This window comes from Amblyomma mixtum, chromosome 2 (genome assembly GCF_055824585.1).
Source record: "Amblyomma mixtum isolate Tamu chromosome 2, ASM5582458v1, whole genome shotgun sequence".
Classification (NCBI taxonomy): domain Eukaryota; kingdom Metazoa; phylum Arthropoda; class Arachnida; order Ixodida; family Ixodidae; genus Amblyomma; species Amblyomma mixtum.
Window position 1 is genome coordinate 185,632,401 of NC_143013.1, and position 71,672 is coordinate 185,704,072.

The following is a 71,672-nucleotide window of genomic DNA, read 5'->3' on the forward strand; positions in this document are numbered from 1 at the left end:
TCTCGGCGGACACCTGAACCAAGAGTTGGTTCTAGTAACGTTGACCTGAACCGCGCCGTAAGAGAAGAGAGGAAGGTAGGAGTGAAAGAAGAAAGACAGAAAGAGGTGCCGTAGTGGAGGTCTGCGGAGTAATTTCGACCACCTGGGGATCTTTAACGTGCACTGGCCGAAATTATTCTGAACACCTCCACTACGGCACTCGCGGCTTTTCCAGTTTTTAGTTTTGTGTTGGCCACTCGCCGTCTGTCTGCCTGTGCTCACGGCGTACACATATAATATCAAGATTTTAATTGATGCTCTCTACTTACCATAACGGTATGCACGCTTGCGTACGCCATCTATGACTCCGGGGTCTTCGCTGAGCAGGGCCCCTTAACGCTATCACGTTACAAGCTGCTGAGTGAGCAAGTTGATAAGCCTGGCATACAGGCCTATCACCGCATCAGAGGTAAGCAGAAACGCACTCTTCAGCAGTGTTTTCTCCGTCGTCAAGTGTGAATCGCCAACAGTGTGGTTTGCGATCGACAAATCAGTGTGCCGTTCGTCTTTGGATGTGCTCTCGTCGCTGTTTTCACTGAGGTACATCACAAAGTGAGCAAGAAGAGTGATTTGCGTTTGGTCTTGTTTTTGCATCAAGTCCAAGCAGTTAAGTGTTCGTGGACGTCAGTGGTTGCTTAAGTCAAGAACATGAATAGAAGATGTGCCGTGGTACGGAACCTGCATCTCTAGTGTGGATGCAAGAACTTCCAGGTTAAAGTAAGTAATTATTATGGATTAAAAGGTGTCAGGAAAGAAAGTGCAGCCAGTCGGCTTCCCTCCGTTTGCATCAGCCCTCATCTCACCCATTCTTCATTCAATAATGCACAGATCCCAATTAAACAAATTCCAAAGTTGTGAATGCCGGCTGTTACGTATCCAGACAACACACCAACACCCTGATGAGTTCATGGGCATATATTTCCAAATAAGTTGCGTCGTCCTGAGTTTGTCCTCTACTGATCCTCAACAAGTCGTCACCTGTTCCTGTTGTCGTCCCTTGGTATATACTACTGAGAAAATCTTCAAAATTGCCCCGGATGAGCTTTCTGGTTTCTTTTCCGGACATAAGGTGACGATTTGGCTCAGAGAATGCCTGCTATTTTCTTGCTCATTATGGGCAGCATTCATACGAATTGTGAAACAGCTTTCTTCCTTTTGTGCTTGATTTTGACAAAAACTATTTTTGCAAAAGTTTGGCCACGTTCAGTGAGTCTGACTGGTTTAATCACCACCTTCTTCAGTGCCAGCGGATTGTTTATTGCGCAGGCTTTTCTTATAGTGACAGCTATAGCTCTCTCTGGACTTTACTTTTCCTCCTCAGTGAAATTAACTTATAAAGAAGATTAACTCTTAACCAAAAACACAAGTGCAACCCCACCAGAAACATAAAGTGAATAAAGTTTGGGTATACGCTGAATGTATTTTAAGACACACCCTTAAAACATCTCACTCATTGGGTCAGAACTATTATGTTTATTATATCGCTATTGCATACAAATTCCTTTTATCAAACATGCACGTTTATTTAATGGCAGCTACATGTGCGAGATAAAGCAGGCTTGATTTCAGTGCAGTGCCACAATACTTTCCTGTGAGAGGACGTCTCTGGGAAATTTGAGAATTTTTGGCCTCTGCTCACTTGCAACGCGATCTTCAACGTGGAGACGAGCGGAGCGCTGCACTTATCAGGCGGGTGGCAGCACGCAATCATGGGCTGTCTGAACGCGAGAACCTCAATATGAGAAATGCACTAATCATTAGCCGCATTTCCTACCACCTCCCATACCAAATACTCACTCAGCGGCAAACGCAACAGGCAGACATCCTAATACGCACGGCTGTCACCTCCGCCCTACTTCTTCCACGGACGGTTAGCACGAAACGTCTCCTGGCCACTGGTACCCACAATACAGTGATCGAATAAAATAGAGGCTCAACGCAAAAACCAATTAGTCCGCCTGAGTCGCACAGAAACAGGTGAACGCCTACTGCAACAGCTACGTCTTAATCCACCCATTCCCACCCCAACAAGTCCTACACCTTACATGATTTCTCTGCGCACGCAGGATCTCATATATCAGAAGTCCCTACCGCGCAATGTGAGTTCTAGTCCCGGTCACGGTAGGCGGCAGGCACGAGCGAGCTATTACAACAAAACATACAGCAACCGCTCCGATATCCTTTATGTCGACGCGGCACAAAATTCTAAAGCAGAACATTTCACGGCAGTCGCAGCCTATGAAGACGGCATACTGGGGGCCGCCGCCACTATTCGAACTAATTCGCCAGCAGAGGCGGAAGGAGCCGCCCTCGCACTTGCTCTGGCCCACTCCACCATTGAAAAAAACATAACCGAAATTTGCAGATTCCCAGGCCGCGTACCGCCACTACCTCAAGGGCGTCGCGACGCCGGCAACACACCGTATTCTTACCACGGCCACCTCTCTCGACGAACGGTTACTCTGTCGTGGGTCCCTGGGTATGCCTCGATCCCCGGTAATGAGCGCGTTCATGCTCTGGCCCGAGAACTCTCCTCCCGGACCCCGGATAATCAGGCACCGAACCCTGCACAAGAAGCCCCATCGGTCAAATCAAATCAAATCAAATCAACCTCTCTGCATACCACCAAATCACCACATTTTACAAATTCAGCCGCATGACACGGCCACCACCCCACAGTACCTCTTCGCCTTTATCCAGCGCCACATGGCGACAATTACAAACAGGCTGCTTTATTTCCCCCAACCGTCTCTCATACTTTCACTCCACCTTTCCTCCTGACTGCGCCACCTGTGGCGAGCCCAGATCCACACTTTTCCACTACCTTTGGGAATGTCCTTCCCCAAAGGCAGTACCCCCCCCCCCCCCCCATCCCCAATACCACTCATTCTTCCTGGGAGGCTGCCTTACGGAGCGCTCAGCCCGCCGGCCAGAAATGGTTGGTGGATTGGGCTTTACGTGAAGCACAAGACCGTGGACTCCTGGACCAGTAGGGGACCATCCTGGCAGTTTTTTTGAAAGCGAAAGCTTTACTACTTGCACTTTCAAGCCTTTGCCGTGACGCGGCGGTGCCACCATTGACCTTTCGCATGACCTCTGTGTGACGTCACGCCGATTAGCTGGGCGACCATCTCGTGCCGTTTGCGAAGGAAGGGAAAACTTTATTTACACCAATGGTTTCTCCTGCGGTTTGGGGGCACCTTCAGAGACGTCTTGGTTCTACCCCCAGGAGCCTTCTCTGTCGAAGTCGTCCGCCTCTAATCAGTGGTCGGTTGCCCTCAGTCCAGGGCTCCGCTGGCCACTGCCGCTCGTTGAGCTCGCTGTACCAGACCTTGCTGGTCTTCACAGCGGTCGCTGGACAGCACTGCTCCGCACTCGGGTTTTGTATTTTGGGGACCACGTCTATGTTTTGGCAGGCCCATGTGATGTGGTATAGAGTAGGTTTTTCGTCGCACCAGGGACATTTGTCCGTGTATATCGTAGGGTGCATTTTGTTTAGTATATGTAGGTTTGGGAAACAGCCTGTTTGTAATTGTCTCCAAGTGACAGCTTCCTCTCTGCTGAGAGATTTGTGCGGTGGGGGATATCGCATTCTTCTGCCTCTATAGTTTTGTAGTATGGCCGAATATTCCCTTGGTGCTGGTGCGAGTTCGGCGGTCTCGTCGGATGCTCGGAAAGTAATGTATCCTCGAGCTATCCTGTCGGCCTCTTCGTTCGCTGCCACCCCCGTGTGCACCGGTACCCACACAATTTTGTGTGGGATCTTGTCGTTTTGTTCTTCCTGATTTTTAATTCTGTCGCTCGCTGCGAGGAGTATACGGAACGCATGACGACCTGTCCTGCCATTCATGTAATTTCGGCAGGCTGTTTGAGAGTCCGTGAGTATTGTTAGTGACCGCCCGGTTCTATAGCCCTCCGCCACCGCTAGAGCAACGGCTACTTCCTCGGACTCTGCAGCTGTGCAGCCTCGGAGAGACGCGCTGGTCATTTCGCGTAAAGACGAATCGACCACCGCCGCTACAGCGATTTTGGTATCTCCTCCTCTCCAAGACGCGTCTGTATACACGGTCGTGGCTTGAGGAGCGTATGTTTTCTCAATGAATTCGGCCCTCGCTTCTCTTCTGCCTCGATGGAGGTTGGGATCCATGTTTTTTGGTATCTGAGCTACCTTGAGGGTCTTGCGAAGCTCGTCGGGGATCGTTGCCGTCCTCGACATTTCTCGCATCTGCTCGCGGTATCCGAGCCTCTGCAGGAGCGCTCTTCCAGTCGTTGTTTGCAACAGCCTGACTTTTTGGGACTCAAGCTGCGCCTCTCGTAGATCCTCAAAGGTGTTATGTAATCCCAGGGCCATGAGTTTTTCTGTTGATGTGTTGCGTGGTAGTCGGAGCGCTGTCTTATACGCTTTGCGTATCATGGCATCAATAACAACAATAAGAATTTTGGGCATGTGGGTTCAATCCAACCAGCGCAGTACTCACACTTTTACATTACTGAAAGCAGCAACGCTACAAGTCGCACGCATGATCACCCGCATCACCAACAGGCGACATAACATGCGTGAAGAGGACACACTAAAACTAGTAAGAAACCTAGTAGTTAGTCGAATCACGTACAGCCTACCCTACCAGTGCCTCAACAAAAACGAAATACAACAAGCGGATGCCGTCTGCAAGTAGTGGCGGTGCCACCACCGTCGGCCTTAGATTAGATTGGGTTAGACTGGTTTATATTAGGTTGGATTAAATTGGATTAGATTTGATTTTATTGGATTAGATTAGGATTGTATTGGATTAGATTAGATTAGATTACGTTAGATTAGATTAGATTAGATTAGATTAAAATAAATGATATTACATTACATTACATTAGATTATATTACATTGGATTGGATTGGATTATATTGTGTAACCGATGCATGACCACAAGTCTAACCACAAGTACCACCACCAGCTATAGTACCAGCTGAACCATGGCGTAGGTACGGATATTGCTTTCGCAATTGCCGTGCTTAACCAAGCTAAGCCACAGCGAATTTTCTTTTACTTTTCTGATTTTTTTAAGCATGAAATGCTTTTAGCTCCCGTTGTCGGCAGTGTGGTGACGTTACGCCGGCACCGAGAGCCAACATCCGGGCACTGAATTCCACTCATCCGGGCACTAAAACGAGAGAATCTGGGCACCGTACGAGATTTAACGAGATTCGTTAAGCCCTCCTACAGCACCGGCATACAAGCGCGGGTAGCATCGCGCCGAACGGGTGGTGGCATTCCTCCCTTTCTGTACGGTGTCCGGGTGTCCACCGGGATGACAGAGAATTACTGCGCCATTTCCTTTCCTAGGGGTGGTGGCATTCCTCCCTTCCTTTACGGTGCGGTTCCGATATCCACCGGGATGACAGAAAATTACTGCGCCATTTCCCTTCCTCAAAAAGCCCTGCGTTCAAAGGGCAAGGCATCGCGCCGAACGGGTTGTGGCGTTCCTCTTTTCCTCTACGGTGCGGTTCGGGTGTCCACCGGGATGCCAGAGAATTACTGCGCCATTTCCTTTCCTCAAAAAGCCTTGCGTTCAGAGGGCAAAGCATCACGCCGAACGGGTGGTGGCGTCCCTCGCTTCCTGTACGGTGCGGTTCGGGTGTCCACCGGGATGACAGAGAATTACTGCGCCATTTCCTTTCCTCAAAAAGCCTTGCGTTCAAAGGGCAAAGCATCGCGCCGAACGGGTGGTGGCGTCCCTCCCTAACTGTATGGTGCGGTTCGGGTGTCCATCGAGATGAAAGAGAATTACTGGGCCAATCTCTTTCCTCAAAAAGCGTCGCGTTCAAAGGGGAAGGCATCACGCCGAACGGGAGGTGACGTTCCTCCCTTCCTTTACGGTGCGATTCGGGTGTCCACCGAGATGACAGAGAATTACTGCTCCATTTCCTTTCCTCAAAAAGCGTCGCGTTCAAAATGCAAGGCACCGCGCCTAACGGGCGGTGGCGTTCCGTGGACTGCCTGGCAGCACTACAACACGCTGTCGCGTTCCACTCCTTAAGGCGAAGCTTAAGTGTCATTAATTACCACTTAATTAGTATTTAGTCATTAATCAATAATTAGTCACTAATTTGAAATTGGTCATTGCTTGGTCATCAATTATGTGCGACGTAATCCAGTGATGACGTACACCAGAGTCAAATAGGCAAAGTAGTACAAATAACCGAGGAAAGAAAACAACGATTGCAAAGATGAAAGGCAAAGACGAGGCAGGGCGGAAGAGATTCCCCAGACACTCACAGGAAACGATTGGGCCCACATGGACCAGTGCACAGTACGTGTGGTGTGGTGTGTTGAACACTAGACCCAATTCAGTAGTACCATCTTCATCCAATGTGTTATGCCCGTAAACATTTCATGCTTACTCTACTCTCAGTTACGGGAGAGGCAGAGATTTTTTTTTTGAGCTCGTTTCATAGATTACGTAATACAAAGCCTATAATAAGGAATGAATTCCAATGCGCTAATCAGCGCGCATTTTCTTTCCCTTTTTTTTCCCTTTGTTGCGAGGTACTGGCTGTGGACTCGGTGAAGGCTGGGAAATGGGTCTTTATTAAGAAAATGTGACTGAAAAGAAAAGAGGGCCCCAGGCCCTTGGAAGGTACTGGCTGGCTCTCCGAGCAGCTGCTCGCTTCCGCTGCTGCAGGACGACTCTCCTCGTTGACTCCCGTGCGTTCTCTGGTGCTCCCTCGAACGCCGTGCCCACGAGACCAAGCAGCGCGTTCTCGGGAGGAAGCGTCCCTTGGCGCTGACGGTCATGTTCTCGAACGCCGTGTCCACGTGTTCGCGTCCCTCGGCTTTTACGTTCTCGTTTTCGAACGACGAACATGAGACCCGCGTCCGCGACGAGGCCGGCACTCTGCGACGCCGAGAATGGGTCGGAACGCTCGCGACACAGTTTCCGGAGCTCGCGGGCCCACAGGCCAGCAGTTTCTTGCAACGCAACACCGTTTGGATAAATCAGATATTAATATATATAATATCCCTAAACTATAGTGGCAATCTCAAATGAAGCAGCGTTAAAGATATATATATATATATATATATATATATATATAATTCATTTCTTTTTTTGTGTAATAAAGTTGTTTCCATCCATCCATCCACTTGCAACGAACATTGACCAGCTGCCTCAAACGGGGTTCTCAGAAAAAATTGGCTGTGGCTTAGCTAAGGTTAAGCCTGGATATCTCGCAGCGAAAAGCTGCTGCGAGGCGGAGGAGGAGCCGCGCGTGTAGTGAAGACGGTGCTGTCTTAGAAGGTTGCCTTAGAGACATGTACTGTAAGGTGAATTCCTTTCGGGTGTACACCAGGATATGAGAGACATGCCTTTCCTTTCCTTAAAACCAATTTTCATTTCATTTAATTTTCCCTAAGGCCCTTACCGATGAGAGAGACAGACACGTTTCCTTTTCTTAAAACCAATTTTCTTTTCATTTTCCTTCCCTTACGGCCCGGTTCGGGCGTCCACCGAGAAATGAGAGTTTCCTTGTGCACTGTTTGTCTTTGCTTGTTCGGTTTTTTCCCCCTCTCCTGTGGCGTCCCTCGGTTCTGCGCATTCGCAGCTGGGGCTAATTCCTATACCGTTCCGCTCCGTACCGTTCCGAACCGTATCGTTAATGAGTGCCACCAAGGGACAAGCAGGGCAAATCTTATGGGAAGTGATAAAACGATTTTTAAAAGCCCACGTTTCCAACAGTTTTATGGCGCCATGATACAGTCCTGCGTTTGTTTAACGCCGTGAAGAGCAGTTCGTATCCGTTTGCTCACTTTAACAGTTTCTTGTCTTCTTTACACCAAGCAGTAACTGAAAACAAAAATCGTATACAGTCACCTCTAGGCGTGTGTAGGTTTTTTGATAGGCACTGAGGTGATTTTGAGCCAAAATCGCCGTCCAGAAACGTCAGAAACTAGCTTGGAGGCGTGTTCAGTTCTGTGCGCCTGACAGAAGGAAAACGCAACGGAGCGGAGAGGATTTTCACGCGGCTGTGTGTTGCGGCAGTAGTAGTAGAAGAAGAAGAAGCAGGCACCGAAGAAGCGCTACTGGACAACCATGCCGCAGCCAAGCAAGGGGCGGCGGGCGCCCTCGGGCACCCGCAAGCCCTCCCGCAAGGACCATTCCGGGGCGGAGCAGGAACTGCCTCCGGTGACCACGGTGCAAGCGGTGGGCCACCTGTCTCTGCTGCTCCTCTGCCTGGCAGCGTTGGGGGCGTCCTGCTACGCCTTCTACCTCTACTACCTGGTGCCTGCGCTGGGGACGCCGGGCTCTGTTCGCAGCTATCAGGTACCGCTCGCGAACACTTGCTGGTGAACTGCTGACGGGTGTCCGAGGTGGTGGTGGTGGTGGTGGTGAAAAACATTTATAGTGCAATAAATATTTACAGAGAGATGATTGGGGTAGGCCCTATTGGCCCTTTCCCCTAACACTAGGTGGAGCCCCTATTCCGGGGCCCCATTGGCAAGCAACGCCGCCCGCGTCCGGTGAACTAAGGCCTTGTGGGTCTTTAGGTCCTGACAGCCGAGCAGGGCCGCCTCCCAGTCCTCTCTGGTGGGGTTGGGGGGGATAGATGGGTTTGATTGACACGCCCAAACCATGTGGAAGGTGTCAGCCACCTCCCCACAGAACTGGCATGGGCCATCAAAGGATGCGTTGAAATGTTTAAGTACCGCCGGGCACAGTACAGTGTTAGTAAGAATTTTGATGAGGAGGCGCTCGTCAGCGCGATCCAGCCCCTTACAAGGGGCCGTATAGCGCCGGTGCTCCTCCTTGTTGTAATTGGTGATGCTTTTGAATGTAAGGGCCAGATTGTCTGATTGGGAGTAGGCGTCCAAGGACAGGGACATAGCCCGGGGAGAGAGTGCGCGGGCGGACTGATCGGCCTGTTCGTTTCCCTGGGGGCCTGGGGACCGGGGGCCCAAATCAGGTTGCGTGGAGTTTGATCTTCGCATCGGCAGCTATATTCTAATATGCGCCAGGCAAGCGGGGGGCCCCAGCCCAACTTATAGTTCCGACAGGCCCCTCGCGAGCCGGTGATGATGTGTTTCGACTTGGGAGTAGTGAGAGCCAGAGCAATGGCAATCTCCTCCGCGTGTGTTGCACTGTAGGCTTTGAAAGTGAGCCCGTTAACTGTGTTTGTGCTGTGTACGCCTGCAGCCGTGTACCACACCCCGTGGTGTGAGCCGGCAACGTCCACGTAATACACATGTTGTTGGTTACCATAGTATCGCGCCAACGCTTCCGCGCGCGCCTGGCGACGACTGCTATGGTCTTCTCTGGACATGTTGCGGGGAAGGCGTCGGACCTGGAGGGCGCGTCTCCAGGGTTCTGGCACTCTCTCCCTTTCCTCAGTATGGTAGTCGTGTTTGATGTGTAGCCGCTCCAAGAGGCGGCGACCGGATGTGGTCTGTGCAAGACGCGTGTATTGGTTGACTAAGTGGGCGTCTCGAAGCTCCCGGAATGTGTTTACCACGCCCAACGCCAGAAGTCGCTGGTTGGACGTGGTGACCGGGAGGTCGAGAGCCCGCTTGATGACTTTCCGGAGGATGACCTCCAGTTGGTCATTATCATGTTCGCGCAGGTGCAAGTAGGGGGTTCAGTAGAGAATTCTACTCGTTACGAAAGCATGGGCAAGCCTCAGTGCATCCTTGCTTCGTGATCCGCCCTGCTTGTTGGAGACCCGGCGGACCAATGCGCCCACCTGGTCTCCCACTGTGCGAAGTTTGGCTAGGGTAGTGTCGACCCTGCGTTGATGGTGTATGAAGAGACCAAGGACGCGGATCTCCTTGGACTCCCGGATTGGTCCCGAGGGGAGACTGATGCAAAGCGGTGTTGTGTCCCGAGGGGAGGGACGTATGTGCACAAATTCTGATTTAGATGGGGCGCACTGGAGTCCGCAGTAGGCCGCGTAGTCGTCGACTAGGGTCGCCGCTGCTTGCAGGCAGGATTGCATGTGGCCCGGGTTACCTTGCGTGGCCTAGATTGTAATGTCATCCGCATAAAGAGCGTGATGTATCCCCGGCAAAGAAGACAATTTGGAGGGAAGATGGAGCATTGCCAAATTGAAGAGGAGGGGAGACAGGACCGCGCCTTGAGGTGTTCCCCATGAGCCGATGGTGTATGGCCCGTGTTCCGCATCTTGTATGCGTATGTTGGCTTGACGGTCTGTAAGAAATTGTTTTATGTAGTTGAATGTTTTGTGGTAATATGTTTTGCTGTGCTAGTAGCGTGTCCCAACAGGCATCGGGTCCAGGAGCACCGCCGCAGTGCCGAAGGAGGAAGGAGCGTGGGCCGGAGACGGGGAGTCGGAGGGAAGTGCAGGAAAAACTGTATTTACATAATTACATGATTATTTACAAAAATGACAAACAACGTAAAAACTGAAAAGTCTCAGGCAAACGTTGAGGGAATCGCTCAGGGAGTCGCTCCGGGAATGGCTCCTCGATGAACGTCCGAGCGATGAACGTTGAACGATGAACGTTCCCGCCTTTTTCAACCAATCGTAGGGACTTCGTCCGGGTGCTTCAAGGTCGTTCACCGCTTCGTCGTCTTCCTCGGCTGAGGCCCCTGGATACCCTGAAGTGGCCCGTCAGGCCAGGTGGATTCCATATCTTGTTTCGAGGAAACGTCAAGGGCGAACACCTGAAGCGTCGTCACCTCGCTTCATCCGCTGAGGCCCTTGGATACTCGGAAATGTCCAGAAGAGCCTGTTGACGGGCTAGTCGTTTCCGGCCAGGTGGATTCCATATCTTGTTCCAAGGAAATGGCCCAAAGGCGAACACCAGCAGCGTCGTCACCCCGCTGTTGACAAGAGAGCGAGGCGCGGTTGAATGGCAGACGCTCGTCTCCGCAGGTGGCAGGAGGCGTTTGAGTCATTGTTACCCTGACAGATGCACACACAAAAATTCGCAGGGTCAATACTGCTGCGTTGGGTGCCGACTAAGGGGAACTCCGGAAAACACGTCGTGGCAGTTAGGCAGAAGTGGTGGTACCAGGAATCCAGGAGCTGAATACGTCCATCGTGTTCGGTTCCACCTGTCATGAGGTTGCATGGGAGCGCGTGCATGAAAAAAGACCCCTTTCGCAGAATCGCGCACTGCATCTGGGCATGGCCTAAGTGGAGACAGGTGTGACGGGTTCACACAAAGAGAGTTAGGGGGGGGGGGGGGGGGTAGAAACACAACAGCACGTCCGCCGCCCGAAGAGGTCTCGTAGTGGTTGCAGCCAACGCTGCTGCGCGCAGAGACCTGGAGTTGTGTCCGTCCGGCTTTTGGTCACAACTGGGCCCAAAGGTTCTTCTTGCTTCGTTGACAGCTGTAACGGTCTCAACCAGCAAAGTCCAAAGCCCAACAAGCAGAAAGCGCCAAACCAACTTTAAGACCTGCCAAGCTGTCTGCGGTCAACAAAACCTCCTTCGAGTATATGAGCTTTCGCGTGAAATTTTGCGTCCTCCTCCGAAAGTTTCCAAGTTTGACCAAACCAGAATACACAGAGCCTGTTTAGCCAAAAGGGAGGAAAAATTTTCTAAAATTTTGGGGGGTGCCGTAGCACGGTTTATGTCACAGAAAGCCACCTCCCGTCAGAGCATAAAGAGAAGGTGGAGCTGCTGAACACACAAACAAAACAGACAAGACATGATTCCGTTAAAGCAAAAAAAAATACAAATTTGCCTAGCGGATTAACGTCTGGGGAGTCAGGAAAGGGCATTATACGGGAAAGCTTCGGCTGAGGCCATCAGCGTTGCCATTATCTCGTCCCTTTTTGTAACGCACGTCAAATGAGTGCTCCTGTAACGCCAGGCTCCAACGAAGGAGTCTACCGTTTTTAGCTGACATGTTCCGAAGCCAGGTCAAAGGGCAGTGGTCGGTTTCCACAGTAAACCGAGATCCTGCCAGGTAACACTGTAACTTCTGGATTGCCCATACCAGACAGGCGCATTCCTTCTCCGACATACTGTACGCCTGCTCGCGTAGCGTTAGCTTCCTACTAAAAAATACTACGGGGTGTTCCTCCGTTTTCGGCCTGTTGACTGAGGACGGCTCCCATACCGCGGTAGCTGGCATCGCACTGCAGAACAAAAGACCGTTCGTAGTCAGGGGCTCGTAAAACGGGCTGGCTAGTCAAGGCTGCCTTGAGGGCAAGAAATGAGCGTTCCTTGGGGAGGTCCCACACGACTTTCACAGGTTCGCTCTTTCTCAAGCTGTCGGTGAGGGGGCTCGCGAGCTCGGAAAAGTTTCGGATATAATGTTGGTAGTACCCGGTTAGCCCGAGGAAAGAACGAATGTCTGTTTTGGTGCCTGGCCTGGGATATTCAGATATCGCCGCTACTTTTAGTTCTAGCGGACGCCGGTAACCGCGTCCGACGACATGGCCCAAATAGGTAACTTCCGCTCTCCCAAGTTGACATTTCGTAGCCCTGACGGTCAAGCCGGCCTCTCGCAACCGTGTCAACACTTCTTTTAGATGGTACAAGTGTTCCTCCCAGCTCTTTGAGTAGGCAGCTATGTCATCCAAATACGGAAGTGCGTAGTCATGCATGCACTGCAGGACCCGGTACATAAGCCGGGAAAAACAAAACTGCGCGTTTTTGAGGCCAAAGGTAAGGACAAGAGGGCGAAACGTTCCCAAGGGGGAAATAAAGGTGGCAAATCGGCTCGCCTGCTCAGTCAGAGGCACCTACCAGTACCCTCTAGTGAGATCTAGCGTAGAGACATACTGAGCGCTACTTATGGTCTCGACCCTCTCCTCCAGGTTTGGAATCGGGTAGCTCTGATCTCGAGTGATTTCATTGAGACCATGATAGTCGATACAGGGCCGGGGATCTTTACCGAGCGCTTCAACTAATATGATCGGGGATGTGTACTCACTCTCCGACGGCACTATCAGTCCTGAGTCTAGCATCCGCTGTATCTCTGTTGCCAGTGTCTCTTTCTGCCTAGGCGAGACACGGTAGGGTCTGCACCGAACAGGCTCGTTAGAAGTTAACTCTATGCCATGTTCCATCAAGCTCGTTCTCCCGGGCTGGTCTACAAAACGGTCGCCGAACTCTCGCAGAATAGCTACCAGGTCCCTTCGCTGATTATCGTCTAGCGTGGGATCACTGCTAACTTCTCACAAAGCCCTTCGAGTGCGGAATCTAACGCGGACACCGGGAAAAAATCTCAGTCTCCAGTTCCTCAGGCACATTCAGAGCCAGGTGTACAACAGCTTCTCTCTCTCGGTACGGCTTCATTAAATTAGTGTGATAGATGCGTACTTCTTTGCGTCTGCCAGGAATTCTAACAGCATAGTTAGTGTCGGAAAGCTTCTGTATCACTTCGGTGGGACCCTATCACAGCACCTCTAGTTTGTTCTTTCGTTAGGCACTAAGCAAAAGAACTTTGTCTCCAACGGCGAAAGTTCTTTTTCTGGCGTTCCGGTCGTAATAAAGTTTTGCTCGTCCCTGAGCGGATTTCAGGTTGGCCTCTGCCAGCTCGCGACATGACTGAAGGCGTTCTAACAGCTGCAAGACGTACTCTACGAAAGTGGGATCCTCTCCGCGCCCTTCCCATGCCTCGCGGAGCATCTGTAGCGAGGACCGCAGGGATCGGCCATAAACCAACTCTGCTGGGCTAAAACCGGTGGCTTCGTGAGGCACTGACCTCAATGCAAACATTGTAGCAGGCAAACAAGCCTCCCAGTCTCTTTTATGTTCATAACACAAAGCCCTCAGCGCTCTCTTTAGCACAGAATGCCATGCCTCCACACTGTTGCTTTGCGGGTGCCGCACCGAACTATGAACAATGCGAATGCCGCACCTCTCGAGGAAAGTAGTCGTCAGAGCACTGGTGAAAACGCTGCCCTGATCACTCTGTAGTTCGGCCGGAAATCCGACCCGGGCAAACACCGAAAGCAGTGCCTCAACTACCTCAACCGTGTTGATTTGTTTCAGTGGTACAGCTTCCGGGAACTTGGTAGCCGGGCAAATTATGGTGAGAATGTACTTGTAACCAGACGTAGTCACCGGCAAGGGCCCCACCACATCAACAACAACACGACGGAAAGGCTCGGTGATTATGGGAACCAGTTTCATTGGTGCTTTTCTCATCTCATGTGACTTCCCAATCCTTTGACAAGTGTCGCAAGTCTGGACAAACTTTTCCGCGTCTTTGAAGCATCCGGGCCAATAAAATTCTCTCAACAATCTTTCTTTGGTCTTTTTAATTCCCAAATGACGGGCCCAACCTTTTCCATGAGAGAGGCCGAGAATTTGAGCTCGATACTTAGTTGGGACAACAAGTTGGTCGTGTTGGATACCTTTCTTATCCTGATACTGGCGGTATAGTAGGCCAGAACGGCGCTGGAAAGTTAGGCTCTTCCGTGACACACCTATGTCACTTTGGTGACTCAAGTTTTGCAGTTTGGTCTTTCTCTTGCTCAGCGGCGAACGTTTCTCTGTCCACACGAAGGAGTTCGAGAAAGCCATCCGAGTGGGGCAACACTAGATTCGTATTCAATCCCTCTCCTAGCCCCAGCTCATCACTTGCGCTTGATTCGGAAGACTCACCGTAGCCAGCACTACTATCGGTGCTTATTACCCCTGTGCCAGAAGTGATTAAGTCCTGGTCTGGCTCGTCATTGTGGACATGCTCTTGGATCAAAGTTTCATTCCTGCCCTCTTCCTCCAGGCGCTTTGCTTGCGCTGCGATTTCTCGAGCCTTTGCATGAGTGAGAGCCTGGACAGCGTGATCCCCAAAACTGAGGCCCTTTTCTCTGAGCAGCATATCCGAGCGATTATAAAAAATGTACGGATACTGCTTGGGCAGGTTTTGTGACACTGCTGCTTCGGTGTGAAGCAACCCGAATGGTCCTTCGATTGCGACGCGGGCGATGGGCAAGCATACGCTATTCTCCTCCACTACCTGCCGTATCCAGGCACATTCACCTGTAAATTCTCCTGGCTTAACATACTCTGGCCGGACAACGTCCATCGTTGCAGCGGAGTCGCGGAGAAGTTTGCATGGTTTTCCGTTAACCTTTAGGTCCCGTAGATAGGGCTGCAACAATCGGAAGTTGTCGTCCTCGTTATCCAGAAATGAGAAGATAAGTTTTGTCTTACGGCAGCCGGTCGAGAGGTATCCGGGCTCTCAGCACCGGAAACACACGATCGGCTTTTTGGCTTCAAAAGCCTTTTCGTTCTTAGCGTGTTCCTTGTTTCTAGCATCTTTGTTTTTGGGTGCGGGAGGACTATTCGACGACATGTTTCTCGCTGATTTCTTAGTCCACTCATTTGCTGGAAAACGCGCCCGACTATCTTTGTCAGATTGAGACATGGGCCGAACACGTGCTCTTTCAGATTCCCGACGGGCCACAAACTCATCAGCAAGTTCTGCCGCGCGCTCTACAGTCTTTTTATCTGGCCTGTCTTGCACCCACAAGCGCATTTCCTCCCCCAGAGAACCATAAAGCTGTTCGAAGCAGACTGCTTCAATGACCATGTCGCGACTCTCATAAGGCTCCTCCGCTTTAAGCCACTCAATGAGATCGGCTTTTAACTTGTATGAGAACTCTTGGAACGTCTCGCCGTGTTTCCGCCTGGCATCTCTAAAACGGCGCCGGAATCCATCCGCTGACAGTCGGTATTTCTTGAGAAGCGCTGCTTTTACTTTGTCATAGTTATCAGCATCTTCTTTCGACAACCTGGCAATAATTTCGGCCGATTCACAAGGCAGCACATGCAATATTTTCTGCGGCCAGGTCTCTCGTTGTACTCCTTCTTTCTCACAAACCCTCTCGAAGTTTACGAGGAACAACCCGATGTCCTCATTTGCTTTGTAAGGCTGTAGAAGATCTTTGATTTTGATTTTTCCAGGTGTCGAGACCACCTGAATATTGGTCGAATTATTCTCGGTGCGCTTTGCCTCCGCAATTTGCAACTCTAAACGCTTCAGAGCAAGTTCTTTGTCTAACCTGTCAGCCTCCTCCATAGCGGCTTCCTTGCGGTAAAGGCGTTCTTTTTCAACCCTGTCGGTCTCCTCGTTAGCTGCTTCCTTTTGGGAAAGGCGTTCTTTTTCTACCCTGTTGGCCTCCTCCTTGCGCTCTTTTTCAACCCTGTCAGCCTCCTCCTTAGCCTTCCTGATCCCCTCTTGAATGATCTCCCAGGACTCCGAAATTTCGTCGTCCTCGACACCACACTCCTCAATAGCCTCAATCAGCTGCGGCTTTCTGCGACCTTTCCCGACCTCAATACCCAGCTCTTCACACAACAAAATCAAATCTGGCTTCTTTAGTTTACTCAAACCCATGGAAACTTCCGAACGAGGACTTTCAACAATAAGCTCCTACGTGAAATGCTTTAGCGAGCACGTGCAGAAGATTAATCTAAAGGTACTGATAAATTTCCAGAGTTATCAGCCTGGCGCTCACCACTGCTGAAGCCAGGACCAAGCGTGGACGATCCCGCCGCTGCCAACCAGTTGATATGTTTTGCCGAGCTAGTAGCGTGTCCCACCAGGCATCGGGTCCAGGAGCACCGCCGCAGTGCCGAAGGAGGAAGGAGCGTGGGCCGGAGACGGGGTGTCGGGGGGAAGTAAAGGAAAAACTGTATTTACATAATTACATGATTATTTACAAAAATGACAAACAAGGTAAAAACTGAGAAGTCTCAGGGGAAACGTTGAGGGAATCGCTCAGGGAGTCGCTCCGGGAATGGCTCCTCGATGAACGTGTCGAGCACTTTAAATAGACCCTCCCGAGATCTTCCCGCCTTTTTCAACCAATCGTAGGGACTTTGTCCGGGTGCTCCAAGGTCGTTCACCGCTTCGTCGTCTTCCTCGGCTGAGGCCCCTGGATACCCTGAAGTGGCCCGTCAGGCCAGGTGGATTCCATATCTTGTTTCGAGGAAACGCCAAGGGCGAACACCTGAAGCGTCGCCTCGCTTCATCCGCTGAGGCCCTTGGATACTCGGAAATGTCCATAAGAGCCTGTTGACGGGCTAGTCGTTTCCGGCCAGATGGATTCCATATCTTGTTCCAAGGAAAGGCCCCAAATGCGAGCACCTGCAGCGTCTTCACCGCGCTGTTGACAAAAGCGAGGTGCGGTATGAATGGCAGACGCTCGTCTCCGCAGGTGGCAGCAGGCGTTTGAGTCATTGTTACCCTGACAGATGCACACACACAAAGTCGGAGGGTCAATACTGCTGCGTTGGGTGCCGACTAAGGAGAACTCCGGAAAGCACGTCGTGGCAGTTAGGCAGAAGTGGTGGTACCAGGGTTCCAGGAGTTGAATACGTCCCTCGTGTTCGGTTCCACCTGTCATGAGGTTGCATGGCAGCGCGTGCATGAAAAAAGACCCCTTGCGCAGAATCACGCACTGCATCTGGGCATGGCCTAAGTGGAGACAGGTGTGAGGGGAACACACAAAGAGAGTTAGGGGGGGGGGGGGTAGAAACACAACAGTGGCCACAGTTGGTGTTACTGAGGTGGTCCAGGACACGGTGGAAGAAACAGACTAGGTGTCTGAACGCGGCTGCCGCGCCGGCGACTTTTTTGATCGTAGTTTACGCCTCTCTCGGCAGATGGCGTGGATCGTTGGGGGGTCAACCGTAGCACCCGACGCGGCGCACGGACCTCCACAAACTTTGGCACGCGCGTAAGAATGACCAGTAAATTGCCCGATATATGTCTGTGTACTAGACTAATCGTCCGGCAAGCCTTTGTAAGCAAGCTTAGGTATATGCTCATGATTATTTCAGCTTAGAAATGCTATTCATACCTAAGCGTGCTGTGATACGTAAACGTCCAATATATCGACCAGAGTGGAATCGCCCGCGTGTTTACTAGTGCTCAGCTTGTACAAACGCAAAACAATCTGGCTTGTGCGGAATGCAGAATTCTTAGAAAGAAATTTCCAAACACGCGCTATTAAGATGTCAAGAAATCCTAGTCGCGCATGTCGAATACGATAGCTCCCGATAACGGAAGGTGATCGTTGGTTCCTGCTCGGTTTTGTGTCGGGCATTATTGCTCACGTAGGTGCTCGCTTTCCAATTTCATATCTGCGCGAAAATAGTGGCCCCACGCAAACTGCGGGCTGCCGCGTGTTCCCGAAATGCACTGTCTCCACCTGTGCTTTGCCGCCACAAGCGTACAGGCACGCGAAGTAAAGTTTGAAGGCCGTGCTCTCGAAATGTCTCATAAAACAACCGGCTACAAAACAAGACAGATTTTATTTTTCACATTCATGCAGACGTCGCCAACACAATATCACATCGGAGGCCGAATTTCGATGAAAGCGAAATTCCAGAGGCCCGTGTGCTGAGCGATGTCAGTGCCTCGGGTGGTCAAAATTTCCGGAGCCCTTCACTACGGCGTCCCTCATAGGCTGAGTTGCTTTGGGACGTTAAACCCCAATAAACCAAACCAAACCTAAATTCAGGACTGCAGTGCTTTTCAAGGTGTTTGGCATTCTAGACAAGCTTTGAAAGCTTCCTAAGATGTTGCATTTTCGCTTTCGAGTCAATTTTTGTCTGTTTGCAGACCTGCGTCATTCGCATAGCAATGTAATAGTGCAACAAATTTGCCATCATATCTTCTTTATGCTCCTCACATGGAACGAGAATGTATGCTTTGCTAGCATAGCTTCAATTGTTACCTCATGCGCATGTGTGTGGCATTTTGCTGAAATTCTTTTTCAGCGATCTGCAGCAAAGAAAAAATCCTGAGATTTGGGTGCAGGAGCCCACCTCTTGTCTTACATTGCACAAGTGTGCTTTCAGGCTGAGCACGGACCTCAGTTTCTTCATCAAGGCTCTGTCGTCATGCGGGGCAGGTTGAGCCCTTCAACATTTTTCTGCACATAAACCCAGCCAGGTAATACACAATGCAGTGAGCAACCTCTGGCTCTGCACATACCTCACCAAACGCTTCATCACACTCAACCTCCGCGGCAACCAATCCATTCAGTTTGCATTTTAGCTGCTGAAGACGAGTCTCTTGTTTTCCGTCCATTTGAAACGCAAGCTTTAGATCAGCCAACGTAAGCATATGCGTTTCCCGAGCTTGCTCTACCTCGCAGTTCCCAAGCTTGGGTGGTTTGATCAGGCTATACACTGAAAGCATATTATATAGCTGAAGAAATGTGGGTCAGGAGGGATGGTCATTCTGACCGCCTGCTTGGTGGATTGTCCCCCCCCCCCAAAAAAAAAAAACGCTCTAATACATCCTGGTTAAATTTTCCAGTCAGTACGTACTTGAAGCCACGCTGTTTGAGCAAATATCTTGTAAGCTGACAAAACTGACACGCAAGCCTGCTATAGTCTGCTTTGTCAGAAAATGATCGGGAGATATCCTTCCGGCCACCACTTCCCCCTCCCACTTGTTGAGCCAGTACAAGAAGGAGGCGAGAACTCTGAGATCTTTGCTGCCTGCACTGATGCCTTCTTTGGGATGATTGCGATTGAGTGCGTCAAACAGATTGTTAAATTTCAAGGCGAATTCTACCGTGCCTTTAACATTCTCCAGTCCCACTGTTTTCCTTTACGAGTAAAACTCCAGCCCGCTGGCCATAATTCGACTGAACAGCTGGGTAGCGAGTTTTACGCGCATCTTCTCCGTGTTCGACGAATTAATATGGGCATATGTGAGCTTGTGGCAAACACGCAAGTGTCCAGGCTGCTTTTGGTCTTGAACAAAAAGCTTATCATAGTGTGCCCATTGGACACGGCCACAAGGAAAGTTTAGAACCTTTTGGGAATGCAGACAGTTGCGCTCACACTTCATAAGATGCGGAGCATCCGAAAAGACAAATATGCTACGCTTGTCATCAACAGGGAGGAACGAAACAGCTTTTGCCCATCACACAATACACAGCAGTATATGACGGAAAATATAATGGGCAAAAAAAGACACGTGGCCCAAAAACAAGCGCAGCGATCCCTACCACTCCTTCAAATGCAGTCGCCGGCACACACGCCGCCCACACGCCCGCTGACCCCCCAATCTGCTAGCGCCATCTCACGACGCTCCCAGAAAACACGAGCCGACGATCGTCAACATCGCCTGCTGGAAAGGCGCTCTCGTTCAGACACCTAGTATATTCTTCCACCGTGGTCCAGGATCACTTCGTGTTTGACGTTGTCGAATGCGCCTTTAAGATCCAAGGCCAGGACCATCCTGTCGCTGTGGGACATTCGACAGGATGTAAGATGTGGTGAAGCTGCAGAAGTATATGCTGTGCAGACTTGTGAGGGCGAAAACCGAACATGGTGTCCACGAAAGTGTGCTGTTTTTCGAGAAAATCGGAGAGTCTGTCGCGCACTATCGTCTCCATCAGCTTGCCGACACAAGACGTGAGGGAGATGGGGAAGGTTCTCCACATCAATAGGTTTGCCGGCCTTCGGAATAAAAGTCACGAGAGCCGATTTCCAATCGAGAGGGAGAGGAGTCTCTCCGTCCCAAATGCTATTGATGTATTTGAGGAGCGCGGCGTAGGCTGCGTCGGGAAGGTTGGCCAAGAGCTTGACCGTAACCTTGTCGCGCCGGGGTGCAGTGCTCCGCTTCATTTTGCTTAAGGCTGCCCGGAGGTCGTGGAGTTGGAAAGGCTTGTTCAGCTCCGTGTTCTCTTCGCCTGCATACGAGTACGCCGCCTGCCGGGGGTCCTTAGTGGTGCACAGGTAGCGATCCCTGAGCGTGTGCGGTAGCTGTTTTGTCGTTCCTGTAAAGTTGTGCAAGGCCCTATGTAATTGGCGTTGGGCTTCCGTGCGTGTTTGTATTGGATCGATGAGAGCGCGGAACAGGCGCTACGTGTTGCGACCAGACATCTGGGGAGCAGCCGCGTTGCACCGGTCCACCCAGTTAGTGTCGGCTAGCTGAGTAGCATAATCCGCTGCCTGTTGTGTGAGTTCGAGGATGCGGTTATTTTTGCGTCTGTTATGTATCTGTTTCTTCCATCGCTTCGTGAGGCTGCGACGGGCCTCCCAAAGCTGGAGAAGGTGGTTTTCCACGTCTGTTTGTGATTCTGTGAGCTGTATCTGCTTTTCGTGTTGTGTGAGTTTAGACGTGAGCGATCGGGACCAAGCGTCGTATCCCGACTGGAGGAATTCATCATGTGTGTACACATGATGAATTATCATCATGTGTACACAGTTTTGTACAAGTTGCCATGATCTTAGCAGATTTTCAACAAAGGGTAGTGTACTGTTCTATTCATTTTAGGAGCATACGTGCCACCAGCCGGCAGAATGGACCCCATGTTAAGGGGCCGTTGGTTTGTCCTGTTGGCTAGCTGTGCTCAAGTGACTATATTGCCGGAATATTCCACAGATCCACTCGAGCAGACGGCGCCTAGAATTGCGATAACATGACAAGACAATTGATCTGACGCGTGTCAGAATGGGAACAAACATGGATTAATGATATCCTAGTTGAAATCAAGAGGAAGAAGTGGGCTTCGGCAGGGTATGTAATGTGAAGGCAAGATAACGTCTGTCCTTAAAGGTAACCGAGTGGTTATCAAGACAAGGCATGCCTAGCAGGGACGGCAGGAAGTTAGGTGGGCGGATGAGATTAAGAAGTTCGTGGGGATTCGGTGGCCGCAGGTGGCAAAGAACAGGGTTAATTGGAGAGGCACGGGGGAAGCCTTTGCCCTACAGCGGGCGTAGTCAGGTTGATGGTAGGGATGATAATATATAATAGCCGGATACAACTTAAGTCTGCAGTGCAGCTCAGCCCACATTCAGGACCACCGCACAGATTTCCTTCACGACCAAAAAATTAGCCCGTTACAACTTTTCTTGTTATCTAAACAAAAAGCTAGTCACAAGAAAAAAAGTATAAGCTCTAGAATTAGTATAGTATAGTAAAGGATTAAAAGGATTAGTATAGTAAAGGATTAAAAAGTTGATTTCGCTCATTATTGCCATTGGCCAGCTGAGTAATACAATACGTCGCAGACCTTGGCCCTCAGTGTTAGCAGCTGCTGTTTTTTTAGTTGCGTCGTATTATACAGTGTATTCGTAAAGCTATCACGCCTCCGTGGGAGTCAGCAAAGAATTTGCTGCCTTGTAATTGTTGGTTGTAACAAAACTACAAAGGCAATCGATTTAGACGGAATGGTTTAAACAGCGTTTTCGGCTCAAAACGATCTCAGAATGCAACCTAAGAGGTAACATGGTCCTAGTGGAAATGGATATTGAATTGTCCTGTTTTCTAAATCCAATGAAAAATTTCTCCAGAGGTGATTCGAACGCCTATGTTCAGCGTCCTAAAACGCGGCGCTAGTCCGTTACTCCACAAAAACGATGAAAGGAACCGATTTATTTGTGCTCCTTTGCTTGGAGCAGAAATAAAGGGGCTCCCTTCTTTCCTTGGACCCGCCGCGGTGGCTCTGTGGCTATGGCGCTCGGCTGCTGCCCCGAGAGACGCGGTTTCGATCCCGCCCGCGGCGGTCGAATTTCGATTTAGGCGAAATTCTAGAGGCGCGTGTACCGTGCGCTGTCAGTGCACGTTAAAGGGACACCGAGGACGACGCTATAAGTTTTTTTTGTTACTAAAATCCGATAGTTCGGCATTTCGTGGCTTTGTTGACGCTTGTCCGGCTGCGAACGATGCATTTATTTCTAAAAGATTTGGATACGAAGTTGACAAACTTTTCCCGCCGCTCTGATTCAAACTCGGGACTCTTTGATGACGAAGTAGGGGAAAGTGACGTAAAGCGGTGGAAACGGAAACAAGTACTCAGTGATTGCTGGCGGTGAGCGCTGCGCTGCTGCCTAGCAGCAGCCGGAAAGAAAACTACTGCCATCCGGATGTCAACGGCCTTGTGTAGGCCGCCTAGAAGGCGACCGCGGCCGCATTTATTAGAGGGCTCCCGGAGAGGAGTTAGCGGTAGCAGCGTCCGGCCCTAGTCAAGGTCCCAGGGCATTCTCTAGCGTGTGCCAGTGACCCCTCGTCCTCTTCGGCATTTCGCCACTGCCGGCCGCGCGGGTCGGTACAGTGCTCCCCCCTGCATCCCCCCTAGACGATTAATCGGGATGTGTCAAGAGTCGTGGAGGGTGTCCAGGGTCTGAAGCTGAGGGCGAGGATCAGGCGGGCGACTCTGGCTGTGGCATAGCGGACGAGCTCTCGGTGGACGGCGAGGGGTGGTGACGCGAGGGACGAGGGTCCATGGTAGGTCAAGAAGGTGGGTCAGCTTGCGCAGTGGACCCAGTGCCGGCGAGGTAGCGGCAATCGGAGGCGGCCTTGGCACCGTGGCAGCAACCGGGGACACGTCCGCGGGCCTGATCTGGCTATAGGCAGCTTGCTAGATGGCGGCTGATGATGCTGCAGTGTGGTTGGTACATGAATCTGCTGTAGGCAAGAGATTGTGGGCGGTGGTCTCCCGTCGATCTTGCGTTTGGCGGCCGAGCCAGTGGTGTCAGGCTTCTTTGAAGATTCTAACGGCGATGGGGAGCAAGAAGGGCCCTCATCAGTGGCCTGCTTTAGCTTGAGTACAGACGCTGGCACCGGTTCAGGGTCCTTTTCAGGGAAAGTAGGGCGGATTACAAATGGCGTGATTGGTAATGCTGTTACCGGTGCCGTTACCAGCGGGTCTGGCAAGAAAATCCTGCTGCCGAGGAGTCGGCAGCGTCACTTTCACTACCGAGCCACCGTAACGACTGATTTGTTGCGACTGGTACGTGTGGGCGTATTCTGTAATAATCTGTAAGTCTGTAATACGAGGGTAATCCCAAAAGTAAGGTATCCAAAGGGCTGCGGCCGCTGGGAAACTATTTGCGTGGGTGCTTGCCGTACTGTTGTGTTCATTTTTCCCCGTCTTCCAAACAAGCCATGACTCAGTGCGAAAGGGATTGTCAGTCTTGGCACGGCAGCTATTTGAAACGGAGCTCCCGTTGGTCGCTACCGCCAGGCGCGAAGTTCGCGCAGTTATTCGATTTTTGAACCCAAAGGCGTTACACCAATCGAAATTCATTGCCAGCTGACGGAAGTGTATGGAGAGTCGTGCATGCATGTTAAAAACGTCCGAAAGCGGTGTAGGGAGTTCGCAGCTGGTACTGAAATTCACGAGGAAGAAAGAAGCGGGAGACCGTCAATTTCTGAAGAGGCAGTCGGGGAGATCGAATAAATGATGAGGCAACATCGGAGGATCACACTCGACGAACTCTGCCTTTTGGTTCCTGGCGTTTCTTGAAGCACTATTCATAGGATTTTGACAGCAAAGTTGAAATATCGGAAGGCGCGCGCAAGATCGGCTCCGAGAATGCTCACAAACGACCATCAACGGCAACGCGTTGACTCCTTCCGCGAATTTGTTCGGCCTTATGGAGACGAAAAGGAGACCTTTTTTGGATTCCTTTGTTATGGGTGGCGAAACCTGGGCATTCCACTTCACACCTGAGAATAAACAAGAATCACGTGAGTGGCGGCACTCCTCTTCGCCCAAGCAGCGAAAATTTAATCGAACACAGTATGCCGGTCAAACTCTTCCTCAGTGGCATGGGCGCCTTGAACATTGCCTATACACAGCTCTATTTCCGCTTCGCAGTTGCTTGCCGTAGCACGAACTGCGTCCGAGGAGCACTTAGGCACTTGGAGGGCCTCTGCTGCTCTGCCCTTGCAAATCGATGCACATAACTAAAGCATGCGGGCACGCAGAACAAATAGCTGCAAAGCAGCCAAAAACACCGAAACTCAGCTGGCCGCCTGTTGCGCCGCCATCGCAGGTTTTTTTTTTTTGACTCCCAACATTTAGGTTGTCTTTTGAAGCGATTGATTGATTGGTTACAAACATCTTTATTTCTTCAATATTCTGAGAACATGTGGGTGGGCCGCCTAGTCCGGTAGACCACTGGCTGCTACTGCTGCGCCGGCCCTCCCCACCAGCCAGTGCTGACGGTCAAGATCATCGCTGAGCAGAATAGCCTCCCACTGCTCCTCCGAGGGGTTGGGAATGGGGTCAACTAAGAGATTATATTGGCATGCCCACACCACATGGTAGAGGTTAGCTACCTCTCCACAATGTGGACACTGGGAAAGTATAGTGTAGGGTACCACTGGTGTAATTTAGCTGGTGTTGGGTATGTGGTGGTTTGTAGTCTCCTAAGGGTGTTCTCTTCTAACTGATTGAGGGATTTGTGTTGTGTTGGGTACTCCTTTCTGGCTGTTCTGTATGGCTCGAGTTTGTCAGCATACACTGCTAAACCTGTTAGGTCGCGGCACCCTTCATGGTTATCAGGGGGAGACGCCCGGTATAGAAGAGCTCGGGCATGCCTGTGAGCGGCTTCGTTTCCTCCTGGTAGTTCCAGGTGACCGGGGAGCCAGATGACTGAGACTTGGTTGGGTGAATGCTTAGTCAGCAATGACAACCCTGACTTGTGAATGAATCCGTTATTAAAGTAGCGACAGGCAATCTGAAAATCAGTGAGCACAACGGCGTTGGGGTTAGATGCTACAGCTAATGCAATAGCTGCCTCCTCTGCGTGAGTGCGGTTAGATGTTTTCACCGAGGCGCACTTCACCATCGAGCCCGATGGCGTTGAGACCACAATAGTTATGACTCGATTCTTTGGTCCTGCTGCGTCCAGGTAAAGGGTGTTAATTTGCTTTCCCATTTCTTCTGCAGGGCTTCACCTCTCGCTTTCCTCCTCTCGATGTTATATGCGAGATGCATATTCCGCGAACTGGGGTGCACGTTGATGCGTCTTCTCACATCGCGTGGGACCTCTTCCCTTTGGTCAATTGTATAGGGCTGATTAATATGGATTTTTTCGAGCAGTTCTCTGCCGGGTTTTTTAAGTGCGAGCCTATTGAGTTGTGTGAGCCATTGTGCTTCCCACATCTCTTTGAGGGTATTATGTATTCCTAGAGCCATGAGCTTTGCCGTTGGCGTGGAGTTCGGTAGCCCTAGTGCCGTCTAGAAGGCTTTCCTGATGACTACCTCGAACTTTTCAATTTCCGACCTGGATAGGTTAAGGAATGCGTCCCCTACATTATCCGAGAGATCTCTAAAGCTTGCACTAAACGGACGAAAAGCTTCACCAGGCTAGTCAACACCGAGGCTAGCGTGGCGCTGAGCCGCGGAGCGAGTGGACGTACAGCGCATCGTCTCCGCCAAATTTTGGCATGGTGACCCTCCTACCAGTCCGCCGCAGGGACCAACCGTTGCATATACTCAACTTGTACTGCTCTCCCAAACAAAAGCGAGTGACTTTTGCGGACCTCTTTTGCCGCGCGCTAAGAGTAGCGGGCCGCGATCCCCTGCTGATTGTGGGCGACTTTAACGCTCCCAGTTAGCTGTGGGGGTATCGCCAGGAGGAGTCGCGCGGGCGTAAGCTGGCGGAGCTTGCGTCCACGTTGGGCCTCACCCTCCACCCGGACCCTGTCCACCCAGCCCGGCTAGGAAATTCCGTGACACGGGATACGTGTACTGGCTCAACACCGAGAAGACCCTCGGTAGCGACCACTGCATCCTTAACACTACAATAAGCACACGCCCCATCAAGCGTCCCAGAACACAAGCTCATATCCCAGATTGGACGAAATTCAGGAAAAATTTTCACTCACTTCCGAGCAAGGCTACCCAGCATGGTCCCAACAGCTGCTGAAACACATTTTCTCGCATGAAACTCAGATCCAGCTCTCAGAGGCGGTCACGGACGTGGATAACCACCTTCTACACCTCTGGGAAGCCCGTCGCAGCCTCGTCCGCCATTGGCGACGCCAAAAACATAACAGAAAGCAAAAAGCTCGAATTGCCGAGCTTACCCAGAAAGCGACAGAGTACGCGGCCCAACTCGCCGACTCCAACTGGTGGATAGATGTAACACAGCCGCGCGACAAATGTCCAGCCGCAACACGTGGCGTCTCTTTAGAGGCCTACTCGACCCTACCCAAACACGAACCGAAACACAAAAACATTGCAGCGAGCCATTCACGCTTTCCCTGGCAACACAACTCAACTGGCACAGAAACTTCGGGACCAGTATCTCTGTACAGCCCAAAACCCCCGTGCATCTGCGTACTCTTATGCAGGCAAGGACAACACGGAGCTGGATCAACCTTTCAAGCTCCATGAGCTGCGGGCGGCTCTTGCCAAAGTGAAACGGGGCACTGCGCCAGGAAGGGATAAGGTCACCGTCAAGCTTTTGACGAACCTGCCCGACTTGGCATACATGTCCCTTCTCGACCACATCAATGCAATTTGGCACGGGGACAGCCCCCTGCCAATTGACTGGAAAAGGGCTCTGGTCACATTTATTCCTAAAGCAGGCAAACCAATTGACACAGATAACCTTCGCCCCCTCTCTCTCACCTCTTGTGTGGGCAAACTAATGGAGACGATGGTGCGGGATAGGTTATCTGCGCATCTTGAACACAAGCATGTTTTTGTGAGCACCATGTTCGGATTCTGCTCACACAGATCCGCACAGGATGTCCTCCTGCAACTTAATCGGGAAATCCTTGACCCCCTCGAATGCCCCCATAATGACCGGGTAGTACTCGCCTTGGATCTTAAAAAGGCATTTGACAATGTAACACACGAGATCATACTCACTAACCTAAGCCAGACCGACTGTGGTCTCAACACATTCCGATACATAAGCCAATTTTTAATGGATCGTCTATCCTACTTCCGAATACAAGATACAGAGCACGGTCCCTACCTACTCGGCACGCGGGGAACCCCCCAAGGGGCGGTACTTTGCCCGTTGCTCTTCAGTCTGGCTATGATGCACCTGCCGGCACAGCTGGAGGGTGTTGCCGGTGTGCAGGACGCCCTGTGCGCCGATTAAATCACCCTGTGGGCCACGCAGGGTAGCACAGGCGACATTGAAATCAGCCTGCAAACAGCGGCGACGATAGTAGACCACTACGCCCGTCGCTGCGGTCTTCAGTGTTCCCCTCAAAAATCGGAATTTGTGCACTTCCGCCCCTTGCAGAAGGGCACAACTAAAATCTCTCTTTCTCTTGAGAGTGGTCCCATACGCGAAAGTCACGAGATGCGGGTACTAGGACTCTACATCCACTAACACAGGCGGCCAGACACTACATTGTCCAAACTCCCTAAGGTGGGGAACCAGGTGGGCCGCATGGTCCGCCGGGTTTCAACAAACGCGGGAGGTTACGAAGTAAGGATGCCTTGCGGCTGGCAAACGCCTTTGTAACCAGTCGAATTCTCTACTCGACTCCTTATCTCCACCTACGGAAACAAGAGGTGGATGCGCTTGAGGTCATCCTTCGCAAAATTATTAAGCGTGCCCTTGTGCTTCCCATCACTGCTTCAAACAGCCGGCTTATGGCTCTAGGGGTGGTGAATACTTTCCAGGAGCTCCGGGAGGCGCACCTTATAAACCAGTACACGCGCTTGTCGCTAACGGAGTCGGGTCGCCGCCTTTTTGCTCGACTCCATATCCAACACACCCCTCCAATGGAAGACAGGTTTCGCATCCCAAACTGTGGAGACGTACCCTCCACGTGCTGCCTCTTCCAGCAAACATGTCACACGAAGCCCATAATGGTCGCCGCCTGGCACGAGCGGAAGCGCTAGCCCGCCATTATGGCAACAAAACAGGTGTATACTACGTGGACGCATCCGGGCCTCACCACGGGGGATGGTACACGGCCGCGGTAGTTCGCAACAGCAACACAGTTAACGGCCTCACTTTCCGATCCAGCAGTGTAACACAAGCAGAAGAGGTCGCGATTGCTCTCGCGGCCTCACATTCCGATTCGAAATACATAATCACCGACTCGCGAGGGGCCTGTCGGAACGTCGAACAAGGCTGCACTCCCTTCCTAGCCTATCGAATCTACCCAAATTGCATACGGGATACGGACCCCGCACACCATTACCTTATAAGGGCCCCTACTCATCAGGGGTTGGCAGGAAACGAGGCAGCAGACGCAGCCTCCCGCGCGCTCTTCACCGGGCTGTTTTCTCCTCCCCATCCGATCAGGAACCCGATTTTAATCCGGTCTATACGTTCAAAGATATTACAACATATTATCAAAATTGTCATCGCCTTTACCCTAGCCCATGCCAATGCCTGAAGAAGGCGGATGAGCGGCTCCTTCTCCGCCTTCTCACCAATACATTGCTGTGCCCGGCAGCGCTAAAACATTTTGACCCCTCCTTTAGCGGGAGCTGCGCACACTGTAGCGTAGTGTCTTCTGACACTTATCACATGGTGTGGGCCTGCCCCTCCAACCCCGCTGTTCCCCCCATCCCCGACCCAACCCGGGAGGACTGGGAGGCGACCCTGCTCGGCTCCCACGACTTACAGGCCCAACAAGCCTTAGTCGGGCGCGCCCGGGCGGCGGCAACCGCCACTGGGGTCCCATACTAGGGACCTCCACCTAGTGTTTGTAAGGATCGGTCCCTTACGGGCTGATCCAAACATACTCGTACCTCCTGTTCATTCTTCATAAATGTTTTCACCACCACCACCACCAGGCTAGCGTGGGCATCGTCGTCAGAAAAAGCCACAGGTGCGCATGCGCGAACTGCGTGACGTCACGGTGGACACCCGAACCGCGCCGTAAGGGAAGGAAAATGAAAAGAAAATTGGTTTTAAGGAAAGCGAACGACGCCTGTCTCTCTCATATCACGGTGGATACTTTGAACCGCGCCGTAAGGGCCTTAAGGAAAATGAAATGAAATGAAAATTGGTTTGAAGGAAAGGAAATGCCTGGCTCTCGTATCTTGGTGTACACCCGAAAGAAGTGAAGTCACACGCTGCACAAATAAAAAAAATAAATAAAAGACAAGCAGTGTGTGAGGAACCTCTCATATCTCGGTGGACACCCGAACCGCGCCGTAAGGAAAGGAAAATGAAAAGAGAATTGGTTTTAAGTAAAAGAAACGACTCCTGCCTCTCTGATATCTCGGTGGATACCCGAACCGTGCCATAAGGGCCTTAATTAAGGAAAATGAAATGAAATGAAAGTTGCTTTTAAGGAAAGCAAATGCCTTTCTCTCATATATTGGTGTACACCCGAGAGGAATGCATGCCGCAGTGCATGTCTCTAAAACAACCTTCTTAGACAGCAACGTATTCACTACAGTGTCCTCTTCGGCGAGCGCGGCTTCGGCCGCTTATCTGTTTTTTCAGCAGCGTCCGCTCCGGCGGACGCAGTTGTTGCTGCGACGCGCGTCTTTTCTTTCATTTTTCTTTTTCCTCTGATGTTCTAACTCTCCTCTATCTGCACGTGGCAGCGGTGGTGGCTTGGCTCGAGCCAGTAGCCAGGCCCGTGCAATTTCCTTTTCATCCTTCTCTCAGTCACAACAACAACCACAACAACGTATTCACTACACGCGCGGCTCCTACTCTTCCTTGCCGCAGCTTTTCGCTTCGAGATATCCAGGCTTAACCTTAGCTAAGCCACAGCCATTATTTTTTCCCGTCTTCCTCGTGTGATAAAAGTGCACTGGTGGTTTGCGAACAAAACTTATACACTGCAATATCCATCGAACACGCAACACGCATGCACGTTTGTCAGCCTCAGAGATCTGTGGTTCTTTTTCTCCTATTTCAGCGTCACGCTTATACTTGCGAGGTGGTGGTGGTGAAAACTTTCATTTCATGAACTAGAGTTTGGGAGCCACAGAGTGGTCCCGCTGCAGGGTCGGCGTCCTCAGTCCGGGACACCGCATGACGGGGCCCCGTCTCTCGCCCGTTTCCCCAGAGCCCTTTGGGACTCAAGCGAGGAGCAGTTGAGGAGGGCAGTCTCCCATGCCTCTCGGGAAGGGGTAGGGGAAGGGGGGAGATGGGGATTTTGAGTACATGCCCACACCATGTGGAAGGTATCACAGGTCTCCCCACAGTGCGGGCACCGCCCATCCGTGTTAGGATAGTAATGTTTTATGATTGCAGGACAGAGTAGAGTACCTGTCTGCAGGTGCCTTAAAGTTCGCTCCTCTGTCTTGCTGAGCCCCTTTGCAGGGGCCGGGAAAAGGCGGTGGTTGTCGCTATAATGCGTTATTATTTCCTTGAATCGCAGCAGCGGCTGGTTAGTCTCCGAGCCAGAAGAGAAGGGATGAGGAGCCCGGTGAATAAGCGCTCGGCAGCTGCGTCAGCGGCCTCATTACGTCGTAAGCCCTGGTGGCCAGGAGCCCAAATGATTCTTTTCGGTTTTGGATCAGTGGCAGTCCGTCTTAGAATCAAGCAGCTAAGGGGGAGATCTCCCCTGCCAAGTAATGATGACATGCTCTTCGGGAGTCCATGATAATGATTCTCGAATTGGCGTTGGCGGCAGCAAGCGCTATCGCTACTTCCTCGGCTCGCATTGAATTCGGGGCTCGAAAGGAGAGTCCATCAACGTGCATTTCTTGGTGAACGACAGCGGCCGTGTAAAATCTCGCCTGTTACGTCTACATAATATACACTGGGTCGGGAGCCGTGTTGTCTCTCAAGAGCCCGAGCCCGCGCTTGTCGTCTGTTTTCGTGCATGTCGTTGTTCATGTTACGGGGGAGCGGGGAGACCCAGAACATATGGCGCATATGGAGTGCAGTCGTGTTGGATGTGTAAGCGGTTTAGCAGGCTGCGCCCAGTGGCCGTCTGCATGAGCCGCGTGTATTGGTTCACGAGGTGGGCCTCCCGCAGCTCCAGGTAGGAGTTTAGCACACCCAATGCCTTGAGTTTGGCATTAGAGGTAGCCACCGGGAGATCCAGGGCTCGCTTAGTTGCCTTGCGGATGATGGCGTCTATTCGCGCCTCGTCTTGCTTAGTAGTGCAGAGATGTGGCACGGCGTAGAGGATCCGGCTAGTCACGAAGGTATAGCCAGAATAAGGCGGGTAAATTGAAATCCACCATTTTGAGAGAGCTGTGGCGCCATCTATGGGGCGCGCGGCAAAACGGCGGCACTGGACTGCCACGCGAGGCGGCCGCGGGTATGGGTATCGCTCGCGCTCTTACGTTTCATAGATTTTGTGACTGGTTCCTAGAACAATCATATAAGGTGAATTTCAGCCTCATGCCAAGGTCGCTCTGCACATCTGGCGATTGCGGAGGCAAACACTGCGTCCACAATTGCAGCGGACATGAATTGATGTCATGTCCATGGCTTGTGCAGTCTCACGGTTGTTTTCCTCTTGTGGGCTGTGCTCAGCGGCCTTCTGGTGTCGCCTCTTAACAGGGTAGCTTGCCTGCCTCAACAGCTTCCGCTTTTCCTCGACAACCTGTGTTGACAATATAAAAGGTTACACAATTTTCTTATCTCAAATCTTACTCAGAACAGCAGGACATAATTTAGGTGTACACAGAAGACGGAAACTAACAATATTTACAGTAACACAAATAAGGATGCATTAATTTATTGGAATCATTCTCATATATAGTTTGGCTTTTTTGTTTATTTCTTATGTAACAAGTCAACTTAAAAGCATTAAAATACTGATACTTCTACCTGCAGTTACACTGAACACAATAACAGAAATGAGATAGTGACAACAGTGAGACACAACTTCCTTCTAGCACCCAGCGCTGCATCCAATGGTGGCTATGTTCCGTTTGTCTGTCCCTTGTCCCACTGGGCATTTAAGCAATTTCCAGATCAAAGGTATAATTTGCTTATGAAGCCTTATTTAGAATACATTTTAATCAAATGGCAGCCTCCCCACATTAAGGCAACTTTACTGTTGAAACAAATGACTCCAATTTGAAAATGACAAAAAAAAAATCTGAGACTCTTTCTTTGAAACAGAAATATCCGTTCACATTAGCTCATATCTATTATGGTTAGAGCATTCAGCCAATTTTGTTCTCTAATTAGCAATATCGATTTCCACACTTCTGCATCGGCTGTCTTCTATACAGCATAATTGGCTCCCTTTCAGAATTACCACACTGGCGATTTTTTTATGCAGCATAACCATTTGAAAGTTCTCTACGTTTTGCAAAACGCTTCTCTGATGTAACATTATTAGGTGACTCCTCTGTACAGTGCACCAACGCATCAACTTTCACTACATAGCAAAACCTCGCTGTTCCTTTCAAAACCACTTATTATCAACGTGTGTACGTGTCATTCTTTGTGCAGCGATTAATGTAAATGGAGCTCTGGCAAGCTCTACATTTGTAGGCTATCTGAGTATTGTAGCAACTAGCAAAAGCACTAACCTTATAGAAATAACTTAGCCTGAGTCATCACTCCGACCATTATTATGTTAAACGATAGAAAAACCATGTTGCGCAGCAGGATTCCTTATCCCACAAATCAAATTTGTTCAAGCGAGCTTCGCTGCGCCGCGCTACGTACAGTGCAGGCCGGCGCCGCTCAGTACGCACGCAGCAAGCTGGTGTAAACTGAACGTAGCGTTTACCTTCTTAGCGTACCCGAGGTGAAGCATAGGCACAGGGTTCAGCTCCGTTGGCCGCTGGTCGATAAAATGGTCCGAGCAGACCTGCATATGCCATTACGTAGTTACCAGGTGCCGCGACTTCGTAAGCATAGCGCGGTGGCTGCGGCAACGAGGCAGTCGCACCGGCATTTTAACGAAAATCAACTTACTCTTGCATTTGCGCTGGGAACATAGTCCTTTCTATGAACCGCAGTAATCCACTTGTGGCGGAGCTCGGCGTTTTTTGTGCCCGGCGGAAAGCGATGCAGGCTGAATATGCGACAGCGGCACAACTCCCGATGTACGCTGTGCTCATCGCAAACGGTGGTCAGCAGCCTGCTTCTTTTCCGTTGGTTATTTGCACATCCATAAATGGCGCAGTGAAGCCCTGATGAAGTTTTGTACTTCGTTGCGGCAGGAATAGACATATTGGCTCATCGAAAAGCACCGCAGACGCACACACCCACGTACACGCCAACGCTGCGCGAACGCGTTTTGGCAGTCCAGCAAAGATGGCGGCCGGTCGCTGGGTTCCGGAGTATGCGCATGGCTCGTCCGGTTCGAGAGTATCGTAGAAACGCGTCCCTGCCCCGCAGACCGCCCCGCTTGTTGGAAACGCGGCGGATCATGCGCCCTACCTGTTCGCCTACCCTCTTGAGTTTCACAATAGTGGAGCCCGGTCTGGGTCTTTGGTGAATGAATGGGCCCAGAATACGGAGTTCCTCCACCTCTATTATAGGACCTCCTGACAGAGAGATGTGAATTGCTGTCCTATCCTTTGGGTTCGCTCTGACATGCAGAAGCTCTGATTTCGCTGGAGCACATTGGAGCCCACAGTCAATAGAATACGCATCGACTATGGAAGCGGCCTGCTGAAGGCGGTCCTCCATGTCCCCAAGGCTCCCCTCAGTGGTCCAAATTGTAATGTCATCTGCATATAACGCGTGTTGAATGCCTTCCACCCGGGCCAGTTGGCTTGGGAGGCGCATCATAGCTATGTTGAACAGGAGCGGTGATAGCACCGCTCCCTGAGGGGTACCGCGTGTTCCCATCATGTAAGGGCCGTATTCCTCGCCCTCAATCCGAAGAAAGGCCTGGCGATTAGTCAAGAAATCTCTTATATACGCGCAGGCCTTAGCCCCACAATCGGTACAGCTCAAGTTGGCCAGGATGCTTCCGTGTTTAACATTGTCGAAAGCCCCTTTCAGATCAAGGGAGGGGATGGTTTTGTCATTGTGTTGCATAGTTGTGGGTTGTATTACATCCCTGTGCAGCTGGAGAAGGACGTCCTTTGCAGACATGTCGGGGCGAAACCCGAACATGGTGACTGCAAAGAAGCCCTTACTCTCCAGATATGGAGAAAGGCGATCCCGTACCATCGTCCCCATAAGCTTGCCCGCACATGATGTCAGTGATATGGGCCTCAGGTTGTCCGTATTCACGGCCTTACCTGTTTTAGGGATAAACGTCACAAGTGACGTTTTCCACTCGGGAGGGAGTGGACGCCCGCCCCAGATCTTGTTGATGTATTCTAATAAATGGAGGTAGGCTGAGTCCGGTAGGTTCGCCAACAGGTTCACTGTTATGTGATCCCGTCCCGGAGCCGTACCCCGGCGCATTTTTGCTAAGGCCGCCTGAAGGTCGCGCAACTCAAAAGGGGCATCAAGTGTTTTATTAAGCCTGCCAGAGCAAAAGTACTCAGGCCCAGGCGGGTCCTCCGTACGACAGAGATATCTATCGCACAAAGTGTCCGTAAGTTGTGCCGTCGTACCTTGATACCCTTGCACAGCCCGCCGGAGCTGCTTTTGCGTCTCCCCTCTCGTTTGGGAGTGGCCGATTAGGCTGCGAAAGAGACGCCACGTCCACTTTGAGCTCATCTGATGGGCTGCGGCGTCGCAGCGTGCTATCCAATTTGAATCTGAGAGTTCGGTAGCATACGCTGCAGCCTGCTCTGTGAGTTTGGCTATGCGGGCGCGTAATTTGCGATTAGTTTTCTGCTTTTTCCACCGTTTAGTTAAGCTCCGGCGCGCCTCCCACAAATGCAGGAGGTGGGTGTCCACTGCGGGGATCTCTTCGGTGGTTTGTAGCGTTGTGACGTGTTGTTTCTGAATGTTGTATATGTGGTTAGCCCACTCCGCGTAGCCGCCGGAAAATAGTACGGGAGGCATACTGTGATTTCGGAATTTGAGCCAATCAGTCAGCTTGGCCTGACCCCATTTTTTGCGCGCTGCCTTCGCCATGAGTGTAATCCGGAGAAGGAGGTGATCGCTGCCTAGAGAATCTCCCAAGTTCTCCCAAGCAGCCGCTCTAGCATTTTTAACGAGAAAAAGGTCTGGACACGTGTCGCGGGTTACCGAATTCCCAACTCGGGTGGGATACGCCGGGTCCGTGAGCAAATTAGGCTGAGGGTGGAGAGCTCCGCCACCTTACGCCCTCTTGCCTGTTCGAAGTGGTAGCCCCAATGAAGGCTATGAGCATTGAAGTCTCCAACAATCACTAGAGGCTCTTTGGCTGCCATTTTTATCCCGCGAAGGAAGATTTCATTGAAAGTTACGCGTGGCTTATGCGGAGGGCAGTATATATTGAGGATATGTATTGACGAGTCGCGGCGTCTCAGAGGCAGTACCCGGACCATTGTATATTCTTGCTCGGTACTCAAGTCTAAGTCGACCTGAACCACGGTGTAAGCCTTATTCACCAGGATGCACGTAGAGGGGCCACTCTGAAAGGTGCTGTAGCCTGATAATTTAGAGTCTATGCCGGGCTCCTGCAGGGCAATGAGCGCTGGCATGTTACCTAGGGACTGCAGGTAGGGCTGGAGGTGACCGCTTTTTCCAAGCTCTGAAACCCCTGCAGTTACATTGGATGATTTGGAATTTTTCAAGGTTTTTATCCTTCCTATTAGATCTGCTAGCCATCTTGTTGTATTTATTTACGGGTGAGCGGACTAGCTATGGCCGCGCGCCGGCGCAACCCCAGAGGGGCCACACGGACCCACCAGCTGCCGAGCCTGAACCATGTTCCTCCGCTGCCTGGCGGGAGGCTGTCTTACGTTTGAGGTGAGGGGATTCGCAGCTAGTGGCGTTCTTAATTTGGGTGCTGACCCAGGGCTGCACGGCTTTAAGGACTGAGTCAGTGACCTGGGCCATAAGGTCGGGAAGTGCTTGCGTTAAAGCTGCCTTGAACATGTCCTGGAAGGACACGCGGACTGCTGACATGATTTGATTTGGGAGGACCGCCACTTGCTCCTCCAGTTGCTCGGTTTGGCGCTGCAGTGCCTCTAAGTCGTCGATGGGACCAGCAGTGGAAACTGATCCAACTACCGTGTCCCCGCTCTGGCGCGAGACGCTAGTGAGCCAAGATGTTACGGATGATCCGTCATCCTCGTCATCTGGCTCAGCTTCTTTCATTGGTTCGGATGACCCGGCCTGTTTGGCCTCTAATTCTTGAATTTTGCGCGCTAGAATTGGGTTCTGGCGCCTGAGCTCCTCTACCTGCTGCTCCAGGGCGGTTTCGGTAGGGGAGGGACGGGTAGGGGGTCCGGAGACTGCCCTACTCCAGCTGCTCACCTGTGGTTGGACGGGTGCCAAGCGCAGGAAGTCCGCGGCGTTGAGGAACGGGGGCACCGCCTGGGTCCCGGACTTGAGAGGTTTCGATCGCCCCGTTTTCGCCTTGGGTTTCTGAGCGGCTGACGCTTTCTTGGCCTTGGGCGGAGGAGCCTGCTTGGGCCCCGTCTTTGTCTTCGGCTTGGATCCGGTTCGTTTGATGGTTTTCCGGAACCGCCCGGCACAGCCAGGAGCTCCGGTAGGGTGGCCGCCTCCGCCCGTGGCAGCGATACCTGTATTTTAGTTGCTTCTCTTTTCTACCTTACAAGAGCTTTGTTTTCAGAAAAAGTGGTATCTTTGTATTTAGGAGCCGGTATTCAATCGATACAAGCCAACTTCAATTTCTCCTCAGTGTCCCTTTAAAGAACCCCAGGTGGTCCGGAGCCGTTCACTACGGCGTCCTTGACAGCCTGAGTGGCTTTGGGACGTTAAACCCCTATAAACCTTTCCTGAGCTGTCGATGTCTCCCTCCATCTTTTCTTGTCTTTTAACCGCGATGCTGTTTAAGTGGAGGTTGTTCCGTTAGTCGTGAGCAGCGGCTGTGTTCGCAGTAATGAGGTCACCTACGGACGCCTGATTTCCCCTGTTGGGGCGGACGGCAACTATTGCATTAGTTGTCGTCCGCTCCAACAGGGGTCGTCAGGTTTCTGTGGGTGGTACTGAGAAAAACACTTGCACGTACTGATGACTGAGTGTTCATTGATCTTGGGGGGATTACTGCAGACGACAACAGATAAAAATGACGAGTATAACGTGGTTAACTTATTCGAACCAAAATTAAACAGCATCGCTGAGTCATCACTCTTACACGAGAGTGTAATCTGCCCTACAATTTTTCTTTCCTTTTGTTTCCTTTCCTTCTTTTTCTTTTGTTTCGTTGCTTTCCTTTCATATCCTTTATTTAGTTTCCTTTATTTCCATTTTTTTCTTCCCATCTTTTCGTTGTGTTCTTTTTCTTTCCTTTTTCTTTCTCTTCCTTCCTTTATTCCCTATCTTTTTTCTTTAGGTTTCTTTCCCTTTTATTATCTTCTCTTTTCTTTCCTTTCTTTTTCTTTTACTTTATTTCCTTTAATTGGCCGCCTTCCTTTCCGTTCCTTTCCTTCCATCCAATTAGACAATGAATATTTCCATTTTCAGAGTGGCAACAGTGTCTTATCAGAACATGCCTCCCACAACCTTATCGCATATAAAACTTGCCGATAAAGTGCGTTGTTCCCCCAGTATGCTTAGTGTCACAATTAAGCATATTCTCCGTGCGCCGCTTTATAAGGCATCTCCAGAGGTGGTGGTGGTGGTGAAAACATTTATTGACAAGGGACAGGAGGTTTTTCTGAATCAGCCCGTAAGGGACCGATCCTTACAAACACTAGGTGGAGGTCCCTAGTTTGGGACCCAGTGGCAGTGGCCGCCGCCCGGGCGCGCCCGACTAAAGAGCAGCGCGCGGAGGACCTTGAATAAGACAAACACTTGTGGTGTAGGAATCTAATGTTCCCTTTGTGTCTTCTTAACGCTGGTATACGTACATACGTTCTGTCAACATGCAAGAACCAACCCGCATCAGGCCTCTTGTAGAATTGAAGGGTTAAGGCGGTGGAAACTGAGCTGTTCGCTGCAACGTGCATCACACAACTAACGCGAGCGTGAGATGCCTCTGTCGAAAACGAATACGACAGGTCTGCTCTTTACCGAACGGTGGTGTAGGCTAGCATAGGCGGTGACAGCAGGACGTAGCGAGTAGCTGAAGCTGTGATTTTCATTTCATTTCATTTTATTACTCTCAAGGCCGGTCAGGCGTTACATATAGGGGTGGAAAAAAAATAAAAAAGATTTAACTTCCCATCTATCGCGAGGACCGGGACGTACTACGAGACGCTGCTCAGATATTCATTCTAATTCTATACAAACCCATTCCAGAAGTCGCACTATTTCTATTTTGAAAATGTTCGCCCTATGTATATTTGCCCTACGATGTGTGGCCGTCTTGTCCACCTGTTCCTTTTCCGTCCTCCTGTCCTACTGGACACGCGCAGGATGCCCCGTGGGTCCCGGTAGGCGCCAGCGTCGAGGGTCCGCGGCGTGTGTGCAACTTCTCAGTGGACCTGGGGGCGCCGGTGCACATCGTGGACGATCGGTTCGTCTCCTTCAACCTGGACGCTGCGCTCTTTCAGCGTTCCTGGGACTGGCTGGAGCTGGACCTCGAGTGAGTCTCCTTGCTTGCCACCCCGCGCCTTGAGGCCTCTGTCTCCGCCCCACTTGGGGAGGGAATGGAGTTGGTGCTGCGAGGGTTGTAGCGAATTCTATCGACCGCATACCCGTTTTGTTCGTTAGCGTAGCTCGTAAAAGGCTGGCTTTGTTCTTCGAGGAAGCACGCCAACGTTTCCCACTTGCCAGAAGTGGCTCGCCTTATCTGTTTCCTATTACACCTGAGTAGAAGTAGCTTCTATGTTTTCATCCAGGCTGCGGTAATTACCTGCGTGATACGTGGCCAGATTGAATTAGGATACTATAATCAGTAGGACCGCATCACTTGGGATGGGAGTTTATTGTCGCGACTTAATATGAGCACACGGTAGTGCGCTATTTTGTGCTCTTGAAAGCCTGTGTACACGATACCACCAGAATGACTGCCAACAAGTTTGCGCAAATAAAATGAACGAGGCAGCTAAGTTTTGTCGTGTAACTTAGCATATCAGCTTGAACCTGATTTTATTGAAAACAACGTATCCTCTGTGGAACACGACGTCGCACTAAAGGCTGCTATGGCTTCTAAAACACCACCTGGAATGTACGTTGTGTCGATAACTGGCCACCGCTCTTAATCTTATGCTATCGTCTCGTTACTTAACCAACAGCTGTGATTGCAAATTGATTGAGGACAGCCGAATAGTTATCTCTAGAGCTACTGGCATGTGGCACCATTGTGGCATCCATCTCTCTGCGATTGGCACAACTTCACAGAACTTGAGACGTCCTACAGACTTAAGCGATGGTGGAGATCTCACTACAGGCGGCCTTGTGGAAAGGGGTGGGTTTGAGACTGCGTATATATTTAACCGATGTGGGCAAAAGATGAATCAAGGTACTTTGTGCACTTCACTGCCTACGGAGAATTCAAATAGCGCGTAAGAAAAACAGCTGTCACGTGTACAAGTTATCAGTGTAGCAAAACTCATTGCGAATGCAGAATAACTTAAGAATACCTCTGCAGTTTATATTGTGCTCGAATCGTAGGCGGTGCTCTAAACTGGAGGTGCATTTTGTTTCGTTCTCCGTCTTTTCCTGAAGAGCCGAGGTGTCCCAGCTAATAATAGTAGTTTGTTTATTTTCAAAGAACATAATACAGATTGAGGCCTGCCTAAGCCAAAGAAGGCTTGAGGGCTTGAGGGGCTATCGTCGATACCGGCCTATCGATGCACCGGGTCAGAATAGAACCGGATGAGAGGTTTGCGACAGAAATTTGATATTTTTTGAAGTGTCTTAGCCAAGCTTGCTGATATCCTCCCGAGCAAGGTTTAGTCATCGCCATGGGCGTCCGGAAAGGGGTGCAAGGGGGGGAGGTTGCACCCCCCTGGAATTGCATATATTATTTGTGCACTAGTAGAAAACAACTAAACAGCTTGATTAGCACACTTAGGTGATATTAACTTATCGGATTTGCCTTATTGAGTTCAATTCTTGTTCATTAATAAATTCCAATGTTTGTTCTCCAAGCCTAGCACTAATTTTCTGCTTCTAATTTTTGTTTCATGTGCGCTGTTTAGACCAAGAATTGTTCCTTTTTGGTGCTAACCTACCCCCCCCCCCCCATCCCCGGCCATCGGGTGCCCCCCCCCCCCCCCCCTGGAAAAAGTTCTGCCCCTGGTCATCGCGTATCATTGCATCCGGCCATTGGCCTCAATTATGCGTTCGATGCACTTACTTGCCCATCGAATCGGAGGAAGCCACTGCCCTGCAGAGGCGGTCACGTCCCATTCCTCGGTGCAGTTATTCGCGCTGAGAGGTGCCGCCAAACGCGCCCGTCGCAGGAATCCCCGGCTGGTAGCGCTGTGCCGGTCGCTGGCGCCCAGCATCCTCCGGGTGGGCGGGGCCACCAGCAACCTGCTGCTCTTCAGCGAGAAGAACCGCACCTCGCCGGACCCGGTGCGCGACTGGCAGAACAACGTGCTCTACCCGGAGTACAAGGGACCCCTGGTCATGCACGGTAAACAGCTCGCGCTACGCCCGCATAGGAGCATGAAACATGTTTCGCGTCAAGCGCTACACCCAGTAAAAAGAAGACGACACAATCGTGCCCGTTTTTACATCTACACAGCACGACAACGACCAGTGACGACAGGAGACACCGCAAAGCGGCGACTTCAAGTCAATTTATTGCTGCGCGCAGCACCTACATATATAGAGTTTGAGAGCGCAAGCGATACAAAGGAATACGGTGTGTCTTGTTACTTCTGGCAGTGGCAGTGACCTGCAAGTGTACAGATCGTTTATTTCTATAAGGAGAAAATACTAAAACACAGCGCTATACATAAGGAAGCAATGAAAAACAAAGAAATGCGCCTGATCCACCTGCTAAATTTCAAACCCTGAACTGTATATACGTGAGCGCAACGCCCGGCAATAAACTTAGTTGGAAGTCATCGCATTGGTGTGTCTCCCTTTTGCCCGTGTTCGTTGTCGCACTGTGTGAATGTAAGCATGAAGGAACAACTAGCCCAGAAATTTGTTCTTTTCATTTGTTGTAAAGAAACATTTTTATATGCTATCGTATACTGTTAGTATTGTAGTATTTTTTTCTGTACTTCTATCGCTACTACACAGAACAGCAGAATACCATAGAAAATCGTGTAGCTACATATATTTTTGCTGCGATTGCAGTTTCATGGCCAAAAATACAAGAAATTTGTGGTGACAACAGAAACTTTTCTTCTGTTTTTCGACAGGGCATGCTGTACTATACCCCCGTCCAACATTTTGTGCGCGTCAGCGCATTTAAGTGAAGCTCGTCGGGGAGGCGCTGATTTTTTCGCTGCGAAAAGGCGGCCAGTGATAGACTGTGGACTGTGCTTAGATGAGTTATAACATGAACAGGCAGGAAAAGAAAAAAAAATCGCATTTTGGGTCTTCTGTGGAGCAGAAGTGACAATAATAAAGAACGTGTATCCCTCCTCCCTCCGTTCTATATTTACGGGGCCCATTTTCGCGCACACCAGGCATTTATACTTGGTAGTGAGCCACTCATTCAGTGCATAAAAGCTTCCGATTTTATCCTGAGAGCGGCGTGCTTCAACAACTTTATAGCATACTTTAACCTATAAGTTTTTACTTCATGTTTAAGACTTCATATTGCACTTCGTCATGATTTCATGTCATTCAGGCAAATCCATGTTTTAACGGTTCCTAACCGTAACGAAGGTGACCGAGCTGTGTGTGCCGCGTCTTGGGCTGCTCATTCCCACTGCACAACAGAACTAGAAATAGTGCAATTATTACCACTGCTACTTTTCTTCAGCGTCCAAGTTTGTGCCCCGTATAGAAGAGTACGTGATACACAACTAATAATGCCTCGAAGCTCCTTGCTTCGTATCCTTGCTACAAACCAGCAACCCGTACTGTAGGGGACAAAAGTAATTGCCCCCCCCCCCCCCCCCTTCCTCTATGTTTCGAACTTTGCCGCGTTGAATGTGGGCGCCTGCTGGCGATGTACTCCTCGTGTCGAGATTGGCGAACCCTCCTTGTTCCAAACCCTGCCGCATGCAGCGCGGCTGGATTTGAAACTTGGAGGGGGGTCAGCTACATTTTTCCCCGGGAAGTTACATCTAAACGGCTTTGTCCAGGCGACGACTGGGTCCGCCTGAACACGTTCGTCCAGGCCGCCGGCTGGGAGCTGCTCTTCAGCCTGAACGGGCTGAACCGGCGCAGCGGCGCCTGGGACTCGTCAAACGCCGTGCGTCTGCTGCGCTTCAGCGACGTGCTCAAGCTCACCGTCCACTGGCAGCTCGGCAGCGGTACGCTGATGCGAGGGCTGCAAAGTACGCGGGTTTACAGAGCGCGTGGAGCCGCTGATTTCTTTGCCCTTCACCCGTCACGCTCGGGAATTTGGCATATGCTATAGACTTTAAACTATTTTAAGAGTACGCCAGTTTTTGTTTGCATTGTATTCATTAAACGTGTGAAAGCTCACGTAATCAGACATACGGTCGACTATATATACATTGGCTATTTACATAACAACCAACCAATACCGTTCAAATGCAACAGCATCAGAGAACGATGGCTCAGTCAGGGACTCTATATCTGCCACATGTTTTAGTAAGTTAAAAAGGGGGCAAAAACAGGTGAAACTGACTTCACTGGTACAAAAAGTATTGCTACGCACATGAAAATATTTGGCCAACTGAACATAAGCTTCATGACAGGCTCGCGCGAACACGAAAAGGTGTCAGGGATGCATTCCGACCGATCGTATTTGATTTGTGATGGGCTAGCGTGCCTTTGCACTTCTTGCGGGAATACTCGCTGGAGCTAATGCATCCTATCGACACTACCTCACCGTTCTTTGCTCATAACTTTTCCTCTTCTTCTAAGTCCACTGCATATCATGGATAACGTACCCTCCCACACAGGCGGCCATTCATATAGGGGTTGTAAAACTTAGCGCGACTTATTCTATTCCAGATGTGCTTGAACCTCGGTTAGCCATTCTTTGCAGTATTCGGAGCGCGCAGGCAAAAGTGGTGCCGCTAACATTCTGTGTTCAATCCTTAGAATGAATTTATGGATTACAGAAGGCCTAAGGGTGCGATAAGTGGAAAGAAAAAAAACAGCCTTTTGAGCTTAAAGCACCTGTTAAAGCACTTTGAAACACATATTAGCAGACGTGAACGTGCAAGCATCCCACATAAGCACACACCTGAACGCAGACGATTCTATAATTTTCATCTGTGGGTTGGAAATTATCTCCTCATTAAACATTTCCCAGCACACAGCCAACACACATTTGGGGACTATCACTGCACTTGCAGTAGTCGCGTACGGGACGGGCAACTTGCAGGTTAATGAAAAGGGTGGAACTTAAACTGAGCACAGCGCAGCGAGCAGTTGAAAGGAAAACGACAGGTGTACATAAGCACACACTGAACGAAGACGATGCTTTAATTTTCTTCTGTGGGTTGGAAATTATCTCCTCATTGGACATTTCCCAGCACACAGCCAGAAGTTGGAAACGCAGAACAAGGTGTTTTTATCATGTTTTGGAACCCAAAATATCATATGCTAAGCGTGTAAACAAACACAGTGACACAATTTGCACTGCAATGCCTCACGAGGATGTAGTGGCGTTCATATGTTGGGTCATCGCGTACGAACCACAGCGACTCGTGTGAAACGTCGTTTCCCTGTTTAATCGATGCGTCATGTACTTTCGTCCAAAACAGAGCTCGAGGCGACGGGCCTAGTACACGCGGACGAGCTGGCACGGGACTACGGCGCTCTGAAGCATCTGCTGCTGTTCTGGCCGGCCAGAGGAAAGCTGGTGGGACCCGACATCGGGGATACCTCCCCGGATGCCCTTGCCTTCCTCGACAGGTAGGGGGCGCCTTGTCAGCGAAACACACTCGGCTACTGTGCGAATTCAGCGCACTATACAGAACTCCGGACGATCGAAACTTACCCGGAACCCCCCATACAGGAGCTGCCTGGGCTTACATGCTGCCTAGAAAGGTTCTGCATCTGCTATCATAAATTCTGTTATTTCTGGGTGGTACTGATTATCGGCTGACTGCTTCAAAAGGCGCTCAGAAATGACACCCGCTGTCAACCCCCTTGGAGTTATGTTACGCGAGCGCTCTTGTAGCACTACTCTAGACAACAGTCCAGCTAGACAAGTGTTTGCGGCTTTTGTACCAGCCTTATGCGATCACTCATGTCTGACTTTCTCTATGCTCACTATAGACGACCTGTAAAGTGAAGGATAGGCTTGCTCTTATTTAGATTATGGGACACAGTCCCAGCCTGCGACGTGGGCCGAAACCAAGAGCGTGCGTTTCTTGTTTTGCCGCGCTTTCGCACTGGCCGCAGATTCGCGCTATTGCAGATCAAAAGCGCCTAAATTGCTTTTCACTGCCTCGCAGCTTCATCGAGGACGCCTACAAGAGCATCGATGCCGTCACGTTCCACTAGTAAGTCGTTGCACTTGCCCACATGGTGTGGTCTCTCTTTTCTGTGGCCTACTCATCTTGAATGAACTGCGCATTACCACATCAGAGGGAGTAACTACGTGGAGTGTGCGCTAGGATTAGCATGCTGAGAAATGTGCTGCTTAAAACACTATCGTCTCCATGATTCAGAATAAACTCGTGATGATGATTATAACGTTCACATTCTTAAGGACTGCATGATACCTTAGTCGAAGACAGCTGCCGCGGTGGTTCAGTGGTTATGGCGCTCGGCTACTGACCTGAAAGACGCCGGCTCGATCTTGGCCGCGGTGGTCGCATTTCGATGGAGGCGAAATGCTAGAAGCCCGTGTTCTCTGCGATGTCAGTGCACGTTAAAGAAGCCCAGGTGGTCGAAATTCACTTCCCTTCACTACGGCGTCCCATATAGCCTGAGTTGCTTTTCGGACGTTAAACCCTCATAAACCAAACCAAATCTAAACTGCGCACTACATTGCGGTTTGCCGACATGCGTTCCTGTAAATCAGGACTGCGTCCCGGGTCAGTGTGTAAATAGCAGGATACGCTATGGTGGCCCTCTGTTCTTCGTGACTTGATCATTTTATATGCAATCTTCAAAGCAAGAGTCTATTCGACGTAAGACATGTAAGGATTCATTTATTGGTTCATTAGTGTAACGTCCCAAAGCATCTCAGGCTATGAGTCAGGCTATGAGGGACGCCGTAGTGAAGGGCTCCGGAAATTTCGACCGCCTGGGGTTCTTTAACCTGCACTGACATTGCACTGTTCACAGGCCTCTAGATTTAGGCCTTCATCGAAATTCGGCCGCCGGGGCCGAGATCAAACCCGCATCTTTCGGGTCAGCAGCCGAGCACCGTAACGACTGAGCCACCGCGGCGGGTCAGACGAGAAATGAGCTCGGATATTCTTTGTGATATCTTTACTCGTGCCGTAGAAGGTTCTCGTAGAACGTCCGACCGAATAATCTTCCACCTGCACGTCAAAGAGCCCGAGATGGTCAAAATTTCCGGAGCGTTTCATTACGGTGCCTCTGATAGCCTGAGTCGCTGTGGGGCGTTAAACACCCTCGTCCCTGTCTACTTCTATGTCCATGTCTTTTATTGCGCCCCTGTGTCCTCCTGAAAAGTTATGAACCAGCACGCCCAAATACAAGCACTACCCTTAAACAAATCTTCCACCTACCGGTTCACAGTGATAAACTACGTAAGCTCCTTTTGCCATGTCCGGTACAAATACCACACTCGAAGAACATAAAGTTAACTCTGCTGGAACAGATAGCCATGTATACATAGTGTCATAATGAAAACCTGACAAATTAAATTGAGTTTGATACTCTAGGATTGCCCATGTCGGTTCCTGGCACTCTTGAGGAACTTACGCCGAGAATAGAAAACGCGATGTCGTGTGAAAGAAGGAAACGGCTCAGCTATAGCATCGGATGAGGCATCGACCAGTGGTGCTATTTATGGTGCCTGAAAAAAAAAAGCAGCGAAGATTGCACTATACGCGGTCGCTCGTGACAAAAATGACCGCACCCATATTTTTCAATGATTCATATAACTTATATTTCATTTGGTTCTCTGCAATTGGACGCTTCTCCTAGTGAGGTAGGCCAAGGGAGCAGACGTCACGCCGGTCTTGGCAGCAGGATGCCTATAATTCCGCTTGCTTAAACAAATGCATCCCGCGTCCATGTTGCACTGGAACTGGTGCCGACATCGACGTACGACGAAGTTAAACGACGCGTTTGGCACGCCTGAAGAGGTTTATCGCCGTTAATCCTTTCTCACTCAGCAAAATGGATGGTTGTTCGGCGGTAAATCGGCACAGCATGTCTAGCGTGGGCCGCGTGATTGACACGAACTGGCTGACGAGGCAGGCAGGTGGCTAGTAGCAGCGCCGCGTCAAGGCAGGCTGTGTTGTGATTGGCCGTTTGCTTACGCACCTGCTGTTCCTTTCGTCGTGATGGGCGTCACGGCCTGATGAAATGGAATTGAACGTTGAAAAATATGGCCACAGGTGCCGTATTTTGTCACGTTCTATTTTATTTCGTCTGCTTCAATTTGTGGTTGATGCCGGGTCGCCGGTAAGAGCGTCATACTGACATTGGCGTAAAAGCGCCCAACACCCATGGCGGACCGACAACAGCACAACAGGCTTACGCGCTTGACCAGGCTTATTGGCGCTACCTCCGCCGAGGTGAAAAACTGGAGTGTTAACTGAGGCGAATAGGCGGAGTGTAGTTATGTGTCTGGTCTGGACTTGGTGCGACGGCAGTAAGGTAGCCAGCGGTGGCGCCACGGACACGCAGGCAGAGTCTGTGACTCAATGATGTCCTAGGTTTAACCGAAAACTCCCTAGTTAAATCCTAAATTTCGTATTTCAGGCCTTTTTTTTTCCCTGCCGCAGCTTGAAAATTGCGGGAAATTAAAAAAAAACATCAATTTCTCTTCTTATATTCCGTCATTTTAAACGTGGGCGAAGAAGACGGGACGACAAAACGAGGCTTCGTGCGGTCCTGTGGGTGTCTCGTCTTTTCATCCCGTCTTGCTCGCGCAGTTTTAAAACGACGGAACTCAGGAACCAACTAGCCCAACGTCTCGCCTTACTTCGGTTCTTAGAATTGCTACAAGCTGCATAACAGTTGCCTCTTCGCAAAATACCCCCCCCCCCCCCCTCTCTAATTCTTTAAAGAAGAGAAAGATCTCCAACAGCAACATTACCACTGTGATTGGTCGATTGCTTCCCACCTCTTGTTGCTTTCGTCACGGTGTGCGTAACGACCAAACGAAACGAAAACAAAGCGAAGCGCAGCGCAGACCAGGAAAATAACCCCCTGTTCAGTGAGCCGCCGGTTAACCTAATTGAAATGTTGTTCATCAAACATCTCTCCATGAATGCGCATGGAGTGAATGTGCGGTGTCGAGCTGAACGTAATTATGGGGGCCAAGAATAAGTAGTTCGCTACAACATTGGCTGCAAATAGTTTACGCGCACGGAGATTAGACACTTCATAACTAATTCGAGGTTATTAAAGGGCACCTGCATGGCTTTTAGAAATCGGCGAGCTTAATATGGTCGAATGTGTGAAATTTGCTGCTAAAGTATGCGACGTCCTTTTCGGCTAGAATTTTAAGTGGTGACGCAATCGCCGATTAAGATCGTGATGGCCTTCAAGCTTCTCCGCAGCGCGCAAGGCCAAGTGGGGGGGGGGGGGCGGGAGGAAGGAGCCTGATGACGTCATCGAAGGTATCAGCACATTTCCAACGCATAAACGCCTGCTTTGAAGGGGAAAAAAAACCAACTCCACAGAAGGGAAATCCCGCCCAGCGTTGCTTGGCATCATCCAACGAGGCTCGGCAGGGCGTGGCTGACGGCAGCGGTAATCTGAAATCATATCTTCTTTGACGTCAGATTTAACTTTTCCGCCTTCCTTCGATGCTTCGAGGTGAAGTGCAAAATTCAATCGCCGATTACGTCACTATTTTAAATGCTGGTGCAAAAACAGTTAAAATGCTTCACCTACAGCCTGTATAAATATAAATCCTTCAATATTGCGAAATTCTAAAAATAGTGCAGTTGCCCTTTAATTCTCAAAATGCCAACCTAAATATTGGCACAACGTTGAAGATCCGAGAGCGCACACTGTAGGCTCTTCACTACGCACATTCACCACCTCAGGTGTCGAGACGTCGCAGACGAGATATAGGGGCGAGACGAAGTCTTTTTCATGGCACATTCCACTGGTCGAGCTGGAGGAACTACTTCCACGGCGCACTGAACTCTCTTGGGCTGCCACGGGTAACTCTGGGTTGAATGGCGAGGTTGAGTGTGCCTGTTCAGCGGCCTATTGTGAGCGTGGTTTGGTGAATAGGAGCACAACTTTAGACGTTTATTTACATCACTGATAGGATTCTGCCAGACTGACTAGCGAGTCTTCTCGCTTCGATCAATGCCGGTAGTGGTTTTAAGTGCAGCAGTCACGATGACGGAACGACGAAGATGCCTATTGAAAGCCTAGATCGTGAAGCGAAAATCACCATCTACACTGCAGCGATCAGCTATTCAGACGAACAGTTCAGGAAACATGGAGGCATATATTCATTTTCTCGGTTGAGTCTTGGCTGTTGTCTGCCATTTTACTTGGTAAAGCGCGACTAACCTTAAACGTTCATGCTGGATGCAGCTCCTCGGCATATTCATTAAGAGCTGATAAAAGCAAACATGTAATGAGAGGATGCTCAGTACGACTTCCGGAATCTTTTTCCGCTTGGCGACTTCGTTCGGGCTCACTGGCGGAGGATATACATGATTCATATTTGGACAAGACTGGGTCTCTCAGGTGTGTATTTGGTTTGGCGCTATTCGATGCCCTGCTGAAAATGTTCGAGTGGAATTTGCTATTACTGCTTGCCTGAATTCATTTTGCATGCCTTATGTTTAGGCGGCTTTCTTTCATTCCTTTGGTTTCGGAGTCATATAGGTACTCGGAAATGACCACCGTCATTTCTGTGTCGACACCTTCAAACTTCTGCATGCCTTTAGAAACAATAGTCTCTTCTGTATTTATTTTTATTTATTTATTTATTTATTTCCTTATTTATTTATTTATTTATTTATTTATTTATTTATTTACAAGATACTGCCGGCCTCATTTAAAGACCTTGGGCAGGAGTGAGCATATCAATAATACGTGAAGGAAATGCACATAACAAAAAAGCCTCACAAGAATTCAAGTGAGAAGGAGAGACGAAATCAGCAGTAATAACAGTGACGAAAAGTAAAGCGCGACAAAAGAACAAGTCGCGTAAACAGCATCACGATAAAATCACGCATGCTCGATCACTTGAGCAAGAAACGAAGTATACAGACAATGAAAACAATCATGCATATGAAGCGCTCAAGCCATTGCGTATAACGACACGATGGCGATGTTATTTTGTCTCAATACTGTTAAGCATGCCGCAGAATGACTGTACCGTCGGGCATTCCACTGTACTCGAGTTGAGCGCATTCCACTCACTTACTGTTCGTGGCAAAGACAAGTTTTTAAACACGTTAGTCCTGGAAGAAAATTCTTTAAATATTTTCGAATGATTAGATCGTGTTGGGCTCTTAGAAACAAAATTAATCTACGCCCCCTTATCTATTCCTAACATATCATAGTATAGTAGGTACATATATTTCATTCTGTCCTTATGCCGTCTCAATTTTGATGGCTCTTAGTTTGCGTTGTTTAGAAGAACCGTCGGAGATACTTGCCAGCTATAGCAGTTGAATACAAATCTAACCGATTTTCTTTGAATCCTTTCTGTGTTATGTTGTTCTGAGTATACGGGTCTCATACTCTTGAGGCGTACTCAAGAATTGGTCTCAAACTCAAGCTCAAAAATTTGTGCTCATACTTGCCGTACTACAGAGCGAAAGGCGGTTGTTCATTTTGGGGGTGCCAGCATTTGCTATAGAAACACGCCAGCATGACTTGATTCACTGCAAGCCCCGATCTCAACTTTCTTTTTTTTTCCTACTGCGCCGCCGCAGCTACCACCACCGGCAACCGGAAGGCACAGTGTCCGACCTGCTGAACGCGACCACGCTGCGCGGCCTTTCCTCCAGCATCCAGCAACTGGGGTCGGTGCTGAAGCGAAACGGGCTGCGCAAGTCGCTCTGGATCACTGAGGCCGCCTCGGCCTCCGGCGAGGGACTGCCCGCCGTCTCGGACACCTACGCCTCGTCGCTCGTGTAAGCGGAACGCGAGAGTGATGTGCTGTAAATGAGCAGAGGGGAGCATGCTGCTTCTGAATGCAGTACGCGACTGATTTGAACAATCAGATGCAACAAAAAAGAACACGTCATACTTATCGCACTACGACGGGGAGAAGTGACAGCGATCGCAGTACTGCAGCATGCGTCTTCTCCAGCAGCTGCTACCCTAAGTTCAGCATTGGCCAGGCCTTTCTGGATCTCATGACCGCAAAGGGTGCGTTCTTGGTAACGACCAGTGACTGGCTCACGAGCATAGAAGTTGTATTAGCCTCCATTTGAATGCCGAACTTTTGTGGTTTGTAGAGTTCTGAAAGGAATGCTGATAATGCGATACTACAGGCAAATACAGCATGGCCACAGACCGCTCGCCTGGCGTGTGTTCTAATGCCACAACTCTCTTTACAGGTACAGTTGCATGACGAAAGTTTCGTGGAGTTTGCGACGATATTTCTATGGTCCTTCCTGCTATGATAGTAGCAGCGGCACATACGTCACAACCCAGGATTCAGTCAAGTTAATTATGGCAAATGAATTGGATGTTATTGCGGTCGTTTTTGCAAACACATGCACCATTTTTCGCCTGTGTGCCTGATGCGCCTTGGCCCGTATATGATCATGGTGTGCGAGGTAACGACGGCACCTAGCATACAATAGAGCGGAGGGTTGATCTGGGAGAAACCATTTCAAGAGAATGCATTGGCATCAAAAGCCTGCAATGCTATGCGCTAAAGATATCCCTCTTACTTTGATCACTTAATTCTAGGGAGAGAAGTATAGGGAATTCCTTACCTACCACAAAAGCACGCCAGCTTGGCCAGTGTCGTCGAGGAGCACGAGCATACACGCGTGCCCAGTTTCCGCGTGTGTCGTGCAGATGGCTGGACACCCTTGGCACGGCCGCTCGCCAGGGAGTTTCGGTGGTGTTCCGGCAGGACCTGGTGCAGGGTAGCAACCGGCTGGTGGCTGACGACGAGTTCCGGCCGCTGCCGGATTACTGGATCAGCCTGGTCCACAAGCGCCTCGTGGGGCCCCGCGTGCTCCAGCTGCGCACCCAGCCGACAGACGACGCGGTGCGCCTGTACGCACACTGCCTGCGGGACGGCGCCATCAAGGTACGCGCTAAGCCGCTAGCTGGTTGCGCGTTCGAGTGTTTAGGAATCATCTGGCAAGCTGAGAGCGAAACGCCACGACTGCTATAAGCCCAAAATGTCCAAAAGAGGAGCGCGCTGAGTATACCCTTCTGATTAAACGGCCACGGTCCACTTTGCTTTGTCAGTGCCCTTCTTTTCTGCATGATAGTCAGACCAAAGCAACTTTCCAAATCTGCTTGTATCCGTGCCTTTCAATCAGCACTTTTTCAAAAATATAACCGAAGTTCCCACATTGCGATATTTGGGACGTACATAAAGTTTTTCAGTGTATAATGACCCTAACTGAACCGTTATATGCGTTATACCTGTATATCTGTATGTTGAAGTATTTCGCGTCCAATGTACACTTATTTGGTAATCGGCAACGGGCGGGTCTTGATTTCAGTGCAAGGCCCGTGTGAGGATTAATGAGCAGTACGAACAAGCAGCGACAAAGGCGATACTAGAGCGCAGAAAAAAAATTGAATCTATTGAACAACAGAACTGACTTGAGCTGAGGACGGCATTGTCGTCGGTTCTTGCGTCCTGTTCGCGGCGTTTTTTTATCATTCACCGGCGACTCCCTTTTGAGCTGACAAGCTGCTGTCGCACTGCAGAGCCACCGAGGTGCTGTAATCGTGTTCGGCCTGAACCTGTCGAACGAGACGGCCGTGCTGACGCCCAAAGACCCGGAGCTTCTCTCCAGCCATGTGATGGCCTACGCCCTGGGACCGGACCCGGCTGGGGACCTGGTGGCCGAAGACGTGCTGCTCAACGGGCGGCCCCTGGCATTGAGCGAGTCGCTGCAGTTCCCGGACATTGTTCCGGCCGTGCTGCACCCCCGACAGGGCATGGCCATCGCACCCTACGGCATGGCCTTCTTCGTGTTCGCCGACTACAAGGCACCTGCCTGCACGGGCACCTTCTGAAGGTCACCTCTGCGGACGTCTTTACGCCTGATGTGGTCCAGCACGGCCGGAGAATAAAAGCTTGCACGGAGAAACGAAAGGAGTCTTTTCGCGTAGGCAGCGCTGTATTTGAGATGCCTTACAAAGGAGGTTTAGCTGTCGCATTTTGTATTACGTTTTGTAGAAAGCTGTGCAGCATATTTTGAATAAAGTATGTCTTGTTTTCTGCTTCTAAGTTAAAGTGACATCATATCCTGACAGCGATGCTTGGATTACTTTTGATTTATATGCTGCCGCTGCCTTTTAGTAAGGGCTTTAGTGCAGTATTTAGGAGGACCATGTCACGATAGAGGGTTGGGAAGTTTCTGCGCGGTGTAGAACACGCACCTACCGACTCGCAAACATTTTCACCCCTATCAGCACAAGTTGATACTGAGAACTGCAAACACTGCATGACAGATGACAGGTTTTAGTATCATAGACCAATGATGGTTTATGGTTTATGGTTTATGGGGTTTAACGTCCCAAAGCGACTAAGGCTATGAGAGACGCCGTAGTGGAGGGCTCCGGAAATTTCGACCACCTGGGGTTCTTAACGTGCACTGACATCGCACAGTACACGGGCCTCTAGAATTTCTCCTCCAAAGAAATTCAACCGCCGCGGCCGGGATCGAACCCGCGTCTTTAGGGTCAGCAGCCGAGCACCATAACCACTGTGCCACCGCGGCGGCGATAGACCAATGAGTTCAACGTTCAGAATTGCAGAGAGGGGACGCGCCGCGTGGCTTATCGTGCGATAAGAGTTGACATCGGTTGATATGTCTTATCGCTGGTGCCTGTTTATGTTCCGAAGCAGCTGCGCCTACTCTGCATCTAAAACTATCACTCCGCCAGATTTGTCACCCTCGCTATTGATGTATACGCGTTACCCACCACTGAACCTTATAGGCCATGTAGTTTTTTCTGCTCAAGCCCACTTTTTTTCAGGCCGGATACCAAAGCGGCGTATGCCATTTTGCCCAAGCTATGGGGCTCCTCTCAACGTTAAGCGCGTGTGATTGTCTTCCCTCATCTGTTCATGGTGAATAATATCATGTGTACATTTTAGTTACCCTGCGAAGTGGCACCCTGGTTTAGATGAATAGTTGCAAAATACACGCGTTTCACAGCATCCCAGTTTGTGTTATCGCGCCAGTAGCAGGTGAGTCAGCTCCACATGAGAGGGATCCGATGAGAAACAGGCAAAACTTTGCGAATGAGCACAGCGTCCTGTCTCAGGGCTTCGTCCTCAAGCTGATTTTGTGGCCTGCTTCGCTTCTGCTCGAGATGTCATTTATTCGAGCTCAGTATGACAGTCAATCCTCTCATAGTGTAGGGTTCTACGAACGTTCGTCTGGTCAGGCATGATACTGATGAAGGCCACTGACCATGTCGACGTTATGTTTGATGTTTCGGAACACGAAAGAGTTCCTTGTTCACTGAGGTAGCCAGTATGCTGTCGTCCTTTTGCTATGTAGTACGTGAAGTAATGAGCGCAAGTAAACTGCCGGCAGATTTACATTTGTCCTATTAATAGTGTTACTGGCTGCCTGAACAATGATTGCAGTAGCAGCCTTGATGACACATTCTTCTCTTTATCAGTGATGGTGGCATTGTCCCAGTCGATATTATGATTGTGTTTCAGCGTGTTCAGCAACAGCGTTCGATGCTTGATTGCCATTTGCCACGTCACGTTTGTGCTCTTGCAGGCGTCGTGAAAACTTGCAGGTTTTCCCCGATGTAAATATCGTTTCAGCCAGCGCAGGGAATTTTGTACAACACTCCATGATGCATATCGTCTAGCAAGCGATCCTTCACGTTATTCAACTTGCTTCGAAGTTCGCTCGAAGGAAAATTAGCCGCACGTAGATTGCACTTTGAAAATGCGCGCGCTAGTGCTTCGTTAATTCCGGGAACGTACGGGATTGCTGTTTGGGTTTAGGATGTGCGCTTACCTGGTTTCGGGGCTCGTACACTCCGCCAAATCTTTAACTGGCTCCGGTGTTGCATCGCTAAATGCGCCTTGTAAAAGGTTCTTTTCGGCTACACCGGTGGCATATTCATGCTGTAATTTGACGCGTGAGATGGCATTTTGTGGTTCCTTTTTGTTCATATAATGTTTGAGAGGAGTACTTACGTGTTTAGATCAAAGTTGTCAGAAATATTCATCGTCTGCCACTACGAAGAGCCGAAACAAGCGGAATACGCAGCAATGGTTCTGGTGACGCCTTTGCGCTTACTCTGAGTAAACGACTTGTCCGCCATGAAAGGAGTGGTAGTTTACCCAGAGTAGGAGGCCATATGGACCAGAACCATTGCTACGTACGCCGCTTGTTTTGGCTCTTCGTAGATACGGACGATTCAGACTTCTAATAATTTTATCCAAGCAGGCAAGTACTCCACTTCAGTATAACGTGAACCTCACGCGTCAAATTACAGCATGAATATGCTAGCGGTGTAGCCGAACAGAACCTTTTACAAGGTGCATTTAGCGATGCAACACCCAGGCCAGTTAATAATTTGTCCGGGTGTACATCCAGGAAAGGCAAACAACCGTCTTCCTCTATTTAAACTGTGAATTGTATGTGCCAGTTTTCGGAATTAAGGCTGTCCAGGAATCGCTGCCCGTGCCGTTTTTTGATGACGCAATTACAATCATCTACGTACCGTTAGAAGATTGTTGGTTTCGGTTGGAATGTTTGAAGTACTTTTGCTTCCAGCGATTCCAGCACTAAGTTGGCTGCTGTTACAGAGATTAAAGCAGCCGTGGCTGTACCGTGCGTCTACTTGTAGAATCGGCCGCCATACGAGAAGCATGAGTTGCCGAGGGAAAATCGAAGTAGGTCACAGAGTTCTGAGATGTCAAAAGGTGTGCGGTTGGGAAGGCTATTATCTTTCTGCAGGGCTTCTTAGCACGATGTGACAGCCAGATTCGCAGGTACACTGGCGAAGAGTGACGTCGTGTCAAAAGACACCATTACTTCGACATTGGCGAGAGGAACATTTTTTAGTTTCTGTACAAACTTGGCGAGTTCCCAATGTGCGTCGAAGACTTTCCAGCTGGGGGGCTCAACACTTGGTGGCTTTCGCCGGTAAAGCGGTGGTCTTGTGAAGTGAACAGTCGGCCTATGGGGAGCAACAGGCTTGTGTACCCTGGGAAGACCACACGTGGCTGGCGCTGGCCCATGCCTGCAAAGGAGTCGATAACAGACATTGCTGTGTTGCGGTGGAAACAGCTTAAAAAGGTCACTGAGAAACTGATGGAGCTTCCTCTGTAATCTATTCCGTGCAGTCCGTAGAGGGGTATAAGTCTCTTGGTCTCCCAAGGAATCCAACGTCATCTTATTGCACTCACTCCGGTCAAGCAGCACTGCAGCATTGTCTTTGTCAGCTGGGAGAACAGCATATTTGGTTTTCTTACGTAGGCTCTCGATGGCTTTCTTCTCGGCGATAAAAAATCGAGTCCTCGGTCATTGTTCATGCCAACCCGAGAGTATACCGATGGCTCTGGTACGAGCCTCGTGCCGCTGAAACCAGATAAGCGCACATTCAATAGCGAAGAAGCAATGCCGTACGTTTTCGTAGTGAGCGAAGCACTAGGGCGAGCACTTTCAAAGTACAATCTACGTGTCGCACATTTCGCTTCAAGCGAACTTCGAAGCAAGTTGATTAACGTGAAGGATCACTTGTCTGACGATATGTATCCTGTAGATGTATACAGAATTCCAAGCGCTGGCAATCAATGATCGAACTCTGCTGCTGAACACGCTGAAACTCTTCATCATAATATCGTCTGGGAGAATGCCACAGTCACAGCTAAAGAGAAGAACACATCATCAAGACTGCTAATGTAATCAGTGATAATTCAGGCAACCACTAACACGATGACTAGGACAAATAAAGAAACTGCCGGCAGTTTACTTACGCTCATTGCATCACATACTGCATACGTAAGCACGACCGAATCTTGGCCACCTCAGTGAACAAGGAACCCGTACAGGTGCCGACACGTCAATCATAATCTCGACATGGTCAGTGACCTTCAACTTCATCAACAACTCTCACATGAGGAAGTTTCGTCTAGATCAGTCATGTGGCTCTGGCAGATATGTGAGTCGCCGTTCCCGCTCGCGACTTTACTAAAAAAGTAGCAGGCCGCAAATTATCCTCCAAACGTTATCTTTATGCTAATCATGTACCGTCTTAGTGAAAAGTAACCAGGCTGCATGGCTTGCTACTAGCTTGTATAACGGAGCCCTTTCGACTTTCCTAAAAATCAAAACTTGTTGGAAGGTAAGAAGACCCCCACTCCTCACTTTTAACGACCATTTGAGCTCCAGGGAAGCTCTAAGGGCTCTACTGTACTAGCTGGAAGCAAACCATGCAGCCTGGTTACTTTTGACAAAGACTGTACGTTAGGAAGCACCTGCTAAGGCTGGCAAAACTTTATTGCGCATATGTATAGCGGATTGAGGCAAGTTAGAGTGCCGCTGGCCGTGGAGACCTCAGCGACGCCGGCCGATTCGAAGGCCTTGGACCAAATGTCGGGGTCATTGCTGGGCTTCAGCTTATCTCAAGATTCTTTAGAGGAATCAGGAAAGAGTTCTAAGGGAAGCTTACGGACTTTGAACGCCCAGATGGTATGGTGGAAGTTATCTTTCTCACCAAAAACTGGCAGAAGGGATTTATATCCTTATTTATGAATTTAGTTATGTGTAGTCGGACACAACTTAATTCTGTAGTGAAGCTCCGCCCGCATTCAGGGCCACCGCACAGAATTGCTCCACGACAAAACGTAGTACGTTGTTGAAACTTTTCTTGTATATCTAAATAAGAAGCTTATCACAAGAAACAAATGATAAGCCGTCGATAAGTTTTGATACCTGGCTTGCTTAAGATAGACAAACATTAAAAAGCTGACTTCATTTACTGTTACTATCGGCCGGCGGAGTAATACAGGACGCCGCGGTTCGTCGCCCAGTGTTAGCAAGTGGTGTTTTTTTTCCTTACGTTGCATCATACTATAGTTCGGATTGGGGAGGGCCTCCGTCTGTAGTTGTCTCCACGTGATCTGTTTGGTCAGTGGTTTATGTGGTGGTGGGAGTGTTCTTATTGGTTTGTAATGTGCAGTGTGTTCGTGGTTTGATATCATTGGCTCACTGAAGGGTTCCGGTTCCTGACTTTGCGCCACCACTCGGTCGGCTAATTCTTGAGCTTGTTGGTGGGCAGCCTAATTTCCCAGATTCCCCGCGTGAGCTGGGGTCCATATGAGTTCAATGTCTCTCAAGACAAGGTTCTCTTATTTCTGCCGATATTTGTGCGGCGGGACCATTGAACCGACCCATAGCGAAGCTGCTGATCGTCAACTTCTAGCCGCTTAGTATGGTAGTAGCGTCAGTAAAGGCGACGGCCGCGGCGATGGCGGCCTCCTCTGCCACTAGCGGTCGAAAGGTGGAAACCGTCTCCGCCATAGCCAGCCTGGCAGGTTGACTGCCGTAAATCTCCGCATATAGTGTACTTGTTATGGCTCTCCGAGTCTTCTGCGGCATCTCTTAGAGGGCATCCTGCAGCCGGCTGAGGACCTTTTGCAGGATTTCAGCTCTTGCTGCTCTTCGGCCTTGATGCGATGGTTCATATTTCGGGGGAGAGGTTTGACGGTGATCATCTTTCGGATGTTGCTTGGGATAGCTTAGGGGAGATCTTGTGGGTGTTCAGCCTCAATCCCCAGCCTGTCGAGAATTTTCCTGCTGGTGGGAGTGCTAGAGAGGCGCCTTATTTGAGCAGTTTGTTGTGCTTCCTTTAGTTCCTCGAATGTATTGTTGACTCCGAACTCGAGTAGCTTCTCGCTGGGAATCGAGCGAACCAGCCCCATAGCTGTTCTCTAAGCCATTCTAAGGATGGCTTGAACCCTTTCCACCTTGTCTCTTCCGAGTTTTAGTTAGGGGAGGGAGTTTGTAATCCTGCTTATGATGAAGATGTCTATTAGCGTGAAGAGGTCGTGTTCTTTCATGCCTCTCTTTCTATTCGCAATTCTGTGTATTAGTGTGGCTGTTTGGTGGACTGCGCATTTGAGTTGGTTGCTTGTGGTCGCTTTGCCTGAGTCCGTTTGCAGCCTGGTCCTAAAGATCCTAATCTCTTGGACCTCTTTCACTTCCACGCCTTGTATAATGACTGCCTTCAAGAGCGCGTTTAATTTGTGCCTGGGGAAGAGCTTTTCTAAGTCTAAATATATCCCAACCTCACGCTCTCACCAAATTACCAGCAATTAGCGCAGCATGTGGAGAAATTGCTTTTGCAACGATTAAGGCTATCGATAGCCGTCATGTGTTGGTAATTGTTTGCGTTCACGAGTGTCACAATCGAAACAGACTCCATAGATTTTTTTAACGCTCGACTATTCAGCACTTTTTGCCCGGCTTCGCAAATTTCACTTGCGCTTTGATACTGGCGTAGTCAGTATGATTGGGAAAGTGCCACATGTGAACTCTATGAATCGTGCTCAGCTGCCTGCGTTGATCTAATATCCTAGAAGCCCGTGGCTTTGCCCTGTATCCGGGGCAACACGCGCCAATAAAACTTCACAAGCTTAGAACTTGTAAGTGCATATGTTAATAAATCTGTCATTTCTTTCCCACGGAAAAACTATTAGCACAAAATTTATCAGCAACCTTGAATATCACAAGTTTGCATTAAAGAGGACCCGTAAACCTGTTTTCGCACTTTCATGTGTGTGAAATGAAGTGGACCTTCGTATTTCTGGAAAAGTAGACGGTTGAACGTGATGCAAGAAAGGACGAGATGGGAGTGATTGCAATAATCAGTGACAGAATGAGTAAAATTACAGCGGATGTGGTTACGATAAGTACGAAGCTCTATCTGATGCATGCATTGCGAAAATTTGTAATGCATATATTTTCACTCTTGGCGTGCCTCCCAATCCTTGCGTTGTTTGTTTATGTTTAGTCTTCATGGATGAATGTGTTCCTGGCGCTGGTGATATTTGCGCAAACCTCAACTGTGAATGTTGTCTTTCTGTTTGCACTCATGCTTCCTTGTAAACTTAAGAGTCCCAAACGAAATTAATCAAAGGGGGATATGAAAAACCGCTTGTGGGGACAAAGCGTCACACAAATTTGTTGCCATCGCATATTTAGGAAGGGAAATCACAAAAATGACATCTAGAAGCAATTAAATATTTAAGAGGCGCTCAAATAATCTGATGCGATTAACTGCGCAAGCAGATTGCGCTTTTAGAATGAAGCTTTCGCTTTTGCCGCGCCGCGTCCCATTGCCTGAAAGTTGCGCGAATTAATTTAAACTGTTTACGCAAGGTTTCTCGTGAAGAGCAACCTGGATCGCATAAACCGCACCGCTGGGAACACCTGTCATCGCTGGGAAGTGGTGCATCGCTTAAGCGCTGCACCACTGCGCCACGAGTGGTATGAGGACTCCCAGGGGCGTATGAATGCAAAGTAGAGAATGACCTCATGCAGACGGTCAGCGCATCCGAGTGCAACGTGATGCCGCAACTGGCGGGGGAGGGGGCACAGGCCGCGAAAGACGGCGACTGGATTCACGTAGTTTGCGCGGAGATCATAAGGAGAGAGCGGCAGCAGCTTCATAGAGCCATGCAGAGGTAGAACTGCCAGTTGCGTGGCATCAGGTTACATCACGCCGCAGCGCGCTGCGACTCCATTCAAGAAGTGAGCGGGCGCGATTACGCCTCCACACACGTAAGCAGTTCTAAGTGTACGGCAATTTTTGTCCACTGAGATTTTGGTGTGGCGATTTTCTCCAGGATCAGTCACCGATCCATTTAAGAAATGAAAATTCCGTCACCATCCGCGTACTATGTGCACACTGCGACTTAGTGCAGATCGTCAGCATTCAACCATTTTAAGGTTTTTGGCGGTAAAAGAAAAAAACTCATTTGTACAAAAGCCTCATTGCTTTACGTTCTTCTGCGATGCCTTGTTTCAGAACAATGCAGTCATTACTGCTACTGATATAACTAAAAAGTTCAATATTTCTGGTTAGTTGGAAATTTTCCTTCGACCCCTCCTGTGGAATGTTCAGCTCCGTGGAAACAAGAGTCGGAACCCCGGTTGTCATCTGTCCTTCAAGTGAGACTTCGCAGCACTCGGCACCGTTGCGCTTTGAGTAGTAATAATATAAAACATTCCGCTATGTAGAACAAAGTTTTAGGTATTCGAGTGATTCAGCATTCAACCTATAATCTCCATTCTCGTGTTATTCGGCTTAGTCATTTGTGGTGAAGTTCTGCGGCGACACTTTCTGAGCAGCTAATTGAGGCCATAGAGAGGCATATTTTTGTATTCCTCGTGAATGCGGTCGGCAATAAGTTCTCTACAGCGCAAGCAAAGTCGTCGGGCGTGTCAGCTTCTTCGTCAGGGAGATGGCGTATCGCGCCTCGGGACCGTAAATGTGCAAAAATTTCTTCTACTTCACTAATACGCCCCCTTCGTCCGACTGCGACAGCGTACTTGGATATGCGACAGGTGAAACCAAATGTGAATAATGACGCTACATCGGGTGACTCTCAAGCGACATTTACTTTGCGAGCCCGCATGAGCACAGATAATATTTTTGGAAAGCAAGTATAGAGCCATTTCGAGTTAATCACACGAAGTAATTACAAGGGCTCTCTCTTGTCACCAATGTATTTGCAACACTACTTAACAATACTCCTGGACACGCGTTACGTCAGATCGTAGTTAATGATACGCTTATCAAGGCACGCATCCACAGGCACCAAACAAAACGCGGCCCGGCTGAGTAAGAGTGCGGGTCTTCCCCGCGATAAGCGTGCCTAGATTACAGATTTGTCCAGCTCAGTGACAATAACAATCAGGACCTTTGTTTTTGCAAAAGGCATGAGGAACACGCATATTGTTATTACTTATATCTGCGGGCTATTGTCTTGAAATCTGGGAAAAATGGCAGATGGTTTAGCGTGGCTAAGCGGGGGATATTGTGCAGTACCACTAGTTACGGTCGGTACTTATGGTCCTTACGTGCTAAATGCATTTCGCCTACAGGAATTTACAATAAAGGCACCTAAACGACGTCACGTGGAAGACATTCACCATGAAGGCCTTCACCTTGCAGACATTTACCCCAAACGTGCTTGGTAAAGACATGGGTAAAGGCCTGGCAAGTGTACACACCCGGCAAGTTGCCCACAGTGCAGTGGGCAAGTGGACCCCCACTTCAAAGGAATACAGCCCAAGGGGTTCGCTAAGTTCGGTTTAAGAATGTACAGGGTCAATCACACTTAGAGGGAACGTGGCTCCGCTTGACCACGCACCTGCGGAGTGCCATTCGATCTATAACCCGTTCAGGAATCAATGCAGAGTGGCGCACGAGAAGAGGGCCCTTGATGAGGTGTATCGTGTCATCTGCCCCTTTGCATAGGTTTGCCACAGGCTTGGTTGCAATGGCGCTCCGCGTGTGCGCAGCTACGCGGAGCCGTGTTCACGCTCAGTGTGGTCGACCCTGTACGTCTAGCAATCCAAAGCTGGTGGTGACTGGGGACTCGAAGCCATTTACCGTTCGAGATATTACGGCCACTGAGTATGCATAAGCAGGCACGCTGGAAGCCTCACAAGCAAACCCCTTGCGCTGTATACTTGTCACGGGAGAGGGAGGGGGTGTACGTACGTAGGCTCGAAATTCGAAAATTGGCATAATAGAGAGAGAGTAAACCGTCGCTGTGCATTCAATAGTTCAATGACCCAGGCAGCACGCCAGCATTGTACCAACAATGGCTCATTGTTGGAATACATTGGCATCAATATTGGGCTGGCATTGGCATAGGAGCACATTACTACATTTTCCTACCTTGGCCCATACTTCATACCAAGATTGTCCCATTGTTCAGCCATTCTGGCACTGCCAGTATGGGCATATCACTGGCCTATCCACTCATACTTCATTGGTCCTGCAAGTATTGGTCCAATGTTCAGCCATGCTGGTACTACCAATACGTACTGAATATCAGCTATTCCATTGATGTCCCATTGTTGATGCCAATATTAGTCCTATGGATAGCCATTCTGGCCCTACCAATATGTACTGAAAACAGGCTACTCCATTCATATACTCCATTCATATCCCACTGTTGATGCCAAGATTGATATGTTCAGCCATTTGGCACTCTGAATGCAGACTAAGCACAGGCTTTTCCATTCATGACAGCGCACACAACCTGTCACATCAATGGCTTACAGATTGGCATGCCACTGCCCTTTTCTATTTACTACTCGCCAGTAAAGCCTATGATAATTTTCATCTTCAGTGGCCAACATTAATGCAAATGTTCACTCGTAAACAACCATGCAAATATTCATAAAATGAGACAACCAAAGTATTCATGAAAAGAACATTTATTCTATGAAAAAAGTCCAAATGGAATTAATTGTTACCGGGAAGTGTGGTGGCAGGTGCTGTGGGGATGGGTGGTGGCAGGGGCTGTGGGATAGTGGCAGGGGCTGTGGGGTAAGAGGGGGCAGGGGCTGTAGGGAGGGAGGGCCCTCGGGGTGCTGAAGAGGCCAGGGGATTTGGAAGCACACATGCAGCCACAGTGCAGGGGGCTGTCCCCGCACTCGCAGGTGGCGTGCTTAGTTGGAAGGGGGAGAAGGCTTCGGCAAAGCGCCTCTTCCTTCCACCCCCCCTGTCACATGAACCGGGCAGCCACCTGCGAATAAACCCCTGTGCCTCCGATGCATCAATGTTCATTTTTTCGCAAATGGCGTCTGCACAGGAAAAGTGAACAAAGAAAATAAACATTATTTCCAGGCACACACAAATCACGTCCATCATTTTAGAAAAATATAGAAAATAAATTCCAGGAAATGGCTAATGAAAAATGCTGTACTGAAGGGCTTCAGATTAATTTTGGCCACCTGGAGTTCTTAATTTAAGATGCACCGACATCACTTAGCCCACGTGCTTCTTTGCATTTAGCCTCCAGAGCAATGCAGCTACTATGGATGGTGTTTGATCCCTCACTTGGAATCAGTAGCTGAGCACCTGAGCCAGGACATCAGGTAAAAAATGTAGTAAACAGATATACTATTACATGCCTCATAATCAAGGCAACATAAAAAACCTGGACACAACTAAACAACGAAGTAAAGAATCACTAGAGGGGCCTCAATCCATTGACACTGACTTCTCTTTGCGATTGACCACCTTGCACCTGCTAAGTGGCATCATAGATGCCTATAAATAGAAGGCAAGTGACTGCAGCTTCTATTACACACCGCAGGTTCGAAGGGGCCATTTTCAGCTCCAATAAGCTTTCCAAACAATGAAAATAAAACTGTGAAAGCATGTTAAAGGGAACATGAAAAACTATTTACTAAAGCTAGAAAATGCACACAATTGCTATTCCATCAGTTCACTCTGCAAAGCAAGAATTTTTAGGCTAGCTTCATTAACACCGAAGATATTGGCGATCAAAAAAGATGATCCTGTCCCCTCAACTCAGAGCACCCCAGTGGGCAAGAAAAGCTAAAGAAAACAGGCTGTGACATGCACCACCTCACCCAGCCTGTGTTTCTTGAGCGCACCCAGTGAGGGTGCACCCAGAAATCCCAGCTGACGTCAACTGGAAGGGGGTACAAAAAGCGTGGTGAGGTGTCACCAGTGGTCACCAGAAGCACTTTTTAAGAATTTGTGAATTACAGCTAGGGCCCATGCAGAGCTTTTTAAATATCACTCATATTCACACAGAGCACTTCTATAAATCTGTTGCATCAAAATATTACCATAAATGTGGAGCAACTTGCAAGAAAACTGCTGGTTAGAATAGGTTACAGCAAGAAAGATTATTATTTGGACCACATAATTAGCACCTCAACTGAGTTCAAAATTCTTGGCCTGTCTCTCTGTGCAATTACATCTGCAGCTAGATAATGCTTTATAAAGAATGCATACACAATTGGGAAAATGCATGGTGTAGACTATATGAGCAGCAGAGTTCACAGAAAAACGTGGTCATGTCATTCATGTGAATGGCCACATAATTCTGCTGCTGGAAGTAAATTTTAGCTGTGGCAAGAGGTGGCAGCCTTGAGACTCCCCTCAGCCAAGCCAATCGCCTCTTATTCACTTTGTTGTGAGCCCACTGTGTAGACTGAAGAAAAATGTGCAGTTATATCACGTGGGGAGCATAACTGGCACCATTGTTTAGCCCCTGCAAAAGTAACCTGTCAGTGACAAAATGCAACTGCGTGCACTGCTTTGCAAAACATGCATGTACCATGGACGTTCATCAAAGTGAGAGGTGTTGTTTCAAGAATCCATTGTCCCTAAGGTCACACCTCTTGTATCGCACCCAGAGTTTTACTGTAGCCTGCCCCCCTCCATCTTTGTCACCAAACCACAAAATAAGCATTTGTAGGCAACGGAAACACTGACAAAGCTTTCACTAAACACAATGTTCCCTGTGCCACATAAATTGGTACAATCGTTAAGGCGCAACAAACTGTCTTTGACGCAGGTTGATAAAAAAACCTTATGGTGCACAAAGGATTATTCTACCCATTTACAAAGGCAGCAGTGAAACTGTTAAAGTAGGGAAACAATCTGTAGCACAACCTGTTGCGTCTAAAAGAAACCTTTCACCATCAGCCTAACTATATATGTCTACTGCTTGAAAAAGGCCCAGTATTTATTTTAACCCGCTCATGTGCCCACACTGCCGCTTCATCCGCACTTTTCAACGTTTAAAATTAAATGGCAAAAGTAATATAAGAAACATACCTGTTACCACTTTGCAAAGCTTTAAGTTTGCAAACGCTTTTTTGCCCTTCCGTCCGTGGAGGCTGTAGAGCCTCTGGACCTCTACGCTCATTATCGCCGTCATTATACTCCCGCCAACTTCTTTCAATGATTTCCCGCCCAGGCGCATCAGCTGATTCCGCTGAAAGAAAATTCACATTCAAGCAATTGTTATTTGACATAAAAGAGCCTTAATGACGACTTAATAACACTGAAAGCATGTTATAAGAAAGTGTTAGTGTGGTTACTTATGAGCTCAGATGAACGGATGCAAATTTATTAGTCATGCCTAATGCAGCCTAACCTTGCTAGTAATTATACTGAAAATCTGGGACAAAGCAAAGCAAATATACGTACAGTTAGGTTGGCAAGAGCCCCTCTGTAGAAAGACTTTCTAAACAAATAACTGATTTGATCAACTTATTTTACTCATCCATGCCAGTCACCGTCACTGGAACTTTGGTGGCCCAGCTGTTTTCTCAACACTGCACCACCCAGTGGCCAGTTGCAACCAACGTCATCAGGCACAGCTATAAATGGTACACATGCTTGTGTAAGTGACTGAATGGGGTGCTTCCCAAACAGTTGACTGATTTGTTTATGTAGGTTTTTCGATATTAATGTACTAAAGTCCTACACTGTAAGTGGAAGATTCCAAGCGAAGGAATAAGTAGCAGCAACAAAAAGCCGTGCCATTTTGCCAATTGTATTTTGCTGCACCATTCGCTCTATCTATCGCTTAGTTCTAGATTCCAGAAAAAAATTCTCACATCACCCAAAACTGCTTGATGGGATAGCCAATAAGCTTGCCATCCATGCTTCCAGTTTTTCTAAATTGTTCTTCTTTCATGCACGTGCTCAGTCTAATCATTGCCACTACACTGTACAAAGAGGAAGCCATTCTTGCCATGGCCACAAAATAGTTTGGCTCTCCCTGCCACTGATCTACGCAGTGGAGCACTCGTGACAGCCTTGGAAATAAGAGAACCTTGTAGCGTGTTCCAATCGGCAATATGAAGCAACTCCATGAATTCACGTTTTCGCTCCTGTCAAACAAGGTGAAATCTTTGGATCTGTGCAGCGAGCTTCATTGCACAAATCCAAAATTCCGAGGCCAGAAAGGAAGTGGCAAATATCTGCATCTGTAGATCGCCAACTAGAACACACCATTAGAATGTGAGAAGAAAGGATCTTCTTGCCTTAAAAATCTTCTTGCATTTTGAATGCTCCACTATATGGATGAAAAGCACACCCCTTACCTGATGGGAGTTATACATTTCCTTGCTACATCTAACCACACGCATGCAAATAAAGCAGTAAAATTAAGTACTGTAAGAAGTATGCTTACATAAAAGATTTCAGTTAGGAGTAAGAACACAAAAATAATGGCACAGTAACCTTTTCAAGATCCATCCCTTTCACCCGCCATTTCAATGAGAACTTAGACATGAATCACATAGTGATTGCATGGAATGCACCTACTTTTTTAGTCACACCAACACAGCACTTTATTCCTGGAAAAATCACTTTTCAAGTTTGCCATTTCCATAGCCTCAGTTTGATTTTAAGGGAACACTTCACTCGCAACACAATGACTTTCTGCACAATAAATCCTGCTGTTTCTCATGCAAAACAATGACATATATGCTTGGTCATATGAGGCATTTTATGAAATCTGTTTCATAAATAGTCAACGCACTTACAAGTGCTTCCAGAAATTTTTACAACATTGCTATGCCATAAGAAGCATCATCCCTGGCCATGAAGTCTGTTTTGGTTTGTTTTCAAGTAGTTTTAAACAGTAGTTCAATGTGGCATTTTAGGTTTACTCCACAGGAAGAAATGCTCGGGAATGTGACATCTACCGACCCAAAACTTTTGAAGAACCCCTGACCCTGCACTTTAAGCATGTAGAACACACTGAACTGACAACTAAACTTCATCCAGCACTGAAAGAATACACTTTTAAGGATAGATATCTTTTCAGTCACTAATTATTGTTTAGTAATTAAAACAACATAAATACCAAGGTAGTGGCCACAGACTCGTCTTGCACTGCAGCTTCTGCAGCCTCCATCTCGTCGACGCTGTAAGCCGGCAGCTGCAGGCTGGCCGGCACTGGGACTGGGGCTGCCGAAGCAGCCTCTGGTGTGAAAACAATACCGGCTTCTAGCCTAGCCAGCCTCTCGAGGACTTCCGCCTGGTGTTTCATGGCCAGGCGATGCTGCTCCCGCTGCTGCTGCCGTATTTCCAGCAACAGCCGTATTGCCTTCAACTGGACCGCTGAAAAAAGATTTTTAGTCAGGGCAGGCTCCCCATTGGAAATTGTGATTTACTCAAGAAACCGAACTAAGCAATGAGCAAGGCAGCAACATGCTGCTCTGTATTAGGCCTTCTTAAATAGGAACATGGGTCTTAAAGATAAGGGTGGATGTTTGGGCGAGTTGGTTGCTCATGATGAAAAACTGTAGCGCTCGAGACGAGGACACAATGAAGACGACAACACATGCACTAACTTTCAACTGAATCTTCATTCAATGCATAAACCGCTTTTAAATACTGCGAGAGCATCATAATATCGTCCCACAAGCCCATCACACCTCAAGTCACTTTTCACATTGTTGGAGCCCTCAAGAAAAATCATCTTCTTTGATAGAGATACATACGGGATGCTTACACACTTATCTTGTAAGGTTTTTATTCGTCTGGCTTCAATAATCTCCCGTGTTAGCTGTTTCCTGCTTTTGTTAATCACCTGGCATTCATCGAACTTGCATGGGGTAGTGAATAGTAAAGATCTTTAATATCGATTGAGAAGGCTAAGCCTTTGTCAGGTTGTGCGTTAAGGAAGCCTATTACTTCTTCCGAATTCTTTATAAGGTACGGATCCTTGATTGTTAACAGGTTTAGTTTCTCTTGTAAAAATAAGGCGATTGACTAGTGCCAAGTGTCATTTTCTGAAATGATACCCTTAGAGGGACGTCCGGTTTGTGCGTTTTCGCACTGAAAAAGACCTCGAGGTGATTTTGCTTGCTGCTTTCTATCGCTTTCTCTACCCATCAAGATTTAGCTTCTTACACAACTTTTTTGCTTGAGTTTTGAGCCTAGACAGTGACTGGTTTGCCTGACAGTTAAAGAGCTTAGAAATGGCCTCGTTAGCTTTGTCACTGAACATAGATTCTGGAAAAACGGCAAACCCGCCTTCCTTATCTGCCGGCACAGTACACAGGGAATGTTTGAATAAGTAACCCGCTTTCAAGCCTTCTCAATCGATATTAAACATCTTTAATATTCACTACCCCACGCAGGTTTGCTTAAGTGCGTCGAAGATAACAGATGATTTAGGAGTAATAGATTTCCAGAACGCTACAGGAGTGTCTGTACAGAATTTTTTGGACTTTTTAGCTTTTTATCTCCAGTCCACCTTTATCAGCTAGCAGGGCGAAAACAGGGGGTTTGTATTGGGTCGTGCCTAGTACCGGTTTTGAGCAATTTGTACCTAGCAAGTGTTGACAGAATCATCAATGGTTGCCTAATTGGTTCCAAAGTGACCAGAGTATTTAGATATGTGGATGATTTTCTTATCCTCATTGACAGTACCTCGGGTGGCCTAAAAACAGTATCATCTGATGTAACAGCAGTTTTTAAAGAATGCCTCGACCCACTTCAGCTGACCTGTGAATATATCCTGAAAACAAAGAAATTCACTTCCTTGACATTAACCTGGTGTATGATCAAGAACACACTTGCTGGAGCTATGTGCCTTGTGCCAACAAATCCTTGCTTGCTTACAATTCGGAGCACTCTAAGTTGATAAAAAGAGGCATTGTCAACATGCCTCTTTTAAATACTGCATTTAAAGGCTCTGGAAAAGTCGTGTGGGCACCGGATGAACCGTAGTTTTCAGGAACAGGTTAAACGTTTACAAGAGGCTGGGTATCCTAAAGCCATCTTAGTGTCAGTGGCTGAGGGGATGATTCGTAAGAATAATTCCAAATGTCAAACTCTGCCTGAGAGATGTAGAAAAATAGCAGTAGTTCCGTACATGCACAGGATTTCCCATAATCTGAAAAAGATAGGCCAACGAGTAGGCGTTCAGGTAGTGTTTTCAGCCTCTGATAAACTGACAAAACTATGTAAGATGACGAATCCGTACTCTGTGAAACATCAAAGCTATACAAAGAATCACAAGAAGAAATTTTTTTACTGCGCAGAAGGTGTCGTGTATTCTTGCCACTCTCATGTGGTATGGTTTACATAGACTAAACCGGGAGATGCCTAAACGAGAGGCTATGCAAGCACAATAAGAATATAGAAAATGGAAAAGGCAATCTTTCAGAACACTGTGAGGAATGTAAACCAGATGCATGCATGCCGAAGTTTGATGAATGCCAGGTGATTAACAAAAGCAGGAAACAGCTACCACGGGAGATTATTGAAGCAAGACGAATAAAAAACTTAGAAGTGTGTAAGCATCCCGTATGTATCTCTATCAAAGAAGGAAATGATTTTTCTTGATGGCTTGAACAAAATGTGAAAAGTGACTTGCGGTGTGATGGGCTTGTGGGACAATATTTTGATGCTCTCGCAGTTTTTAAAAGCTGTTTGTGCATTGAATAAAGATTTAGTTGAAAGTCAGCGCATGTGTTGTCGTCTTTGTTGTGTCCTTGTCTCGAGCGCTACAGTTTTTCATCCTTAAAGATAACTTAAAGAAATTGTGGCGACATTAGTCTTGTCCAGCTGATTTCAAATATGTCATTACTTAAAAATTGGCTTGCAGCGTGAATGGTGAAAAAGCGGCCCAGTAAAATCTTTTAAGTGTATATAGATAGACAAATAAAGAATGAAATGTTTAAAAAAATGGCCATTTTTATACATTTCCGTTTACTGAACTTGCATAACGAAAATTATTGCAATTACAAAAAAATATTTATTCAAGTCAAAAACTGAGGGTGCTCTCAGTATTTACAAATGACAATGTACTAATTCAAAAAAATTTGCTCTGCCTCCAGCGATACAGAGGTCAGAGAAAGCATGGATTAAAAAGTGGGTGTTTTCAAAACTTTTTTGGAAAAAAAAAAAACATTAGACGTCACACTCTTACCCTTAACTATGTTATCATGATATAAACATTAGGAATCATGTACCTGTCTGGGCTAATTCCAATCGTGCAGTTCACTTTCAAGTCAGCAGTGATGTGATTGGGTGAGGTCAGTGTGCAGTGAGTGAACTTATATCGTCTCACACTTAAGTCTGCAAGTAAACGTGAGTGGCGAGTGGCCGTGGGTGGTCAAGAGTGGGAGTGAGTGGATGTGAGTAGCAAGTGGCTGTGCGTGGTGGGTGGACTCGACAGCAAAGTTTGCTGCAGGTGTTGTGCGACGGTGGTATCCACTTAGCTATTTTAATGTTGCTGACAGCTGAGAGAAGCAAATATGAACTGCCGAGGATGCTCAAGGGTGAAGCTGCACAAGGTGGCATGCTGGTGTTCTTGGACAACCAAAGCAGAGGTTTCCGTAAGAGCAGAATGGCAATCTTTTGTTCCTTTTCACCATAGCCAAAAATATCATGAAGAGGGAACAGACCTAGGGTAGGGGCAACGGGTGAGAGGGTGCATAAAGGAGCTCCCCATAAAACCTTTCTAGAAACAGGCCGAAGGGTACTGGACTGTGCCTGTAGAATAGGAAAGAGTTAGGAAAGAGAATAGGAAAGAGAAACTCTGTACTTGGGACCCACTCCATTGTGAAGGCAAACTCATTATTGTTATTAGAAATTGTTCAAAAAAATGTGTAAGCTTCTTAGCTTATGCTAAACACACACTCATAGCCCGCCGCGGTGGCTC

General features: G+C 49.0%; 2 protein-coding genes across 2 annotated transcripts in view; one reads left to right on the forward strand and one right to left on the reverse strand.

The window, feature by feature from the left end:
- The first annotated feature begins 8,124 nt into the window (after window positions 1-8,124).
- On the forward strand, window positions 8,125-53,084 carry LOC149361821 (heparanase). The gene is made up of 9 exons (XM_089569595.1): window positions 8,125-8,355; window positions 39,019-39,188; window positions 41,014-41,189; window positions 42,823-42,993; window positions 44,422-44,572; window positions 45,118-45,165; window positions 50,725-50,925; window positions 51,824-52,061; window positions 52,697-53,084. Exons 1-9 carry the CDS (start codon window positions 8,125-8,127, stop codon window positions 53,006-53,008), a joined length of 1,698 nt encoding a protein of 565 aa, XP_089425721.1. The 3' UTR covers window positions 53,009-53,084.
- A 10,376-nt stretch (window positions 53,085-63,460) lies between these two features.
- Window positions 63,461-71,672, reverse strand: part of LOC149361822 (uncharacterized) — an 11,786-nt gene continuing 3,574 nt past the window's right edge. Inside the window, exons 3-5 of the mRNA XM_089568162.1 lie at window positions 67,860-68,116; window positions 65,816-65,975; window positions 63,461-63,801 (exon numbers count right to left, since the gene is read on the reverse strand). Coding sequence (XP_089424288.1) covers window positions 63,461-63,801; window positions 65,816-65,975; window positions 67,860-68,116 — 758 coding nt within the window. The remainder of the gene's footprint in view (window positions 63,802-65,815; window positions 65,976-67,859; window positions 68,117-71,672) is intronic.

Excerpts from the sequence above, each read along its gene's own strand:
- LOC149361821 (XM_089569595.1), top strand. The coding sequence starts at position 8,125 with ATGCCGCAGCCAAGCAAGGGGCGGCGGGCGCCCTCGGGCACCCGCAAG. Across the intron at positions 41,190-42,822 it reads GGGACCCCTGGTCATGCACG|GCGACGACTGGGTCCGCCTG; the intron begins GTAAACAGCTCG and ends GGCTTTGTCCAG. Across the intron at positions 50,926-51,823 it reads ACCTACGCCTCGTCGCTCGT|ATGGCTGGACACCCTTGGCA; the intron begins GTAAGCGGAACG and ends TGTGTCGTGCAG.